The 72,089-nt window shown below is 36.1% G+C and overlaps 2 protein-coding genes, 2 long non-coding RNA genes and 1 pseudogene across 4 annotated transcripts; all 5 read right to left on the reverse strand.

The window, feature by feature from the left end:
- Nucleotides 1–20,593: 20,593 nt before the first annotated feature.
- Nucleotides 20,594–40,659, reverse strand: LOC113318067 (annotated as a pseudogene).
- LOC113318070 lies at nt 31,211–32,185 on the reverse strand. Its single transcript, XR_003344263.1, has 2 exons — nt 31,661–32,185; nt 31,211–31,537 (listed from the first exon to the last, which is right to left on the reverse strand). It is a non-coding gene; the product is annotated as an uncharacterized LOC113318070 (long non-coding RNA).
- A 33-nt stretch (nt 40,660–40,692) lies between the features above and the next one.
- On the reverse strand, nt 40,693–42,638 carry LOC113318068 (ABC transporter C family member 9-like). The gene has a single exon (XM_026566195.1). It carries the CDS (start codon nt 41,465–41,467, stop codon nt 40,778–40,780), a length of 690 nt encoding a protein of 229 aa, XP_026421980.1. The 5' UTR covers nt 41,468–42,638; the 3' UTR covers nt 40,693–40,777.
- Nucleotides 42,639–43,268: 630 nt separating this feature from the next.
- On the reverse strand, nt 43,269–47,425 carry LOC113317016 (NAC domain-containing protein 45-like). Its single transcript, XM_026565172.1, has 7 exons — nt 47,382–47,425; nt 46,837–47,176; nt 45,596–45,873; nt 45,142–45,513; nt 44,547–45,002; nt 44,356–44,434; nt 43,269–44,262 (listed from the first exon to the last, which is right to left on the reverse strand). Exons 2-7 carry the CDS (start codon nt 46,991–46,993, stop codon nt 43,541–43,543), a joined length of 2,064 nt encoding a protein of 687 aa, XP_026420957.1. The 5' UTR covers nt 46,994–47,176; nt 47,382–47,425; the 3' UTR covers nt 43,269–43,540.
- A 1,202-nt stretch (nt 47,426–48,627) lies between these two features.
- On the reverse strand, nt 48,628–49,134 carry LOC113317017. The gene is made up of 2 exons (XR_003343179.1): nt 49,009–49,134; nt 48,628–48,907 (listed from the first exon to the last, which is right to left on the reverse strand). It is a non-coding gene; the product is annotated as an uncharacterized LOC113317017 (long non-coding RNA).
- Between the last annotated feature and the right edge of the window lie 22,955 nt (nt 49,135–72,089).

A 72,089-nucleotide genomic window follows, 5' to 3' on the forward strand; every position in this document is an offset into this window, starting at 1 on the left:
AAATTCCTTTAATATTTCCGCACAACTACTGATTTAATTTATCTATCAGAACAAGAAGAAGAAGTATTATTTTGTCTCTCAAATCATTTCGAATTATTTCATTGAATTGTTTACAATGGAACCACCAGTAGCACTAGGTCCTAATTTTTCAACAATCGAAGATCTAACGATGTGTAAAATTCATTTATCAATATCTCAAGATCCTGGTGTTGGAACTGATTAATCAGAAGTGGCGTTATGGAGTCGTATCAAAGATGCTATTGAACTTCAATTACCTAAGAAACCAGAGCGACCTTGGACTTCGTGGAAAAAACGATTTCAGGGAATAAGTAAAGAAGTGGCGTTGTTCTCAGCAAAAGAGGCGGAAGTGGAAGGTGAATATCATACTGGATAAGGTCCTGAAAACAAGGCAAGTATTTTTTTATTTTTTGAACAATTATTTTCCATTATTTGCATGCGCATGAACTGAACTGTTTTTAAAAACAATAACATATTGAAGAAGTAGACAAGCGGTTCAAGGAATGCAATGATGGAAAAAAATTTAAGCACGAAGTGTGCTACCCAATTTTCATAGAAAATATAAAATATAATCGGCGATCGACTTTTGTATTCGATACGACGCACGATTTGGACAGTTATGAGAATAATGAGGAAGATGAGGAAGGACAACATCCAACAACTCAAGGCGAGTCCGCTAACGACACAGATATAGGAAACATAGAGAACACATATCTCCGTACGATGGGGAAAAAGGCAGCAAAACGATTGAAGAAAATAGGGAGAGAGAAATCCACTGCCCAAGAGGAATTGATGGGAATAATTATTAAAGAACAACAAAATTTCAATACTCATTACCAAGCACAATCAAAATTCAAGATGGAACAAAGAGCAGCCGAGTTTGCAGCAATACAAGCTGAACATGCGACAAAAATGATTTTTGTTAGAGGGAGAGCAAAAATGGATCCGAGGAGAGCGCAAATCATAGTTGACTCACAAATCGGCACCGATTTAGCATATTTCCCTAACTCGGACCAAACTACCCAACTTAATATACCAATGGTCACCGAAGATTTACACCCATTCCTCGAAGTCTCAAACAACTCCACCACCACCAGACCGTCGTCAACTCCACCTGGGAATTTTGTCAAACGACTCAGACACAACCGCAACTCGAAAACATAGAACAAATAAAATTAAATCAAGAATCAAAAAATATCAAGCACAAGAGCACCACCACTAACACGTTCAGCGTGCTTATCGTCTTTAAAAAACCAGGCGATTCTACCACCGGGGAATTATAATACAACTTTTGATTACCATCTTTGTAACCCCTCGTGTGATTTTTTGATTCTCGTCTGAAGACAAAGAAGAACTGTGAACAACCCATTTAACAGAAATTATAACTAGCAAAATACCGATCAATCCCTAAAAGGCTAAATCAATCAGGGAAAGAAAGAAACATTAAAAAAGTATGTGTTCTTGAAGCTTCCAAAATCATTTGGTTTTGATTAGATCACAACGAAACAATATACTTGGTGATTTACTGATCCTCATTGTTTGTATCACAATGAAAGTAGTTTAGACTTTTAATTAGATCACAACAAAACAATATACTTGGTGATTTACGTACTCATTGGTAATTAGATCATAATGAAAGTAGTTTAGACTTTGAATAAAACAAGAGTATTGTTACATTCGTAACTTGTGTTCTTGAATGTGCTTATTAAACATTAGAAAAAAAGCGCACGATGTTCCTATGTCATTGCTCGGTGGTGGAGGTGATGATAGCGGTAAAGTTGTCTTCGGAGGGTTTCAACTTTGTGTGGTTTTAGGTGTATTTAGTTTGGGTAATTTGGTCTGAGTATTAAAAAAATCCCGAACATGTCAGAATTTGTGAGTCGACTACGTTTTACGTTCTCTTCGGGTCCATTTTTTCTCTCCCTTTGACAAAAATCAGCAAAAATAACCAAACAATTTGAAGACGAAAAATTTCACATCATTACTATAGATCTTGATAAATTGGATCCTATACAAAAGAGTACTTCAGACTTCGAGAAACAGATATAGTGTGGAAATAGAAGAAACAAATTTTAACAAAGAAAATGGAATAGTTCAAATCTTAATTATTTCGCCTAATAAGTGATTAAACCAATTTTTTTATTATTTTTTTAATTTTTGATCTTTGGTTATGGTGGCTGCAGTTGCTCTAAGAACCTCTGTATGCTGCTACCGCCGTCTTTTAGTTTCTACAATAGAATAGAAAAGTCCTACTTGTACACATTGGAAGTGGGGTTCTCACCTCACGAAATTCACTCGCTAATATTAATCATTTCCGTATTATAATCAAAGTCAGCAGTAAACCGTTGAATAGCAGTTTATGTGCAAATGATTACCACTTGTCCTGTTCGCAAGCTTTGTTATTCCTGTGGGTCTAGATTTTAGACAAACCGAGGTCTCGGACAAATCCCAAAACCACAAAATCCCAAAAGAGGGTGACGGAGACTTTAACTGGGGTTAGCCGAACGAGATTTTGTATGACTTTTCGGGAGTTTGCAATTTTATTTTTATTCCAAAGAGATTTTTGTCGAGTTTTTTAATCTCTTGTTATTGCTTAGAAACTTTTTTCAAGTCATTTAAATTCTCTGAAACTCCATGTTATTGAATTAGGATTTTATAAGAGTCACCCCAACACTCCTGTTATTCGAAGGAGAATTGAAAGTCATTGATTTGTTGTTTTCAAAGACTTTGAGAGATTTTTTCTTGAAAATGGGTATGGTAGAAATCTCTCCTCAAGAGGTGATATTTGGAGAGACTTGGAAATTTGGAGATTTTTTGGTTTTAGGAGTGAACCATTTTCTCTCTCCTTTTGTTGTATTACACTTAAGGGCCACTTGGAAAAGGGTAATGAAGACAAGATGTGGAATAAAGTGATTTTTTAAATTGGAGAATATATATTTTAAAATCGTCTATGTGAGTCTTTGTGATATATATCGATTTTAAAAAATATATTTTATAATTATAAGTTATGATTTTTTTTTCCGATTTTAAGTTGTTGAAAACTCCGCATAAAAAATCAGTGGTAAGATAGCATAGAAAATAAAATGTGGGACGAGTGGAATAAAGTGAATGAAAATTTAGGCATTGGAAAACAACGAGATTTATTTTGACAATGGTCACATATTTCATTAGATGGCCCTGGTACTTTTATTATTACTGTAACTTGAATAATAAAAAATCGGTAATGTTTGGAATTAATCAGGGAATATTATACAATTTTATCTCTACAAATTACATAAACTTCCTAAAAGTCTCATTTTTATGTCCCTACAAATCTCATTTTTTGTCTTTACAAGTCACAAAAATTCTCTAAAATTCTCTTAGAGAATCACCAGAAATCTCTAGATTTTCAGAAAATCTCTGGAAGTCACTCGAATTAAAAGTCTATGAAAATACATAAAAATCTTGTTTGACTACCCCTTGTAAAAACCCTGATGTCATGGAACCTACCAAAAAAAAAAAAACTTCGAGAGGGCGGTTTTGGATGTTCCTTTAATTTACACTAGCCTATCAACTGCTAAGGCTTTTTGTATTTCACGGTGTGAAGTTCCAAAGTTGAGGTAAGAATTAAAACAGATTTCATATTTATCAGCTAACTAAAGGAATGCTTCAAAATACATAAAACAAAGAAAAAAGATCGAGGAAAAAAATATCTAAATTAAGGAGAATATTTATTTGGTTGGAAGGAATCCGGTTAGATGGGGGGATTATCAGGTTATATAGAAGGTGGAGCAATGATTTTGTATAAAAGTTCAGACGCCTCCTACGTAAATATCAGAATGATGTACATGTAAATTCGAAATAGAAAGGCTCTTGCACGCTGAACTCATTTAAACTTCAACAACCACCGCCACCACCACCACAACCACCACCTCCGCCAGCCCCGGCACCGCCGCCACCAGCACCGCCACTAGGTCCACTACAGCCTCCTTTACAACCACTTTTGATGCAACCATATAGAATCAAACCCCATCCTGCGACAAGTAAGGTACCAAATACTGTAAAAATTACGATACCTGTTGTATCCATTATCCCGATCCTCTAGATGATCTTTACTTTGGTTCACTTCTCTCTTTGTCTTCTAAAAATGTAAGTACGCAGCTATTGAACGGAATGATAATGATGATTTCTGAAAGTTGTTTCAACTCAACTAATGCAGACCAATAAATACTGCACATTTAGTATCAACTTTAGTTAGCTGCAATTTTGATTTAGTATGATTATAAATGTTTGAAATTGTCAATTCGAAAACCGTGTGGCATTTCTTGTTTTAAATTTATATTGGAGGGATACTTCTTCACAACTACATGATACATATCACGGTGGGTAAGGAAATCATTTCAATCAAAAGTCAACCTCTAAAACGTCAGATTGAGATTCTTTTTGGAAGGGGTCTTACGATTAGCTAGGCTGGTTTGCTTTGGGTCTGTCAAACCCAACTATCGGACAACTATTATTTAAACAAACCACGATCAGATCGAATCAAATGAAATCATCTTTAGTAAACTATTAAGAGAGGAAAACCGCATCACAGTTTTTTTTACCGGCCAAATTGGGGTGTACTGAAATTAATCGGGATATACCATTTGTTCTTGCCATAATGGTGAGCTAAGGGATATAAAGTTACATAATTACTCTTTTTCTAATAATAACTAAAGTTTTTTTTTTTAAGATCCAAACCCCATTCTTATCTTTCTTCTTTATCATCAATCTAACTGCGGATTCATTTCTCCTTTTCTATATTTCATCGTTTTCAAATAAAGAAAAGAAATTGATCAATTAGAATTTTTTTATCATCAATTAATTCTCTAAAACTTTATCAGTATTTTGTATTGTTGTTTGAATGTCATATTAGGTCGGCAAAATTGAAATTGTCGAATTGCATTTATACGGTCGTCATGGTATTTTTCCGTCGATCATGACGATTTTTCATATTTATTTTCAGTCGTCAAGGTTGTAGGATGAGTAACGTGACGACTTTTCAAAGCATCTTATTTCTAAAAGTAACATTCACAGGGTCGTCATGGTCTTCATTCATAAACATTGACGACTAGTGATGTAGTATGAATAGTCATTAACGTTTGAAAAGCTTAGCCATGATGATTAATAACTCCCAGAAAATAAGTTTTTTTTGTGTCCAATTTTGTTATTGGCAGTCATGATTTTTTCTACAAATAACTCGTTGACTAATAAGTAATAAACAGTCGTCGGTGTACCGAATTTTCGTTCCTGACGACTATAAATCCGAAAAGTTAATGTTTGGTCAGCATGTTTTGTTTCAGTTCAGCGTGCCGACTAAGTTTGGCTGGCATGCTTTGTTTCGATGGAGCATGTGCCGACTTTTCATACTGTGATTTATGAAAGTGTTGATTTCTTTTGTAGAGAATGAAACCATTAAACAGATGTGCAATTCCCTCATTAGAAGAGTTTGACTAGTGTGGTTTTATTTCCGTTACAAAAAAAATTGTCAAAACAAAATCTTTTTCTCAAAAATCTTCCAACAAATTCCAAAAAGTTCAATCTAACCAAAACAAGATTTCATACCTTTTAATTCAACTAATTAATCTAACTAAATTAATCAAACTAAAAAGATTGATTAGTACTAATTAAATCAGGGTAATTTAGCTATTTTCAAAAACATATGGCTAAGAAGATTTGAGTGTTATTTCTAAATGAACCTATTTTGTCTTATTGAGTCATTAATCTGGGTATACCCCAATCTCATCGTTTTTTTTTTCTGTTCTTTTTTTAATTTGGTTTTTACATTTCATTATTGGTTAAAAGATATACTCCATCTGCCCATGTTATAAAGACAAAATTTAGAAATTTTATAGTCTCATTAGATAGACGAAGTTCCAATTTTAAGAGTTTTTCACATATACTCTTATTTATTTGAGGGAGGATCCCCTCACACTCCTATGTTACACTATCTCACACTTTGGACACTAATCTTTTTCAAAAAACAAAACATTAGCGTATTTGAAGCTATTATTTTGGGCATATGTTCGTCTTACAAATCTCTACACACCCACAAAAACCGAACATATTTTGAAGTGTATAACTCCACTATCTACTACTTAGAATATAAACCATCAAAATTCAACGAATTTTCAACCGTTAAAATCAAGATTAGTAGATGATGAGGTTTGGTACTTTGGAATGTGCTTATTTTTTGTGGGTACATAGATCACTATATGGCGAGCATATCCCCAAAATATTTAGCCTCAAATACGCTACCGTCTAATTTTTTTCAAGAAAAATGTCTCCCAAAATGTGAGATATGGTGAATTTAAGAGTGTGACGGGATCCCCTCTTTATTTATAATGCATGGGTGAAAATGCGTGGGTACCAAATACACCACCACTTTTTTCTTAGGAAATCTGTATGGATAAACTCAATACAACTCTGAGATTTAAACTCGATCAAGGAATAATATCTCAGAGTTATATCTCTATCTCTTGCGATTAGAACGATTATAGAATTGAATCTGTGAACTTAATTACAAGGAGATAACTTGGACGGTACCAAATACCAATTTCCAAGAATCAATCAAGTTGTATCCAACAATCTAGGTCGGATGTCTCTACTATGATTGATCGAAGAATAACCTGTGATATTTCAATTATAAAAATAAACAATATAACGCGGAAAAAGAAATAATACAGACACCAGAAGTTTTGTTAACGCGGAAATGGCAAATGCAAAAAAACCCAGGGACCTAGTCCAGATTGAACACCAAACGGTATTAAGCCGCTACATACACTAGCTTATTACCAATTAACTTCAAACTGGAATGTAGTTGGTCCTTAAAAGGTATCCCACCGATTAAGGTAAAATCGCATTCCTTACGCCTCTTGAATCCCAGCAGGACTCAGCACAATTGATTCCCTTAAATGAGGTCACACCAACTAAGAGTTGTTTCAACTCAATTGAAGAATTTAAACCAAATCTGCCTCCCACAGATTAAGCTTATATAATTGATCAAAGTATGATCAAGGTGATGGAAATCGATATCAATTTGACAAAAATCTAGATATCTTCAAAATCCGGACTTATGCAACCCAAAGTGCAGCCTAGATTATTAATCACCTCACAAGTATAAAACCTGTGGAATCAACAAAGTCTGAGACGAAGAGAACTTTGAAGATTACCATCTATCTTGATCGTTGGAGCAAGCTCTACAAACAATCAAGATTAGGATACTCGAGTTATCAAGGAAAGATAACTGGACCTAGCTTCACGAATCCCAATGAAGTATTTATAGTCGTTAAACACTAAAAGGGTTTTTGGAGAGGACGACTCTAGATACAACTAGGACACACCAAAAACTAGTGTCAAGATTCAAAGATCCTAGTTTGTTGGAGTTTCCCTTTTATAGACATTCAAAGCATAGGTTGCTTTGGGTTTAAGATAAGATAGCTTTGGAACTAAGCAAACAATATCTACCGTTAGATAAATCTTTGTCTCTTATTTACATAGCAAGATATACACTTTGGTTAGATGAGACCGTAACCGAACCGTGTACAAAGACTATGTTCAACATGGTTAGCCGAAACTAGCCGGTTTGAACTTAAAAGCTTAATATTCATTTTCATGAAGACATAAGACATTAACTCTGAGCCAAAAACATATGATCAATTAAGTCTAGTATAGAGAATTAACCAAATGCTAATTATCTCGAAGAAATAATTTAAACACACTTGAAAATACAATCGACATGATTAGTAGATGTACGAGTACAAATGCATAGCAGTTCGTGAGTCACAGTACGCATACTATTTTGGAAAATTTAAACCAAAACCAAGTTCTGGGGTTCACATAACTTTTTAGGTTTGCGTAGCATTTTGCAAACTTTCACCAAACCTAAGTTCCGGAGTTCACAGAACTTTTAAGGTTTGCGTACTGGTTTGAAAAATTAAAAACTGTCGCCGGTTTCGGAGTTCACAGAACTGAGTTGGTTTGCGTACCGGTTTGGAAACGCTACCGAGTTCATGAACACAGAATTGTTTAACCCTGCATACCGGTTTGGATACTCACCCTCGGTTCCGTAACCACAATTCAAGAATGGTTTGCATACGAATATGCATACCGATCCGGTTCACGAGTCACACTGATTTTCATATGATATACATAAAAATATATTTACCACTAATCCATAAGTCGATATGTATATAGCTACTCCGCTACCTGTACAAATACATGTAATATGGGTTTAGACTTATAACATTTTTCCCAGTAAAACTGATTCCATTGTCTTGTATCTGAATCACTAATAGTGCTATATTTCTCTAAATCGATTCGAAACATTCCCGAATAATATCAAATATCACTGTTCCAGGCTATTTCCGAATGATAAACTTGAATCATGATTTTGATTCCAAAAAATAAATTGTCCTTATAACCGAAATTCATCAAGTATGAACAAATGTTCATTAAGCTTAGTCATTATATTTCGAGAAATTATCAAGATAAACTTGAGTCGAAATTCTTGCCTATGCATACTAGTCTAATTAGTTATGCGACATTGTCTCAGATGATAGAAAAGTGAATATAACTTGAGATATAGGTAGTTCAGTCTTCAATTACTTTTTGTTGATGAAGTTCTCCGAAAGCTTCGATTGATCTTTGCCTTCAAACGGTAGAACGCAATGATGATTGTCGTGATCCTCTATTTCTCAACTACTTTTTTATCCTAGTACGAGACTTAACTAATTGTAGACTAGAAATCAAGATATAGTTTTGACAACTAAATTTGACAACAAGCTTGAGATAGCAACACTTGTGAGTTCGAACGAGCAACGCTCTAACAATGGGTATCATAACAAATAAGTTAATATTTTTTAGCTTGGGAATGAGATAAAGGGTAAAATAAGAATTTAAAGTGATGGATATTTATGAAATTCACATTTTTTCTTATTCTAATAAAACAATTTCATGGAAAGCGTTTTTATAGAATCAATATCTTGGGGGACGCAAGGAAAGACTTTCCATGAAATTGAGTTTATATATACTTTAGGACACTCTTTTTTACAACTCCATGGAAATAAATTTTTGATCAAACGACAAAAAACATGCTATTTCAACCGAAAGATGGAATACTCCATGGAATTAACTTCTATCAAACACAACCTAAGAGAATTGGCAAATTCCGCCTATAGACAGATGACGGAGAGAGTAATTCGGAAAAAATTAAACCAAATTTAATGAGATTCTATGTTCTTTTTTTAGGCTAAAAAGTTAAAACATCATTGCAAAGGGGAAAAAAAGGAGAAAAAGAATACATTAACCAATGTTCCGACCATCAAGGCAAAAGCCCGACAACAAAGAAGCAAAAAGAAGTTGGGCAACTCCTAAAACAAGAGATTATATCCTACTACAAAAAAAACCAGCACCAACTAACAACGAAGCTAAGGCACCTAAAGTTTTTTTCTGGCAGGGGTAGGGTTTCTCATCCCACGCCCCAACTTCTCTTTGTTTGTCACTCTATTCTATATAAGCTTAGCCGTTTTCTTTTCAGATTTCGAAGGCTAGTATGTATATGTTAACAATTCCACTACATATATTCTTCACCTCTATATCCTTACCTTTACAAGAAATCTTGAAATTAAGCTCATGTGAGTTGCATTAACCTGACCATATTCTTCTGTCCATTTATTAGTTTAAATTCTGAAACATCTTTTAAATACTTCCAATTCTCTACGTCTATTTCTTCAACATTTGTTTTATACTCTAAAATAGAATTATCATTAACATTCTTTTTATCTTGGCTTGACTTTCCTGGATTTCTATCACTAGTCTCAGCAGCACCCATAAATGCAATCTTGACCTCACGGGTTGTCTCATCTGCAAAAACACTTTCACAAGTAGACTCAGAGAGAGAGGGAGAGTCTAAGACATTAAAAAGGTTCAAATAACAATTTGGGATTTGATGAGTCTTATTTCCCTTTCATCATGCATTCTTCTTTCTTTTAGTTCATTTTTCATTTTTACGATGAGATGCTTCATTTATCCCTTTTCACCAACAATTTTGAAAGAAGGTTAGATATTTTCAATCAAATTCTCTACCAAATGATAATGTAAGTCTGTTGCTCCTCCTTGATGACCAGGGTTAGCCATTACCGTCTCCACAACTTCATTTCTTTGTAAATATAAATGTTGAGTCATTATAATGGTATCCATGGCGGGGTCGAAATCTCCATTCATCAATAGACCCATCTATCCACCTACTTATAAAAACTTAGATTCTCTTCCCTTGCCTTGAACAATTATCTTCTTGACATTATTGTTTGCTTTAGGTGCCCACCCCTTTTTGCTGGCTTTAGGACATTTAATACCTAAGAGCATCCACAGTGGGCGAGTATAACCAAAAATTTGGGATGAGATCGTAACACAGTGGGACGGAGTAAAGATCAAATCCCAACCAAAGATCAAATTCCAGACCAAATATGGTCGCGACCAAATCCCAAATTCTAATATAGTCGGGCGTAAATTTAAAGTACGCTTGTTGCTGGGCGTAAATTTAAAGTACGCTTGTTAACGGGCGGAGATTTAAATTACGCCCGATGAAATTTTAATTAAATAAAAAAAAAGAATGAGGCGGACTTTTAAAGTCCGCCTGATGAAAGTTATAAAGAATGGGGCGGACTTTAAAGTCCGCCTGATGAAATTTTAATGGGGCGGACTTTTAAAGTCCGCCTGATGAAATTTACAAAAAATGGGTCCGCCTGATGAAATTTTACAAAAAAAAAATGGGGCGGACTTTTAAAGTCCGCCTGACGAAATTTTAATCATGTACCGTTGCGTCACAACACGGACTAAACCCAAATTTTGGTCTTTTTTTTGATCTTTGATCTTTGGTTTTGATCGCACCACTGCAGTTGCTCTAAGTGACTAAATGTAGCATAAGACTTACATATTTTAGGTTTTCAAGTATATTTTATCATCGTATATAACAAGAATAAAATCATGGAAATCATTGTTAGCTTCCATTTATAAACATACTCTAGCATACCTCATTCTAATTCAAGCCAACATGTGTTGATTAGCAAGAAATGAGACTCCAATAACACTAGCTATTAACCCTGTTGCATTCCATAGATCTGTTGAAACATTCTTCCATCTCATCCATACATGTACATATCTCGTTTCTACTATGTCATGTTCAATGAAACTTGTTATGGACGAATCAAAAATAATCTATTTGAAATAATAATCGACCATAAATCTACGAAAGTAACTCTATCTTACTCTAAATCAAACTCAAAGATGAACATAAGTTTGTCATGTAGCGTCATTCTAAAACCCATTTTCATCTTTAAAACTTGTTTCATAGTTTCTTAAACTAGGTTGAACGGTCATCTACCACCCACAAAATAAGGAATCAAAAATTTTCCGCAAATCCTAAGTTCATCTACCAAATCAAGAGGAGGGGGATGATTGATTTCAACTTACCATCATTTGACTACGGTTTGCGGAAAAACAATTTGTAGGCTGTCAAGTCCACATTGATCTATTCCAAAATGAGATCTCAATTTTCCAGTTCTAGTGTTGAAAACGCAGGGGATACCAAATATATCCAACTTTTTTATTCGATAACCTGTATAGACGAAACTTAATACAATTGCAAGTAGACCAACTTAATGATCATTGAGAATATGTATATAGAGTTAATATCTCAACCTCTACTCAAACGGTACGTATATAAACACAAGGTCCGCGAACCTGATTGTTAAGCAGAGTACTTGGACGATCTTAAAAATCAGTATCCAAGATCAATCTAGTCGTATCCAAATAATTCAATCGGAATTCTGTCAAGTGATTAAACTTGTTATTTATCATGCATTACAATATAGTAGAAGTATCTACTTAGATTAAATACATATAAAGCTGTGTAAATCCAATTATAAAGAAAAACAATATAATGCGGAAATGCAAAAACACAAGACACCAGATTTTTTTACGAGGAAACTACAATAGCATAAAAACCCCACAACTTGTACGGATTGAACAACATATTGTATTAAGCTGCTATAGACACTAGCCTATTATCAGACTTCGTACTGGAATGTAGTTGAGACAAATCCACCATCCAAGCGATTCAGTTAGAGTCGCGCTCCTTACGTCTCTTGAACCTCGCAATTGATTCTCTTAGCTGACGTCCTTTACAACCTAAGAGTTTCTTTAGCCGAAGTGAAGAATTTTGATACCAATTTTCCTCTAACAGATAAGCCTATTTGACTTCCGTTTACATCAAATATCAGGGTGTGGAAATCTGTTTGCAATACACAAGCTAGCAAACCTCACAAGTCCGAAACTTAGAACTCCCAAAGGTGTGGAAATCTGTTTGTCAACCTATCCAAAGAATTAAAAGCTATTTGATTTTTATTTAAACACGTAAGAAATTAATCATAGTTTACATACGTTAGTGTTTAACTGATCAATGAAGTCTTAAAAGTGCTTAAGAGAGTTCTTGCAATGTTAAACATACTCCATATTAAAATAATAAGTCTCTGAGCATTTGCTAAACATTATAGGAATAGTTCGTACAACGGACTGCCAACCATAGGGCTTGTTCACGAGTCATGATGCTACGGTTCGTGAACCTGGTTCGCCAACCTTACTAGACTACCGAACTCAGTTGACCTCGGTTCGTGAACTAGGTTCGTCAACTGATAGCCAATTAATCAAACTTATAAATCATATCATTACGGTTCCCCAACCGGGACCGTAAAATGTTCCAAACTGAACTTGTGCTTTGCGAACCTTCTTGTATTTTTGTACCTCAGATATTTATGGTTTGCAAACTGAATTGGCTAACCTACCCTGAGTATAAATTCCAAGAAGTTCATATTTATCTCTTGTGATGTTTGAACATTCCTAAGAGAACGGTTCAGTCTTCACAGACGTATACAGAAGTTCTCCAAATATCTTCGTCTATGTACTCAACTACAATTCTAACCTATATGAAACTTGACCTAGTAGATTAGAAATCAAGATATAGATTTGATCACCTAACATTGACAACAAGCTTGAGATAACAAAACTTGTGGGTTCAACCGAATAATGCTCTAACAAGGGTTTTCAAAAACCCCAATTGAAATTCCGTTATCAATATTAATACCAAAATATAGAAAAGTGATCTTCTAAAAAAGGAAAATCCTCTAACACAAAGTTCACTTTATAGTGACAAAAGATTTTGTATTGAGAATGTTAGGAATTATAAGTGACTTCGAAATGATGAGATGAAAAAGAGATCCCCCATCCATGCTAGGAAGAAAAAATGAGAGGAAAAAAATCCAACTCTAGAAAATTGTCGGGTCAAACATGGTTGTTTCGGTCAAGTTCCTTTATGCATTGCGCACAAAAGAAGTTGTAGTACTATATTATTATGAGATTTGGTGTTTAGAAGCAAGTAACATAAACATCAAAATTTAGTCACTTCCAAATCCAACCTGGTAATTGGCAACGGGCAAACATTTTTTTCTGGCTAGATAACTAGTTTGGAGATATAATCTAAAAATCCCATATCCTTTTCCTAACAAGATTGCTAAATCAAGGAAGAAATCTTAGTAGGTATGATTAGTACATCAGGCCAGTGAGTTTCTATCTTCTACTAAACTCCTGCAAGTACGAAGATGTTTACTTGGCATACTTGAATACAAATATTGGCGCTCATCTATCTTTAAAACTTCAACCGATAGTACATTGTGTTCTCTAGCTACTTGGGGGAATTTCTTCACAAAAGAGTGTTGTAACTTTCAAAATCAGGTTAAGGAGAAGAAATGGAACACTCAAAGGAAATGTGGAAGAATTAAACACCAATAAAGGTAAACATGTTCATCCGGTCCATCTTCTATGATACGTTTCCTTTGATTGCTAATCTAAGAACTTGTTTGTTTGCAGCTGACTCGGCGTCTGAATCTGAGTCAACCCCTGACTCGGACCGAGTCAGCAGTCAGACCGTTTGTTTTCCATTTTGAGTCAGATCTGACTCGACCTCTGACTCAGACATAACCCCTGACTCGGACTCATTTGAGTCAGGTAACAAAATACACCTGACTCATGGGACCAAACCACTGACTCACTTATTTCTGAGTCAGATGAGTCAGATCTGACTCAAAACAAACATATCGACTCAGATCCAGATGAGTCAGGTGATTTCACTCAGATCCAGATGATTCAGATCCAGACGACTCAGATGAGTCAGGAGTAAACAAACATGGTGTAACTTTACTGTCATCTCATATTGAATGAAACCATTGTTTTCCAAACATGATTGGATAATTTATTTTAGTGGACTTCACCTCCAGGTTTCTGAAGCAAGTTTTTCCCAACTTAGGCCAGTTGCTTTGAGGTCTACATTCTTCATTCACCAAAGGGCTTCACTACTCCTGTAAGTTTTATTTTAACCACACAGTTTCTTTATGATTTCGATCTTTGCCAAAAGTGACCCGATTTTTGTCCTTGTGTTCTCTTTCGTCAGCGGATAGTTCATGTGATTTTCCTAAAGTGATAGGATTTATTTCATGCTCTTTCAGTTTAACGACAAACGCTTTCATATGTTTTAACCTTTTGTTGCAAAATGTAATCTTTCCTTATGACCCTTTTGTACGCTTCCGGTCACATCCTTTAATTTTATTCACATCAACTGCTTTTGACCTGAACGAAGGTGTAGGTAATGTTTACAAAACCCTTAATAGTGCATCTTGTTAAAATTATAAACTTGATTTTAGAAGTGTCTAGAATTATCTAGGCCCAACTAGTCTATTGTAGATTAGTCCACAATACTCTAGCCCATCTAGAGGCTTCATGGCTATAAGGGCCCAAGCTTACTAGAATATTCATGAATGTACAAAAGGTTCTAAACTATCTAGAAATATCTAGCACATGTTGTAGTTAGTTGGGATAGATATTTCTCTAGGGAGTTCTAGAGAATTCTTAGGTTGGCTATAAATAGGGAGGTAGTGCAACCAAGTGAAGGTGTAATTGAGTGAAAAACAAAGTTAGTGGTAAGGTGAGAATTAAAGGGAGTGTGTGTAAGAAGTAAGGTCTTGTACCACCAAACAAAGTTTTGAGAGCAATAAAATTTCATTTCTCTTAAACCACAGTTGAGTGTCTGTGAGCCCATTCTCAAATCATTTTCAATACCCATTTAGCCCATTAACTCCAAAATCATTTCCAACAAAGTGGTATCAGAGCCATAGATCCTAATGGCTAGTGAAATGTTTCCGTTTCATGTACCTAAACTCACCAAAGATAACTATGAAAATTGGAGTATCCAAATGAAGGCGTTATTAGGCTCGCAAGATGCATGGGAGATTGTAGAGAAAGGTTATGTTGAACCGGATGATGAAGCGGCGCTTCCGCAAAATGAAAAAGATGCGCTGCGCATTTCAAGAAAGAGAGACAAGAAGGCTCTCTACCTCATCTATCAAGGAATGGATGAGTCGTCATTCGAGAAGATATCAAGAGCCGCTAATGCAAAGAAAGCGTGGGAGATTTTGCAAATTTCATTCAAAGGCGTGGACAAAGTAAAGAAGGTGCGGTTGCAAACTCTAAGAGGTGAGTTAGAATCTCTCTCCATGAAAGAGTCCGAATTAATATCGGATTATTTTTCAAGAGTTTTAGTTGTTGTTAATCAACTAAGAAGAAATGGCGAGGTCATGGGTGATAGTCGTGTGATTGAAAAAATACTACGGTCACTTGTTCCTAAATTCGACTATATCGTCGTTGCAATCGAGGAGTCCAAAGACGTTGAATCCATGACCGTGGATGAGCTCATGGGATCTCTTCAAGCCCATGAAGAAAGAATGAGAAAGAGAAATAAAGAGGGAGCGGTAGAACAAGTTCTACAAGCTAAGCTTACTTTAAAAGACAAAGGAGAGAGCTCTAGTAATAATGCTAGAGGAAGAGGACGTGGCTACTACGACGGAAGAGAAAGAGGCAAGCAAAATAACGATGATCAGAGAGGCCAGAGGTCAAGCTCCACAAGAGGTCGTGGTAGAGGAAATAATTCATGGCGCAACAATAATAGGCCAAGGTATGACAAATCTCAAGTCGAATGCTATAATTGTCATAAGCTTGGTCATTATGCTTCGGACTGTCGATCTTCTTCAAATAATGTCGAGGAGAGAGCAAACTACGCTAGTAAAGAAAATCAAGAAGACCAGACCTTGTTGGTGGCATGCAAAGGAGGTGACTATGATGAAAACTGTACATGGGTGCTTGATACGGGAGCAAGCAACCATATGTGCGGCACGAAGGAAAAATTCGTGGAGCTTGATGAATCAGTTTCCGGCAATGTGACGTTTGGAAATGGAGCGAAAACTCCGGTGAGTGGTCTTGGCAAAATTTTGATTCGATTAAAAAATGGAAGCCATCAATTTATTTCTAATGTTTATTATGTCCCTAACGTAAAAATGAATATATTAAGTTTGGGACAACTCTTAGAAAAGGGCTATAGGATGAACATGGAAAACCTTAGTCTTTTCATAAGAGATAGGAGAGGAAAACTAATTGCCAAAGTGCCAATGACGGGAAATAGGATGTTCTATCTGAACATTCAAAATGACATCGCGAGATGTCTGACTGCTTGTGTGAAAGACTCGTCATGGCTCTGGCATCTTAGATATGGACATCTAAATTTTGGAGGATTAAAGTTACTGTCCAAACAAAATATGGTTAGAGGTTTGCCAAGAATAGACCACCCGGATCAATTGTGCGAAGGATGTTTACTTGGAAAACATTTCAGAAAAAGTTTTCCTAAGGAAACACTGACGAGAGCCACAAAGCCACTGGAGTTAGTTCACACGGACGTTTGTGGACCAATAAAGCCAAGCTCGTATGGTGGAAATAACTATTTCCTCATATTTGTCGACGATTTTAGTCGAAAAACATGGGTTTATTTCTTGAAACAAAAATCGGAGGTTTTCTCCAATTTCAAGAAATTTAAATCCATTGTGGAGAAAGAAAGCGGCTTCGAAATTGTGTCTATGAGATCAGATAGAGGAGGTGAATTTACCTCGAAGGAGTTCGAGTCTTACTTGAAGACAATGGAATCCGTCGGCCTCTTACGGTTCCATATACACCTCAACAAAATGGAGTTGCCGAAAGGAGAAACAGGACAATTCTCAATATGGCTCGGAGTATGTTGAAGACAAAGAGAGTGCCCAGGGAGTTTTGGGCAGAAGCAGTTGACTGTGCGGTTTACCTGATAAACCGATGTCCCACAAAAAGCGTGTGGAACATGACTCCTTTAGAAGCATGGAGCGGAGTGAAACCCGGCGTCTCACACTTACGAGTATTCGGAAGTATCGCATATGCTCATGTGCCGAACCAGCTGAGAACGAAGCTGGATGACAGGAGTGCCAAGTACATATTTATCGGTTATGACTCTCGGTCCAAGGGATACAAGTTGTACGATCCAATCAATAGAAAGGTCATCACAAGCAGAGATGTGGAGTTCGATGAAGAAGGCATCTGGGACTTCGGTGTTCAAGAAAAGGATTACAATTTTCTCCCTATCGTAGAAGAAGAAGAACAACAACCACCGGTACCAGAATCTCCAGCTAATACACCACCTCCGTCTCCTTCAGCGTTGCACCAAAATGATCCATCATCAGCAGATGAAAGCTCAAGCGAGAGGCCCTTACGGACGAGGAGTTTAAATGATATCTACGGAGACAATATATCTCTTTTTTGTCTCTTTGCAGATAGTGAACCAATAACTTTTGACGAAGCCGTGGAAAGTGAAAAATGGAGAAAGGCGATGAATGAAGAAATTAAGGCTATTGAGAAGAATAGCACCTGGGAGCTTGTAACACTTCCGAAAGGACAAAGAGCAATTGGAGTAAAGTGGGTGTACAAAGCCAAGAAAAATGCAAAAGGGTAGGTTGAAAGATACAAGGCAAGATTGGTAGTAAAAGGATATAACCAAAGAGAGGGCATCGACTATGATGAGGTATTTGCTCCTGTTGCTCGTCTTGAAACTATAAGATTAATTATCTCTCTAGCTGCCCAGAATAGATGGAAAGTCCATCAAATGGACGTCAAGTCTGCCTTTCTAAATGGGCATCTTGAAGAGACGGTATACGTCGAGCAGCCGCCGGGGTACAAAGTAAAAGGACAAGAAAATAAAGTCCTGAAGTTGAAAAAGGCTTTATACGGCCTAAAACAAGCGCCGAGAGCATGGTATAGCAGAATCGACAAGTACTTCCAAGAAAATAATTTTAAGAAATGCCCGCATGAACATGCTCTCTATGTGAAGGTGGATGAAAAGGGAAATATGTTGCTCGTCTGCCTATATGTGGATGATTTGATCTTTACCGGCAATAATCCTACAATGTTCGAGGAGTTCAAGAAAACGATGACGAGAGAATTTGAGATGACGGACATTGGTCTTATGTCATACTATCTCGGGCTTGAAGTAAAACAACAAGAAAATGGAATATTTATATCTCAAGAAGGATATGCGAAGGAAATCCTTAAGAGATTTAAAATGGAGGAGTGTAATCCGGCAATTACTCCCGTGGAATGCGGAATCAAGCTATCAAAGATCGATGAAGGAGAGAAGGTCAATCCGACTCTTTACAAGAGCCTTGTTGGAAGCTTGAGATACTTAACTTGTACAAGGCCAGATATTCTCTACGGAGTAGGACTAATCAGTCGCTACATGGAAGCACCTACGGTTACCCATATGAAGACTGCCAAGAGAATTCTGCGCTACTTAAAAGGTACGCTTGATTTCGGTTTATTTTACTCGTCGTCATACAAGTACAAACTCGTTGGATACAGCGACAGTGATTGGGCCGGAGATTTATATGAAAGGAAAAGTACTACTGGTTTTGTATTTTTCCTCGGAGATACAGGCTTCACTTGGAGTTCGAAGAAGCAACCGATCGTCACGCTCTCCACTTGCGAAGCTGAGTACGTCGCAGCAGCATCGTTTGTTTGTCACGCGATATGGCTAAGGAGTTTAATGAATGAACTTAAAATGGAGCAGGAAGAACCGACTACAGTATTTGTGGACAACAAGTCAGCAATAGCTTTAGCAAAGAATCCAGTGTTCCACGACCGCAGCAAGCACATCGACACACGGTACCATTTTATCCGAGAGTGCATATCGGAGAATAAGGTACAACTGAAATATACAAAGTCTCAAGACCAAGTTGCGGACATATTCACGAAACCTCTAAAGCACGAGGTCTTCGTCAAATTGCGAGAAATTCTTGGAGTTACTTCAAATCAAGTTTAAGGGCGGCTGTTAAAATTATAAACTTGATTTTAGAAGTGTCTAGAATTATCTAGGCCCAACTAGTCTATTGTAGATTAGTCCACAATACTCTAGCCCATCTAGAGGCTTCATGGCTATAAGGGCCCAAGCTTACTAGAATATTCATGAATGTACAAAAGGTTCTAAACTATCTAGAAATATCTAGCACATGTTGTAGTTAGTTGGGATAGATATTTCTCTAGGGAGTTCTAGAGAATTCTTAGGTTGGCTATAAATACGGAGGTAGTGCAACCAAGTGAAGGTGTAATTGAGTGAAAAACAAAGTTAGTGGTAAGGTGAGAATTAAAGGGAGTGTGTGTAAGAAGTAAGGTCTTGTACCACCAAACAAAGTTTTGAGAGCAATAAAATTTCATTTCTCTTAAACCACAGTTGAGTGTCTGTGAGCCCATTCTCAAATCATTTTCAATACCCATTTAGCCCATTAACTCCAAAATCATTTCCAACACATCTTACTTTAACTATTGCATGATCACTCTTCTAAACAAGTTTCGATAAATCTGAGGACGATTCAGGTGAAGTTGTTGCGGCTGCTGTTGTGAAGACTGGTAGTGAAAAGGGTACAGAATCAGTTGAGAGTGGCTCGGAATCCAGTTGAAAAGAGTGATATGTGAAAGTCATAGAAAGAAACTACTATTTAGGGGTTTGTTTTACGTAACATAATCCTCCCATATAAGTATTACCTACACTTTCTGAATAATCTGACAAACTCTACAGCCTTATACTTGCCATTGGAAAATAATTTAGCAAGGATTTCAGTTTCACTGTTACTTTCAATTAACTGAAATGTTGACTCAGATTCTCCTTCACTGAGCTCCATCATTGTTTGACCAAGGTTATGAAATAAATTCTCTTCCAATCCCGAACCAAATACAATTACTCATTTTGGAAATCTCCTGTTTCGCATGAATTTCCTTTATTAGAGGTACAAAACTTTCCCGACACTCTTTGAGTTCAAGTTTCTGATTAGAGTGTGTAAATTGATTACAATACAATCTGCGAATGATTAGTAATTATTTATTGAAGTTTTTGTCTTAAATTTTGGTTGGATATTTCGATGCCCTAAATGTGTGTTAAAATCCCTCTTAGAATCTTGCTGAAAATCTGAGAAATACAAATTATGCTCATGAACTGAATCCGATCTTTTACAGTTACTAGTGGTAGTGGTATTGTTATTGTTATTGCTTGCTTGATTGAGACGAGAATATTTTGTTAGCTTTTGGATGTAAGTTCTCTCTATGGAACAGATTGAAGCATTTTAATTGATAATTATGGTCTTCTTCAGTAACATGACTAGAATTATGAGCAGCATTCTTCGCATTACAGGGAAGTTATTAATTCGTTTCACTTAGGGGAATTTTATTTGAAAAGTTAGGCCTGTCCACAACTTATATATCCTCTAAGCTGTTGAGGAACCTTTGGATCTCACTGAGTACTCCTTTATAAGATTTGAGAAGAATGAATCCTCGCGTTCCAGTAACTTAGCTGGCGTGTCATATTCGGCTATCCTTCCTGCTCCACAGAATGTAATTTCATTTTTAGTCATTAAACTGGTATAAGCTTACAATGTACTTATTATTGTTGCTTTACCTTCACTAAGGACGAGAACAAGATCACTGTCTATGATTGTGTGTGTTCTGTGAGCTATAGTGACAACAGTACGGTTTTCAAACTCCTGGCTGATGATCTTTTGTAAAATTCCATCTGTAGCTGAATCAATAGACGCGGTTGCTTCATCTAGAATAAGAATGCTACTTTTCTTCAATAATGCCCTTCCAAGACAGAATAACTGCCTCTGACCCACGCTCCAGTTTTCTCCGTTATCAACCACTGTAAACCCTGTTTGGTTAGTAACCAAACTTTAGAAAGAAATCTTAGTTCTTAGATAATAGTTATTAGTCTGACCTGGTGAATCCAGCTTCTCTTCCTTAGCACGTACTAGATCACCTAGTTGACATTTATGCAGAGCCTGGAAGAATTTGAGCTATTCATCAGTAGCTTTCATAATAGATAAGTATTATCCTTGACGATTGATTTGTATTTGATATGATTAAAAACTAACCTCCCATATTTCTTTGTCGGAGAATTGTTCTAATGGGTCCAGGTTTCGTCTGACTGTTCCCTCAAACATTGTTGGGTCTTGAGGTATGATGCTCAGCCTGGATCTCAAGTCATGCAGACCAATGTTGCAAATATTAATGTCATCGATTAAAATGCATCCATCTCTAGGTTCTACTGTCCGGAAGAGAGCCTGTATGAGAGTCTATTTACCGCTTCCTGTCCTTCCTACAACACCAACTTTCTTTCTACCCGGAATTGTGCAGTTTATGTTTTTGAGGATAGATGGAAGATGTTCCGCATAACGAACCTGTTAAAGAGAGATAAAACAAATTTCCTAGTACAAGCATTAGATTATCTTTACTCTCATCTCCTATTAAATAAAACCATTGTTTTTCAAGCATGATTGAATAATTATTTGAGTGAATTCACCTCCAGGTTTTTGAAGCAAATTTTTCCAAACTCAGGCCAGTTGCTTGGAGGTCTACAGTCTTCAATCACCAAAGGGGCTTCACTAGTAAGTTTTGAATACTGTAAAATCCTTTCTACTGAGATCATTTTATTCTCTGCGTTGCATAAGTTCCATATAACATTTGCTTGAAGTATATTCAGATTCAGTCCATATGTCACTGCTACCCCTGCAATGCCTGTAAAGTACCTCATTTTTGAATCAGCTCTTTTCATAGTCTCTTTTCTTTCTTAAATATATATATATAGCTAATAAGTAGTTAAATAGAAAGTAGCTTACTAGATTGTCCAACAGAGTGTTCTGTTATAAACAAAATTACTGTTACCATATTACGAGAACAATAAATACCAGTGTCATGTCAATAATTCAGAAACTGTTATGAGAACACTACATATGATAATTACACTTGGGTTGAGAAGCCCTTCAGGGAGGCTCACAAGTATCACTAATGAGAATGCAAACACCAAATTGGACAATATGTTCAGTCTAAAGGAGAGCCATTCCATGGCTGCTACGTTGTGGAACCATGGCCTTGATTCGTTATCAATGAGTTTGAGGTTCATTTCCATGAAGCAGTTCTCTTGGTTGTATGCCCTGATTGTTGCAACTCCTGCAAGTGATTCTGCAAAGTGATGGAGGATTGGAGCTTGTTGAATCCCAGATAAGCGTGCCAGTTCTCTGGCAGTTGGTGTGTAGTATTTCTGTAGTAAGGATGCAATACTGAGATTTACAATCTAGTTTATCTAACTTATATAAATCCTAACTTCATCTGTGTACTTTTTCCGTTGTTAAATCGGTTGAATGAGCCATTTTTTCAGGAAGAGATACCATTCAGAGAAATATTTCTATGCACTCAATTTTTGAAACTAGAAAAGGAAGTGGGGTTTCGTCCGATGAAATTAACATACTAACTTGTAAGTAAATCTTACTTGGTACCATATGCATATCCCTGTCACTGGGATGAAGATGGCAAAATACTTGCCATGCTACCTGGGACATGACTGCCACAGTCCCCAGAAGTTGAATAATCGAGAAAGCACAAAAGCCAACCCTCTTTGCTAGTTCTAAGTCCAGCACACTTTGGTCTGTAGACACCTGTTTGTTAGATGACAAGAGGCCATGCTATCAGTACTCTGACCTTCGTGTGCATATCATGTAGATAAAACTTATGGCAGAAGAAAAGATGTGTATTAGTCTCGGGAGGAATCCTATGTCTTTATATGCGTGGTAACTGTTTCAGGCAGATCAGTTGATTTCAACATAATACTTCTGCTATTCATATATTTTTTACATTTATGCCACATATGGAGAAGCTTCTGAGTTAACTTACCCGATTTAAAATCCTTCCAGTTGGGGTTGAATCGAAGAAAGACATCGGCGCCCTAAACACACTATGAAGCATGGTCATGAAGAGTTTCTGTGATGTCAAGATGCCGGCTATTGCCACTAGCAACTGGCGGGACAATATACAAATTGCACTTCCTACTGCAATTAGTAAGTAAACAAGGAACATGACGTTCATCTTGACAACTGGCTTGGAATTCGTTGTAACAGGTGAAGCCCATGCTATCCAATAGTTACTCCCTATCTGTAACGCATCAAAACTGAATTGAGCTAAGATAATCAATGGAACCAATGCCCCACCCCACACCATTGTCAGGTATGACCAATAAACTTCTTTGCCAATGCTTCCTTTTTCTCTCTCTTCTTTTTGAGTCAATCTTCCTCCTTTCTCTATCATCTCTTGTGGGATATTCTCCTTTTTACCATTTTGAAGCTGTTTTTTTGTTGTGGCATGAATATCATTTTCAACTGAAGCATGCACCTTTTTTAGTGTTCTTCTTGAGTTTTTGACATTGAGGATTGATTCTAGGGCTTCGCTAGTGCACCAACCAACAATTCAAATCCTATATTCTGTGCAAGAAGTTCTTCGAACCTTCCAGCTTGAATGATTTTTCCTTCTTGCATCATCTGTTGAAGATGAAAATAGGTTGTTATGTTGCACTTCACGATTCTAGGACCACAAGGCCATTTCATTTTAAGAGAATCTGGAAATGGAACAGGAAGTTAATTTGCAGTTTTCTTACCAGAATTAGGTCAGCCGCCGGAAGAAACTCTAATTGGTTGGTTACATAAAGTATAGTCTTCTCTTTCAGGATTCCCATCAGACATTCCTGCAACAAATTTATACATACTATGAAACGCATAATGATCCGAAACTATGATACTGCCTAGTCGACAAATGCTATGCATGTTTAGATCATTATTCTGGATAGGAAGAAAATCTGACCTCAAAAAGTTGACTTCCTGTATGAGCATCAACGGCACTGAATGGGTCATCTAGAATATATATGTCGGCATCTTGGTAAGCAGCTCGTGCAAGTTGTATCCTTTGTTTCTGCCCCCCCACTCATATTTATTCCTCTTTCTCCTATCTCTGTTAGGTTTCCAGCCTGGAAGAGCTCTAAATCCTTCGACAGTGCACATGCTCTTATTGTTCTCTCATATTTGACTTGATCATATGGATTCCCAAAGATAATGTTGTCTCTTACATTTCCAGTTAATATCCATGGGGACTGAGGAACATATGCTTTTGTCCCACTAACTTTCACTTTTCCTAGAATCATCGGGATTTCTCCAAGTATGCAAGAGAGTAAACTTGACTTCCCGGACCCAACAGTCCCACAAATTGCAACTTTCATCCCTCTCTTAATTTTTATTTGTATTCCATCGAGGGTTGGGAAATGTGATTTTGCATCCCAACTGAATTTCCCATTTTCAATCTCGATTTCTACCTCTGATGTCTCTTTTGGATCAAAAATGACTGCATCATCTTGTAATTCATCTTCTGGGAGGTATGATTCAATCCTATCTACTGAAACTTTAGCTTGTGCAATACAAGAGAGTGAATCTGGTAAAGTGAACATTGAATCTTGTAACATTCTGAAAGTTGCCAATGCAGATAAGACTTTCCCAGCTGTTAGTGGAATCCCCAGTAAAATGCATGATCCAAACGTCACTACAGAGATAAATGTGGGGGATATCAAGAAGATAAAACCCCAGAGTGCTGATAACCGTAAAGACTTCCATAACCAGCTGTACTCGATTTTTCTCAAGTTTTCAAGCTTTAGGACGTACTTCATATCCCAGGCCTGAAGTTTAAGAATTTTCATGTTTCGAAGAATTTCTGATGTAGCATTCATTCTTTCGTCCTTCGCTTCCATGACCTTTGACTGCAGCCGTTTCTGCATTCTTTGAAGAGGTATGGTGCCTACCATCACCATTAATGTTGCGGCTAATCCTGCATATGCACTCACTACAAAAAAACTGACCAAAGGCTACTAAAATTTTCCAACAGCAGAAAAAATTTAGTTGCTTCACAGTTTAAGACACTAGGAAAGGAAACTGCGGTGGTGTATTGATTTGAGTCACTAAACGGTAAGCAACTATAGTTTCTAAAACCCTTTAGAAATAAGTATGCGCCAACTAAACAAATGCGCTAGTAGTTTGAGACATTCAACCACTTGGAAAAAAACAACGGCGGGATATTAGTTACCTAACCCTCTATTCAGCCACTAAAATAACACAACTACCAGAAAGCCTAGTTGAATAGAACTTTGGGAACTAACCATGCCAACTACAGTGGACATATTCATTGAGCTACTTCCAAGAAACAACTTAGGATTCTTAGTAGCTTAACTTAAAGAAGAGATATTAATTTAATAAGGGAATGACTAAGTTGTTGGTGTAGTGAAGCTTTGTCGCTAAGAATGATATTAATCTATTATGACCATACATTTCAATCCAAAATCACCTTTAAAAGAAGGATTAAGAATGATTAAGTTAAATAACTTGCGAGAGTAGTCTAATGTATTTATTATTATTAATGACTGCCGGAGATTTTGTACCCGTACAATCAATCAGCTTACAAGAAATAAGTATTGAAGGGTATTTTGACATAATCGACCACAATTGAAGGCAACATTATATTTTAACACAAGAAATAGAACTCTAGGCCTAATCGAGTGCAGTCATACAACTATCTTCAAGTATCTCGAAGTCAGGTGGAGCAAGTCCTCTTCCATTATTCGATCCATCAAGCAGCCTTCATGATGTCGTTTTTTCCGCAGATACCTGAAAGCATAACTGATATTGGAATTCGAAGTCTGCAACTTATAAGCAAAACTATATTGAAATACAACGTGCATAAACCTCACCTTCCCAAACTGTAGGCTATCAGAATCCCATATCTCCAAGTTCAAAGTCATCGTCTTCGTCAGTGGTGTAAACTGCGTCACTATCAGCTTCCTCCTCCTCCTCCTCTTGTCTTTGGATGGCAGCTATTACTTCTTCATGGCTGATGGTTTCTGGTAGAATATCAGTCCTATCCCAAACCAAATTTTCATTGTGATCTTGTTGGGGCACTCGTTTAAGATCGTTGATTGAATAACTTGAATACCATTCTTGATATGCTTCATCAGAACTCGAGTTTTCTGGTGCAATAAGTTCCACTGAATTTTTTTTTGGAATGTTATAAGAGCAGCGAGGTCGTGTTTTTATAACCACTTCCAATTGTCGATTCTTTATGTCCTTCATATAGAAAACCTGTTGTGCTTGGTATGCTAACGCAAATGGTTCATTCGCATAACAGGTTCTGTTGAGATTAACACAAGTAAATCCGTAGTTATCTCTTTTGGAGCCACCTTGATTTGCAACCGGACGCCAATTGCATTTGAAAAAAAGAATTCGTAATTGGTTTAAATAGCGTGCCTCGATAATTTCAGATACCACTCCATAATAATCATTCATATCATCATCTTCACCTTCCCCTCCCTTTATACATACTCCACTATTCTGTGTCTTCCGTCGCATCTCCCACGCTTTTGTATGGAATCTGAACCCGTTGATGATGTATCCGTTGAAAGACGAACACTCTTTATTAGGACCTTGACTCAACGAATAAAGTTCATCACTCACCATACCATTTTTGTGCAGTTGATATATCTATTCATGTACATATATTCATATATTAGTTCAGGTTATGAAATCCTAAAAACATGTATTGTGTTTGAGTATATATAAACGCACTTACTTTGCTGGCAAACCAAAAAGGAAATTCTTCGTTGTGTCTTCTTTCAACGTCAACATCTCTTATGCCACGCCTTTTTAATTCTTCTCTATGTTCACTGTAAGTGGAATGCTTCATATAGTTAACTACTAAATTGACACAATTTAAAGATTATTGGCCTTAAAAGCAAAACAAAACGTATATACTTCTCGTATGGCTCCACTTCTGCAGTATTCTGCAGAGCATAAAGTTGGATTTGTTGCATTTCTGAGTCCTTAAGCGTTCCCTAAGTTTCAGCCCCAATGGGACGACCAGATTGTCTAAAAACGACTAATTTCTCACGTGAGGGTGGTTGTTCATAATCCTCATTCCTTGATACCCGATTGAATTTTGTATCAGTACTGTTCAAGTATCGCGTAAGCATAGTGAGGCTCTCTTCTATTAAGTATGCTTCAGCCATAGAGCCTTCTGGACATGCTTTATTTCGCACATAAGACTTTAACTTGCGCAGATACCTAAAATGTAATTCTTATTAGAATTCACTGGGCGTAATTTAAGTAAAATTGTACACATATACACTGGAAAAAGTACAGAAAAAATGTGTGTGAGTATCTAAGAATCGTATATTTGTTTTCTTGAACTGATGTAAGAAAACTATCATTAACATTAATATTTAGAATTCAGAATATACAGAAAGTGGTTAAACCATACCTCTCAATAGGGTACATCCAACGATATTGAACTGGACCAGCATCCTTTGCTTGTTGTGGTAGATGAATTGGCAAATGCATCATCACGACAAAAAATCCCGGGGGGAATATTTTTTCTAACTTGCACAAAGTAATTGCAATGTTGTCTTCTAGTTTGTCTAGATCCGCTATGTTGAGAACTTGTGTACACAATGCTTTAAAAAACATACAAAGCTCACTCACTGCGTCATACACATCCTCAAGAAGTAATCCTCGTAACGTGATCGGCAGTAAGCATTCCATTAGCACATGGCAGTCATGACTTTTCAGACCCATAATCTTTCGATCTTTAACATTAACACAACGAGAAATATTTGATGAATATCCATCGGGAACCTTGATATCCTTCAAAGTCCTACAAAAAGTATCCATCTCCTTCGTGGACATCACATACCTAGCTGGTGGCATAACAAATTTGCATGCTTTTTTTTTCGGATGTAACTCCGGTCTTATTCCCATATCCTTGAGATCAAAACGGGCCTTGATATTGTCTTTTGTCTTCCCTTCTACTTTCATTACTGTTCCCAACAAAATTTCCAAGATATTTTTCTCAATGTGCATCACGTCAAGATTATGGAAACACAAAATTGTGCTCACATATGGCAACTCTTCCCGAAAAATACACTTTTTTTTCCAATTGTGGTCAAAATCGACCGGTACTGTTGGTGTCAGACCGTTCTGTTTGGCATTCTTACCAAATTCTACTTGCTCAAAATGTGCCAACTGATGATTTATCTCATCCCCATTCATTAGATGTGGTTTTTCTCTAAGCTCTTTTTCCCCGTTGAAGGGTGTTGTCTGTTGTCGCCACTTGTGATCAGCAGGCAAGAACCGGCGATGTTGCATGTAACAAAACTTACCTCCATACCGCAGTCGAGTTGAACATGGGTCGGACCCACAACACGGACATGCTAAGGATCCCTTGGTGCTCCACCCGGAGAGCATAGCTAGTTCAGGAAAGTCATTAATAGTGCCAAGCAATGCTGCGCGCAACTGAAAATACTCTTTATTCGAAGCATCGTAAGTGGTAACGCCAACGTACCATAATTCCTTCAATTCTTCTATAAGGGGTTGTAAATAAACATCGATATCATTTCCCGGTGACTTGGGTCCCGAAATTATCATAGACAAAATGAAGTTTTGCTCTTGCATAACCTCCCATGGTGGTAAGTTGTAGATGATTAGAACCACTGGCCATGTACTATGCGGATTCATCATATTTCCGTAAGGATTCATGCCATCACTTGCTAATGCAAGTCTCACATTCCTAGGGTCAGCTGCAAACGTTGGATGCTTCTTATCAAAGGTTTTCCATGTCTTCGCATCAGCAGGATGTCTCAAAAGTCCATCATTGATACGTTCTTCAGCATGATATCGCATATCAGTAGCAGGCTGTGGAGACATAAATAACTTTTGAAGTCTGGGCTTCAAGTTGAAGTACCTTAGTTGTTTTTCAGGAATCTTCTTCCCTTTCGGTGTCCTTCTATTTTCTGACCCGTTATTAGTATTAGATGAAACGGTTTTCCATCTAGAAACACCACATACCCGGCAATCATTTCTATCCGCGTCATCTTTCCAATATAACATGCAATCGTTAGGACAAGCATCGATCTTAGTGTAGCTATGACCCAAGTTACTGATTGTTTTCCTAGCTTCGTAAAAGTTCCTTGGAAGTTTGGCATCTGGAAATGCCTTGATCAAGAGATTCAGTAGCACGTTAAACCACTTGATGCTCAGACCACCTTGGCACTTGATGTGAAGCAAGTGTATAGTAAAGGACAACCGTGAGTACTTTTCACAACCAGGATATAGTGGAACCTTTGCATCTTCCAGGACCTGGTAAAAATTTGAAGCTTCGTCGTTTGGAGCATCTTCATCATAATCAGGCACCATCTCATTTATTAGTTCCTTCATTCGGTCGTCTTCATCCCCAATCACAGTACCAGTAGACATATAGTCCTCCTCCTCACCCTCCCCATGGTATATCCAATGGACATATCCTTGCAGAAACCCTTTCCACATTATATGTGCCTCCACCTTACTTGGTTTGAGTAAGTTTTTGTTATTGCACTTTCTACACGGACACCATATTTCCTCCCCTAGTTCTAAGTCGCGACACGCAAATTTCATGAAATTCTTGACACCCGCTTCATAGTCAGGATGGTTTCTTGGCAGTTCCAACCAACTCTTGTCGATAGTTTCATCTTCTTCGAAATTCATACTGAACGCCAGGGTAATCTCTTTAAATCTAATTTGGGCAGCAGATTACAAATGCACTTTAGGAGGGATCCCTGGAAAACAGTAAAGTGAGATTAGCATTGCCATCGCCAATGAGAAAGTTCATAAATATATTATAGGAGCAAGCTACGCAAACTTGAGAAAACTCCCACACAGATGTTTCATTTTCGTCATCGATATAGACGGCAGAATAGTAACACTAACTACAACAAGCATAGATATTCTACCATATATCCTATTACTATTATTTTCATCCTTATCAAAAAAGATATCAGAAAAATGGATTCGCAGAGCAATCTACGCAAACTTGAGAAAACTCCCATACAGATGTTTCGTTTTCGTCATCGATATAGACGGCAGAATAGTCTAACAATAACTACAACAAGAATAGATATTCTACCATATATCCTATTACTATTCGTTTCATCCTTATCAAAAAAGATATCAGAAAAATGGATTCGCAGTTCTTGCTAAAATTTCATCATCAAGACTAAGTTTGCAGTAACTCTTAACATTGAAACTCAAGTACCAAAAATAATAGAGTTTGCACAAACGTACCTGCTCAATTTCCTCCTCTGCTTTTTGGTGTTTGTTCTCAAGTCTCAATACTCGGCAAAATAATGAGTTGGGGCGAATGAAGATCGAAGGAAAAAATAATAGAGGGTAAACAAGCCGGGAGAATTTTGGATCGTATCAAATATTTCCATTTGGTAAACGATGAGATCCTAAAAATAAGGTTAGTATCTTGTACGTGTTTGGTAAAATATAAGGCGAGATCATTGGGTCCAGTAATGTTGGCACCTCTACAGGGAATCAGCTAACGAAAACTAGTGCAGACAAGAAAACCAATACAAGGTATATCATAAAAAAAAAAGAAAACCAATCTCAACAGACAAGAACTGAGACGGGGCATGAGACTGCAAAATAAAAACAAGTTATGCCTGTGAAAGCACTACGCTGCCGATCAACACAGATTAATATACATCAAAGCCGCTCTAAGAATGAAATCACAGCGACTGCATACCAAATACATGTAAACTGCAGCAGTTTGCATTGGGAGAACATGGACTACATAACCAATACCAGGAACCACTGCAGGATTAAATTCCCAGTTCCAGTAGTACAATTCTAAACCTACTTCACTGCCAAGAGATAAACAATGACTAACAAACATGAATGGGCCACTATAATATAGCTGCACATACCAAAAATGCTATTCTAACCATTCATTTCAATCCAAAATCACCTTAACAAGAAGGATTAAGAATGATTGAGTAAAATAATTTAACAAGTGATCTTATGTATTTATTATTATTAATGACTGCCAGAAATTTTAGTATCCGTACAATCAATCAACTTACAAGAAACAAGAATTGAAAGGTATTTTAAGGCGACATTGTTTCTTATGAATTACTTGAGACCACTTGAATCATGAATAGTTTGGAACTTTTAACAAAACGAGATAGAATTTTTGGCCTAATCGAGTGCAGTCATACAACTCTCTTCCATTGTTTTAGCAGGTTGTGTCTCTGCATAATTCAAGTATCTCGAAGTAAAGTGGAGCAAGTCCTCTTCCATTATTCGATCCATCAAGCAGCCTTCGGGATGATCTTTCTTCCGCAGATGCATATAAGCATAACTAATATTAGAATTCAAAGTCTGCAATTTAAGTAAAATTATACTGAAATATTCCATACACAAAAAAAAATCAAAATATAAGTAATAATACATACTCTTTCTTGGCAGTTCCAACTGCCTCTTGGTGCTCCTCCTAGAGAGCATAACTAGTGCAGGATCGTAAGTCTTACCACCAACGCCCCATAATTCTTTCAATTCTTCCATAATAGGTTGAAAATATACATCAATGTCGTTTCCAAAAGAATTAGATGCAAATTCTTGGAAATCCATAGTGACACCTTAGGTTCTCTCTTTAACCTAAGAAGATTGAAAAAAAATATACCTTACTAAGATGTAGATGAAATTGGATGCAACTCTTCATGTGTTGGGGATCTTTATTTAGGCGAACAAATTCACACAAAGCGGGAGCAATCTTGCCCAAAAGATTTTCAATTTTATTTTCATCCCGCTCAAAAGTATTTAGGGTTAGCTGGAAAAAAACTTTGGAGAATTGTTCTTCGATATCTTCTTTCAGAAAATTTCTCCTAATTAAGAATCTAACTAATTCCCCTTTTCCGCTAACGAACTTTCCCTAATTTACATCCAGAATATCTCACGAAATTTATTCCCGTTATCTCCGAATTCTCTCTCTGTTGTAACTTTGTTTGGGAAGGCAAAGAAAGAACATGAGGAATATGTCACTCGTGTGATGGGCTAAACCATTAACAAAAAATTTAACATTTTTAATTTTTTTTGAAGCACATTTTCAATTTTATGAGATGGATGGACACGTTCATATCTTTCTTAGTACGTGCATTATTCTTATTAGTGCATTTGATAAGTCCCAATAACAAAAAAGTTTACAAGGCCATAGATATCGGGTTACTGGTTGGAGCCGATATTGTGTAACTATAAATACTTGATCTTATTGTTATTTTTGGTACAAATGTTTGAATTGAGACCACCAAGAACTTCAAAAAAATTGTGTGTGATTTTAAGTTTGGATTATGGTTTTTGATGAACAATAATAAAAAAAAAAGTTGTATTAAAAAAGGCAATTGATAATCATTTATGGTGATTTTGGTCTGCATGATGCACATCATGATACTTATTTGTCGGTTTAACTATCCTCGTATAATCAAGTTTTGAATTATTACGTATTTATTTGTTGCACAAGGTGTATCTCCTGGACCAAGACCACCTAAATGATCATCTATTACAATGTAGTCCGACATTTGATATTGGCATTGATCGGAAAACACAGTCGAAACTTAAATTCTAAAAGAAGACTTTTGAAGTTTCACGATGACTTCAATTTTCGAACGTTTGCACCAAAATCGGATTAATTATCCTCATATAATCAGGTTATTTAATTATTACTTATTTGTTGCACAAGGTGTATCTCATGGACCAAGATCACCTAAATGATCATCTATTGCAATGTAGTCAACATTTGATTTCGATATTGGTATATTGATCAGAAAACATGGTAGAAAATTAAAATCTCACAGATGACTTTTGAAGTTCCTTGGTGACTTCAACTTTTGAACATTTGTACCAAAACCGGACTAATTATCGGATTCTGCAGAAGGTGTATCTCCTGGATCAAGATCACCTAAATGATCATCTATTGCAATGTAGTCCAACATTTATTATTGGTATCGATCGGAAAACATGGTCCAAACTTAAAATCTCACTGTCAACTTTTGAAGTTCCTCGGTGACTTCAATTTTCTTACGTTTGAACCAAAATCGATTAACTATCCTCATATAATCAGGTTATTTAATTATTACGTACTTATTTTTTGTATAAGGTGTATCTCCTGCAAGATCACCTAAATGACCATCTAATGTAGTCCAACATTTGATATTGGTATCGATCGGAAAACATGGTCGAAATTTAAAATCTCACAGACGACTTCTGAAGTTCCTTGGTGACTTCAATTTTCGTACGTTTGAACCAAAATCGGATTAACTATCCTCATATAATCTGGTTATTTAATTAATATTTATTTGTTGCACAAGGTGTATCTCATGGACCAAGATCACCTCGGTCACTTTAATTTTTGAACGTTTGTACCAAAATCAGATTAATTATCCTCAATTTACAAACAGATCCAAGAAGCAGCATTTTATTTTATTGAGAGTTATTGTTCTTGATCAAAAAATATGAATGGTCGATGTTCAAACTTTGTTATTTCCACAATACATTGAATTGGATGTACTTACCAAACTTCATGGCGGATGATAGATATCATGAACCCTATTAATGGTTGGACGAATAAAAGCAATTTCAAAAACCTCTTATCTCACAGTGTAATAACATTTTCGTTTATCTTGCCACCACAACCTAAAACATAACAAAGGTTTTTCTTTGTATATATCAGATCCTGGCGCATGCGCGATACCTTTATCATAAACAACCTCGAGTACGTTACGTTTATGACTCAACATATATACTCCCTCGGTTCCAGGAATATAGGCCGATTTCACGTACAAATTATACATGAAACAAGTCTATATTTTTGAAAGGAAAGGGTATGAGTTACTACTTTACATCACGTCTATGCATCATACGGATACTAAAAATAAAATTAATTCAGGATAAAAAACTCAAGCTTCAAACATTGTGGTCTAGGCTAGAGACAGATCAATGAATATGTAAGTGGTAGCCTGATAGGGAAGGGATTGGGGTCCATGATTTTTTTTACATATTTCTTTTTCTATTTAAATTTGTAAACATTTCACTATACCGTTGTACGGGAGCAATACGTGAAAGCGTAATTTGCAATTGCTCCGAACTTTTTATCTGCCTAATTCTCTTTATGCTGATCAAAACCTAAAAAAAAAAAAAATCCAAGTGGACTAATAAAAATAAAAATAAGGCATTGTTGTGTAATCACCGGCTCAGGTAGCCAACATATCATAGTCAAAATGAACATACTAAATTAGTATAATACAAAAAAAAGATAAAGAGAGAAATGTGGAACTGTATTACAATGTTTTATATTTATTGCCCTCGACCTCAATTAAATCGATGCATAGAAGGTTCAAGACCTTGACTCGTGTCACTCATGGGATTCTAAAGAATCCTTAAGGATTAAAAAGATCGGCTGTGCTAGACACCATGAAATCACCGCAAGAGAGAAACTCCTGGGATCCACCTGGAGACAATAGGAAGTGGCCTTTAGATTTTATGTGGTACCACATTTTTGTGTTTCACATGGTGATTTCACCATGAAAAAATCACGGTTTGTCTATATTATAGAAAAAATAAACTCATTTATCTTTATCTTGAGTAGGTGGTCCCTACTTTGACGAGTCAATGCCGGTGGTATTATCCACCAAACTTTCTCTATATGTAACAGGCACAACAAAGATTTGGGCGTGTCCATCACATGAACCGAGATAAGGAAGGAAAAATTTTCGTTACAGAGCAGAGAGAACCGAGATAAGGAAGGAAACAATTTCGTGGAATATTTTGGCTGAAAATTAGGGAAAGTTTGAGAATTCGTTAGAGAAAAAGGGAAACTTTTCTAGATTTTTGGAAAGAAGATATCGAAGAAAAAAAATTCAATTTTTTCTCAGTTACCCCTAAATTGTTTTGAGCGGGATGAAACTCAATCTGAAAATTTTTTGGGCGGGATTTTCCCTCTTGATGTGAATCTTTTCGGCTATATAAAGATCCCTAAAATCATGAAGAGTGCAATCCAATCTCAGCTCCATCTTACGAAGGTGTATTTCCTTTTCAATTTTCTCTTCAAACCCTAAGCTTGATTTTTTGTATCAAAACCTAATTGATTTTTTCTGTATTTTTTTTCGACAGGGAACTTATCTAATTTGGGTTGTTGTGTTCTTACTGGTATGTTTCTTTTGAATATTAATCTTGGAAGGAATATCTTCGTGTCCTTTTTCTTCATGTTTTGGGTTAAATTTTTCTTGTTTTGATACTGTCATGAATTGAGTTTTACGCCTCAGTGTTATAACTTGTTCCTTTCATTAATTGAGTTTTGTGAATGGCTGGGTATTAAAAAAATTACTGGTATAATGGATTTCAATATGTATTCTAGTGGTTAAATTGATTTTGTAAACATTTTGAGGATTTATCATACGGATTAAATGGTTGTTGAATTGTGTGCTTAAATGTATATATCTGTGGATTTGTTATTCTCAATAATTTTTAGGTGTTTTTATTTCATCAGATATGGCTCGAGACCTATTTTTTGGGGATTCCGCCTTGCGTCGAAAATACGGTAAATTAGGAATAAACCTTATGATTTAATGAAGGCATAAACTTTCTGTTTGTGTTGTGTGTTGATTAATATGCATGGTTGTTTTCTAGAATCCACTACTAAAAAACAAAAAGAACAGAAGCGAAGAGCTAAAGCTTCCTCAACTGCAATTGCGAATCCCATGTACACACGACAGGGAGGAAATCCAAGAAATGTGCAGCAATCTCAATTTATTGGTAACCAATAACATTTTTTTTGTATCTAAATCTCCTCTCTTAATAACATTTTCAGTTTTGAACAAGTAAACTGAGTTAGAATTTTACATGCCATTTTCTGCATAATTTTCAATGACAAGTAATAGTACACAGTGTAGTGTTTGCTGATTGATGCCCAAAAGAGTGCTGGGAATTTTTGAAATGTTTCTTGAATTCTGCCTTATAGAACCAATAACCGATGTTGTGTATTGTTAGGTAATTTTAGCAATTAATATGTATGCCTTACTTAAATGTCATACTGCAGGAGACAAAAACAAGGAGGGACAAGAACACCAATTGAATGACTTTAGCAGTCGCTTGCAAGCAGCTCAGTCAATGGTGCACGACGGAAATGGAGTTGGAAGAACACATCGGGCGCTGCCAAGCCATGCACCAATCGAGTCACCAGTGGATGGAGAAAGGGGAGGTGGAAGAACACGTCCTGTGCTGCCAAGTCGTTCACCAATTGAGTCACCTGTGCTTGACAGAAGTAGGGCTGGTGGAATATCATGCGCGGTGCATCCAATGGAATCACCTCTGAACAATGATTTTCTGTTAACTCCAAGGATATCCCCTAGAGGACACCGCACAGGAGTACACAGAAATCTGGACAAGGAATACAATGGTCTACATAGCCCTATGAGAAGTCAAGGTCGTCGTTCTGTACCACCTCCCGCAGAGAATGAAATACAACAGCGTTCAAATCAATTGCATAATAATCGAACACAAGCATCTCTTCAGCCATCTCATCGGTCAACACAAAAAGTTATTCAAAGTTCAACATCTCATCAATCACAGCGTAATGCTCTTCGAAGTTCATCTTCGCAGAAATCTCGCCGATCACAACAGCGGAACAATCTACATGATTCTCCAGCTGAAAACCATAATTTTTCGCAACCCAACCGATCGCGATCAGCGTCTAATTCTCCTGTAGCAAATAATGAAGAAGTTGGCTATTCACTGCAAGATGGTATATTTCTGTGAGAGGCATTTTGTTTTTTAATGTTGTTTTTTTCTGGCTAGCTAATAATTTCCATGTATGCTATCTTTGATTTCTTAAATAGGTCGAACACAACGTACCACAAGAAAGAAAACGACTAATCTTGCGGTTGCCAAGAGGGGGAAGGAGAAAGTAAGCGTGTACGTTTTTAAAGAAAAATTTTGTGGTCACTATAGACATGAGCTTATAAACTCTATTGGGTCGTGGGTAAGGCAAAGGGACAATTGCCCACTAACATATGATAAATTTGATGATATGCCTGAACAGAAGATTGCCCGAGTGATCCAGAATGTCCGGGTATAAATAATTTTATGTTACTTATTTTATTCTTAGTTTAGAATTTTTTTAGTTGCTATCTCTAATAAGTTGTTTTCGGCCATATAGGACCACTTTATTCTCGTTCCTGATGATGAAGTGGCTGTCAAAGTGATCAAAGACGTGATGAGGAATGCCTATAAGGCATACAGGCACAAACTTCGTCTAGCATACATAAAAGCTGGGGGTGATGGGTTCGCTGGATCAGATGGCCACCTGGAGGCTTTGGCAAACCCTCCCGAAGATTTCCCCAACAAACGTGATTGGGCTCACATGTGTCATTATTTCACCACCGATGCGTTCAAGGTATATCTATTTGCTTACTGTTTACATATGATGTTTTTTTTTAAGTCATGGGAGTGGACAATTAGGTATGATATGTGGAACTGGAAAACACTACACAAGTTATCTTTTCTTTTTTGTCTTAAAATTGCACTTCATTATTGGTTTGAAAACAAGAATGCACTGCCAAGGGCACTCTTATATAGCTGAACTCATTTTTTGCAAACCCTTGCTATTATTTCTTGTTGTATTTTTCGTTTAGAATATAAATTATATGTGGATTTAAAGTAGCTTACATCATATACAAGAGTTTGGTTTTGGTTATGGAAGATTTTCCATAAGGTTATATATATAGATTGAACTTGAAGAGTTGGGGTGGGTGATCTTTTATTAACATTCTATCTTATATATGTCTGCATTCTTACACTTAACTTCATATTAACTTACATTTTACCTCATGCGATAGAAAAATTCTGAAAGAGGACGTCTTGCTGCGGCTGCGAAGCAACTCAACGGTATCAACCACAGTAATGGCAACAAAAGTTTCACTAGTATCGAATACGAGTTGGTATATATTATGCATGCCTCAATTGTTTTATTTAATGATATTGTTTACGAGTCAGATGTGTTTATTATATGATATGTTGTTTTATATGATGATGTTTTCCATTTCAAAGCTGCAAGCCGGAGAGCCTTGTGATCCAGTGACTTTCTTCCGACGAACCCATGATCCTGAAAAGAAAATCAACGCCAAATGCAAATAAATGAGTGTAAGAAATAATCCTTCATTGATGAAACATGTTTGATATGTATCTATTTATAGATTATTATTTACACAATCATGATTTGCACAGATAGAATTGCAAAATTATGCTATGCACTATTGTGCTCATTCTGCCAAAAGATTAAGTGAAGAAAAATATGCAGCATTTTTATATCAGAGTTTTGAGTTTCTTATCATCGGTTAAGTGAAAACTGCTCCTGGTAGAATTTTTGTGAATATGTATGGTTCTTTATCATGGGATTTTTTGTGAATAGTGGCCACATTAAGTACGGTTCTTTATTCTGGAATTCTACTTTGTAGTCAGTATTTCTTCTTTTCCTTCAACCTGCTATTGCCTGCCCAAACTCATTTGATTCTGGTTGCCTACTTTGTGATTAATTTGTGTTTTGAATTAATGTGCAGGAAAAAATGAAGGCCATGAAGGAAGCCGCAGATCGGGGAGAAAATAATGACACTCCAGAAGAGATATTTAACAAAGTTCGTAATGCTGGATGTTCGGGTAAACGTCGTCGCAAGGCTCATCCAACTAACTACAGTTTATACCAGAAAAAAAGAAGAAGAAATGGCTGAATTGAAAGTAAGAATGGCATCCTTGGAACAGGAAAACAAAAGGCTTAAGAAAGAAACAGGTCCGAACGCGACAAAGAGGTGGTTGAATGAATATCTTGTTAAAAATGGCATGCCGGCTATGGAATTATCATCTGAAGATGAAGCGGAAGATGATGATGTGCACGGGAGTCAAATTCATGAACATCGAGATGCCTTTGAAGGTAGTGATATGGAAGCTGAAGAGGAGGATGTAGAGGCCTTTGCAGATGGTCAAGAAGAAGATGACGAGGAGAATCCGGACAGGGAACTCGAAGAGGATGATGAAGAAGAATATGTTGAGGTTTAGATGCATTTATTATTTCTGTTATTTAGAGTCTCTTTTTAGAAAGATCTAGCTTATATTTTAGAAGAACTTTCTCTTTTTTTTTGGTCTTGTGGTCCTGATATCTCGGGTGGGATTACGATATTCTTGATTTTTTTGTTTGGAAACTTCTTTGTTTCAACGAATGCTTTTAAATAAAAAATTATTTTTGGTATATCTCTTTTTTTAGTATTTATTGTTAATTATAGAAATTCAATTAATATTTATTTATTAATATTTGGTAATGCATTAAACTTGGGAAGTTATTTACGGATGGACTTTTTTTCCAGGTCTGGGTCCGTAGCACCGGTCAAGCCCAGATCAGCCCTCTCACCGGTCCATCTCAGATGTTAGTAGCATTACCTATTTAAAATCTAGAGAACTAGTGGCTCTTTAAGTTTAGGAACTCCGAAGTTGGTTTCATGTATGAGTTGGCTACTGTTGTTGTTGCAATGGTAGTAGCTTTTAGCCATTTGGCTACTAGAGATTATTAGAGATACTTGTAGCCTAAAAGATTGGCTACTAAAACTTAGTTGCATATATATTTTTGCAAATGCATGAAATAATTTATCCGTGACCTATTGAACAACTAGACAAGAACTAGTGTCTTAAACCACAACTAGACAAGAATTAGTGTCTTAAACCATTAGGCATATGAAACGACTACTACAAAAGCCAGTTGTTTTATGTTGTTGGCCACTAGATGAATCTCTAAATGCAAAATCTATTAAACAATTAAAAGATAGTTGTTGCCTTAATATTTTCGCTAATAACCTGACGACTACACAAATTAGTGACTTTATCTATTAGGTGACATCTGTTGGCCAACTAGCCAAACTAGTAGCTTTAGACATGGGGACCAACTAACATGTGCGAACTTGTTGCTTTAAACATAAAACAACACCCTCTTACGGCACTACGCCTGGGCAACTAACATTAATTGCATAAATTGTTAGGCAACTAAAGATTTGAATAGGCCACTACCATTGGTCAAGTAGCCTTTGGTTGGTTTTTTTGTAGTGACTAAGACCTAAGTTCAGATATAGGATATAGGTGGCTAGTGAAATTTGGATTGGCAGCATCCAGATTGTGTTCATGTACCATGTGAAGTCGGCGATTCTCTTTATATCTACACTCATCAGGTTAATCATCCCTCCACTATTGTGGCTTTGCCTTGACTGACTCGACAGATGGAGACTTCTTATATATCTGGGATATCAGAGCTCCTTTCAGACGCACACCTAGTTGGCGAGCCCCGAAAATCCATTGCCTCTGTGCAGTCACTTCAACCATTTTGGCACTTATGAATGCTAATGCAATAATATAGCCGGTCTTTAAGGTGTAGTTCTTCTTCTGACTTAAAAATGCCACAAAGTCATTAATCAAGTATGGACCAACATACGATACTCCAGCATGGATTGCTGCAAAAAATGCGTTGATTGCTGCTTTTTTCCTGATCAACAGGAAGATAGCCATGTAAATGGATGCGCTGCTGGTTTTTTCTGTCTCCTTGACCTGTTGTTAAATGAATCAGAGAGGAATTTAGCAGAGTCCTTGACGTCAATGCCTGGGATTTCTTCTTGTTCGAGCGGTTTCTTGTACCCAACTTTGAATAATGGATTAAGCCAAGAGAAAGTGATGAGCTGGAGAAGAGTAGCTCTTTGATAAGGTGATTCCTCTTCCCTCTTTCCATCTGAATGATTTTCAACTTTGTTCAGTAGTGACTCTGTAGTGCTATTGGTGATGAAGCTGATGCCCGTTGCTCCTCGAATTGAAATGCCTACCAAGTATGTTGAGACGATTAAGCCGATGAAGTTGACATAATATACTAGGCTCAGGGATTTATGGTTTGTATGAATGTAACTTGTATCTAGAGTTGTATGGACAACAGATAATATGAAGCTCGAGATCCACCAGATTCTTAGAATCCATGGTAGCTTCAAGGACCTTGAGTTTCGAAGATTCAAAAGCAGAAGCAACGTGATTAGCCATGATATCTCTGACAAAATTTCTTTAGAGAGAACAGAGATTTTCGATTTGCAAAGGGCCTCGTATCCAGTTAATATCATCCACAGCATCAAGAAGTGAATTCCTGCTACTAAAACAGAACAAACTACCACAGCTTTGTAAATAAAGCCAAGTCTCATGCCACTGGGGTACTTTCCTGCTCCTTCCTCTGCAACTCGTGATCCATGTCGGCATCTTTTCTGTATGAAGCTGATTAAAATGCCGAGTTGTTTACTTTACTGTATTTTAACAACAGGTAAAAAGCTTCAACAAAGATATAAAGGGGTCTTCTACATTCACAGCAGTGACATGAAGTCAAATTACCTCTGTTGCCAGTTTGGGATTAAGTAGATAGCTCCAAAGAAGGTAATAATTTAAGACACACCTTATTCATAATTCTCTAATTTTTCTGTGATACGTGCAAGAGCCAGAGATTATATAAGCTACAACCTCACATGTGTTATGTTTTAGAAATTTCGCTATATAAACTTTTAACTTATAAGATAAGATGTCTATATGTTTAGGAGATTATTTTGCAACCAGGTAAAGTTTGAAACCACTTACTCCAAACCTCAACCTGCCAGACCTTGGAAATTTCTTTTGGACAGCTCTCTCTTTAATAAAAGGATTTGGGGATATAATGTGTTTATCTGCAAAGCTTTTCATTCTCATTTATGTTGCTGACTGAGATTACATTAATTTTATTGATGGCAACTTGTCTGTGGTATTTCTCTTTTACGGAAACACTGATGTTTATTCTCATCTCTTGAACCAGTTATAAAGTTGGGTTATACAGAAGTTTTGAATTTTTAGCATGGGTAGGTAAGCGCCTAAACTGGTTGAAATCCATGGTTGTACATATGACTGAAGTCTAATTCATTTGTATATTAGCAATGTATGAAATAAGCTTTCATCAATCCTAGAGTAGCTTATGAAGTTCAACTATAGTTTAGTTTATCTTTATATACAGAATATTGCAATAGTCAGAAATTACTTGATAAACTGTAGTTTGAATCAAACATTCTTGTATGAACCAACCAGCTTCCTTACTTAGACCCCGCCGATTAGGATCTCTGATGGAGCTCCGAGAATGAATTCTACCGGAGGGTCAAATCAATAGAACTTAGTTGCAGAACCCCAAGAATATTTTCTAACAAAGGATGGAACTCGCTCATTCAGGTGTGGGCACTCCGCACAAGAATCAAGAACGAATTCTAACAAAAGGATTGATAGAACTCACTCATTTGGTTATGGCGATGAGGAGATGAGTCCTGAGAGAGAGAGAGAGTAGGGAAATGTGTTGGGTCTTTGAAGTCCTTAGCCGCCTCCAACAACCAATGCATTTGATTAAAATAGGCAAAAATTGGGTACTTTCTGGGAAGATTAATAGAAAAATTTCAAGTAATTTCTTTCCTGCTTCGTTCTAGTGGATTTCACATGCATTATTAGGTAAGACAAAGAAACGCGTATGAATTGTTTAATACTAACAGCTATGCAAGAAAGCATTATTAGATGAGGGGTGCTGTGATGACATGCTGTGTGTGTGTGTGGGTGGGGGGGGGGTGGGGGATCATATGACGTTTAATTGTAGTGTAACGTAGACTATAAAGTTACATGTTACGTAATTTTAATACACAATGACCGACAGAATTAGTATTCTTTTTTATCAAAATGTTAATTTATTACGGCCCACTAGAAGTGACCAGAGCTATTAACAAAAAACCTAAGAGCTAAAAATGTAAAGAATGGCTGAATAAATACAAGAAATACAGAGAAGGACGACAATGAAGACGATTGTAGGTATAAAGCATGTCTTACCTGATCCTGAACAATTCAAGAATTTGAGTTGACCTATAAAATTTCATTACAACAGTGGAATTAGTATTAAGTGTCATGTCCCCTGTCAATGAACGCAAGTGGAATTATGGACTCAATTATGTCTCTGTTAATACCTATAGATCAATTAATTATAAGCATTATTACAGTGAAGGTTATACATTAAGATAACATCCTTCATCTTGAGATGGGATGGATACTAAGTGCCTTCCTAATGTGTATTGTAAATACAGTTGTATATATGTAACAAAGATATGATGAAATTAATCCTTAGTATTCGTATACTGTCAAGGGAAACATGTTATATGATGAAACCCTAATGCAAAGTTAGCTAAAGCAATTGCAGAGAAAGACCATTTCTTGTTAAAAAATGAACTTCAAATGTATCCTTCTCCAATGTTAGCATCGCAAACACCACTCTTCTGGTCATCAGTAGCGTTACATGAATTATTATGACTTCCAATTGTTACTGGCATAATCTTCTTTCTCAATCGTAAACTGCTGCAATATTCTGGATGATCTTCTCTGTTTTGGATCACAACTTTGCACTCACTGGTTGATAACTCATCTTTCATTGTTGCATTATTACGATCTTGATGTTCTTCGTACATACAACTTGTCAATAGAAGTGCAACTATATGGATGACAACTTTCATTGTTATGGATAATAAATGTGAGCACGTCCATGTCGATTTAGCATCTATATTTTTGGTTAACCCCGCCATGACCTTGGACTCCCCAAAATTAGATGATGAACTTCGATTTTTAACTCTTGTCGTGATGTTTGTAGTAGGTTTCATAATCGGGAAATTATGGGACGTTACCTGATTAAGATGAACTGTAACAGTCTTGCAGGGTTCCATCTGATGATAGAATGTATCAGCTACCTTGTGACTGGAAACAAAGTACATTCCTTGCTTATATTCAATTTTCTCGTAAACTTCGAAAGTTGGCATACTCAAAGATTCATCCGTAGTTGCCCCTTCCGAAATGATTCCATTATTATCATCAGGGTCATCGTTAACGAATCCAGTTGAGTAATCATTAGAGTACTCTTCTTTAAATTGGTTGAAGTTATCATTTTGGTTATTAGTATCTCCTGGAAAACAAAGTTATTAATTTTTTCTGAATCAAATTTTGAAAACAAAAAAAAATTACGAACAAAAAAGAGAGGTATAGTAAAGAAACTAACCTCTCATGGCTTCTCCCTCTGTTCTGTTGAAAGTGGAGACATTTTCAATGGGAACCATCTTGTGTTCTTCCAGCATTGTCTGATAGAACATCAAAACATTTATATATTACAAATTATACTTACAGAATTTGTACGTCTAAGAAACCAAAAATGAATGAAGGGTGATTTAAAGAGGCATTAGTTAGTCGTACCTTCTCGAGATCTCTAGATGACATTCCAACCCCTCTCAGATTTTCTACCATCCTACTGTCAATCTTGAATTCTTCCTCTAAATCATTGATATCGATAAACCTTGCGTGTTCTACTCCGCCCCAAGAACTTATATTACCGACTAAGCAATGATCTTGATCATCTATTTGTCCTATTTCGGGTAAATCCATAACAAACTCATCCAAGTAAATGGAATAATTTCCCGCCCATGTTTCTTGATAACTATTAGGTCCGTTTATCAGTTGTTGAGAGGCACTAGCAACTGAAAGTATTTCTTGTAAGATATCTGGTCCATTGGTGTTTTGCCTAGCCATGGGTTGTTGTTGTTGGTGGTGGTCTTTTGTGTCTGTGAAGTCGAATTCAGGGAAGTCATCGACTTCCAATGGAGGCAGTGATAGTCTATGCTGGAACCTTGCGCACTCTAATGCTATATCAACCTGCAAAACCCAGTTCAGTATCCTATGGTTAAACATTATCCATGCATGCCGCTATCAAACTGACGTGTGACAATACATAAAATAAAGTTAAGATGGAATACAATAATTGATAAACTTGATTCTTGCATGGAGCTTATACCTTTGATGGAATATAGGGCATTTGTCCATGGCTAGGAAATGCTGGGGTTGTGGCTCCAAATGCCTCGTCTCCCAAATACTGCATCCATTTCCCATCTCTAGATGAGCCATTGAAATCGAATGACGATGATGATGTTCCTTGAACGACATTTTGTGAGGATGTTTCTGATGGAAATGGATAACCAGAGCTCTCGAAATCTGTAACTCTTCCAGCTGAGGACAAATCGATGGTAGATGAACGAGCATGCTGATGATGATGGTTAGATGGCCATTGTTGGTAATTAGGGTTGGCACTTCGAGAAATAGTGTGTTGCTCTCCTGTTTTAGGTCCTAATGCACTCTTCTTAAATATACGACACAATGCGTAGGCATCCTGATATTTTCAGCGAAATGTTAGCATTATCAGTGGCAGTCGTTGCTATTGAGAGACAGAGAGACAAAGAGAGAAACGGTACCTGTAACCCTGAGGAAGTTTCACATTCTGCCTCGTCGAGTCGATATTCATGCATAACCCAATCAGTCCTGGTACCATGAGGTGCCCGTCCTCTATAGTAAACTAAAGTTTTCTTCATCCCCACCGCACGCGTTTTGGAATTAACTTTCCGATCCTTGCCAGTGGCCTTCCAATAACCGGACTGAGTTGCTCTGTTAGTTCGGGACCCATTAGGGTACTTCCGATCTCGTGGGCTAAAAAAGTACCACTCAAGATCTTTGCTTGGCAAGAAGGACTTCTCTGTAAGCAACATTATAATATCCTCAAATTAATAATGGCTAAGAACTGAATAAATAAATAAAACACAATGCGGTTTAAGGATCATGAACAAGTATTCCTTACTAGCTAACAACGTTTAGGTTGAGGTAATCAAGTCATTACTTCTGATAATTTGATGCAGTTTAGTCTTTTAATAAAAGTATAAATGTGGGTTTTCTTTCCTAGCTGGGAAAATAATATTTTACTGTTTTATTCAAATGAATCATATATATATACAGTGTACTGCGGACAAAATCTTCAGAACCTAGAAAACAAAAGCTGAAAAGCTAGCTAGTAAGCATATAGATAGATCATATGTAATGTAGAACAAATCTTTGGAACACTATGCAACCCTCCATCTTTTGTTGCTTTTCATATTAGAAGCTTTATAAGATTCTTGAATAATTAGATGATCGGCAACGTGAATCTTAAGGATGATGAAATAGCTAGATCTAACGTAAATAAATTGCTTGCTAATCGAAACGGAATAACTAAAGGGAAATAAAGAAAGCAATGTATCTAACACAAGAAGAAAGGAGAAAAGAAAGTACGTATATAGAAATAGAAGGATCAAATGGCGCTTTAGTTAGAGGTTTTATTAAGTTCTCTGATCACATTATAAACAACTTTCAATTAAGGACTAAAACTAGCTTTTGAGTCAAATATATATCAAAATTAATTATGCTTGCACTTAATTGCCTTCAAAGTAAGTGAAAGTACACCCATATACAACCTTTGAAGGAAACATATAATATAGGCAACTATACATTTTCTCATCATCCAATTATGCTTTAATTCAGAGTTAAAATATAGTTAAGTTGTGTTAAACCCTTGTTCGCACGCCTTACTATTATCAGTTTCTGTAACTTACGTTTACAGTATGAAGTTTAACAAAGAGGTCGAAGAAGATGCATGAGATTAGTAAAATGAGCTAGTAAAACGTACCTGGCAATTCCCATGGCTCACATTTGTAGAGATCGACTTCAGGGATGATTTCTAATTCGATTTTCCGCCCATTAATCTTTCTTTTTAGATAATAAGCAACGAGTTCCTCGTCTGTTGGGTGAAATCTAAAACCAGGAGGCAATGCTACAGGTGCCATTTAATTATTTGCGCGCGTTTCCTGATCAATTTAGACCTTCTTCTGTATGTGTACGTCTACTGAGGGAATGCTATGCTTGAAAAAAACGTCCTGAGGGTGATTATAAAAAATCTCAACCCCTTATAGATTAAGGATCGTCAGCAATATGGCACAGCACTCTCCACAAGTAATTAATACAAACACCTGCAATTAACAGTTGATGAAACCACGTACGTATACCAAGAGTTAGTTCTGAAATACAACTATATAAACAAAGAAACTATAGCGATTAGCGAGGATAAATGAAACTGATGAACATATATATCTAGAGAATGAAATGATATGGAAGAGAATGAAATAGTGACAAAACATAAGCTGCTAGAACTGCATGAGAGATGGAGAGGTCTACCTTAATTTTGGTGGGATCGAAGAAGGTCGAAAAACTGATCTGGAGAGAAAGGGAATGGATCAGAAGATGATAATTCCAAGTATATAAGTAGAGCTAGACAAAAAGAGAAGAAAGGAATTAAAGGAAACGAGAGGGTGGCAGCCTACCCATAGATCCCTTTATCTTTTCTCTTTCCCTCCTCCTACCTCAGATTCTCGTTGTCTTCACATTCAAATATCTTAATCTATCTCTCGGTAGCTGCTAGTACTCTTCTTTCTGCGCGTAAGATTGAAGATCCCATATTTAATTATATATCGTCCTTAAACAACAAATGATTGGTTATGATTGGCCGTTGTTTTCATGAATTCTGGTTTTAACTTATAAGCCTACTACTGGTTTAACAGAATTTTGGCAGCCTTCTTTCAAAACCCATACCGTAAGATCAAGATTTACCCCTGAATCTTTTCCGTGTAATTTATTAGCAGTCATTTTATTCAGTCAAACATGCTTTTTTCCTTTGGAAATAGTTTGGCCAACTAAGGATAATTGGACGTCGATCCCACTACCATGGTAAAACGTATTCCCAGGCTGAGCCATATGGATTTTATGGCCGGATAAATCAAAATTTTGTTGTGGTATATAGCTTTTTTATGTTCATTTTCATGTGCATGTTTTGCATATTTGCCCTAGGCGACCACGCCGAGTAGTACTACGCAAAAGAGACCAGGTAGAACGGCTGGGGTATCTTCACAATCTAAAACCAAACCGGCCAAAAGGAAAGATGTTTGGTTCACAAATTCACAATGTGTGAACAAAGTTAGTTATTCCACTAATACGATTTGAACACAACTTTTCGAGCTTTTCCTTTTGTTTCTTTATATTTCTTCTGAAATTATTTTAATTTACACAAAAATGGTTAAAAAGACTAAAATCAATAATTCTTGGGTGGAATGGACAGTTAGATTTTGATACTATTTAAATGACCAAAAATGTAAAAATAGGCAGGATGTAACCAATTTCATCGTACCTATTTTCAAATATTTTTTCTTATTTTTAATTTACACAGGATGTATCCAGTTTCATCCTTGTTAGAGCTGCACATGAGCCGGTACAGTCCGGTTTTCTGTTGGAACCGGTACCTGTACACGGAGTTGACCGGTTCTTCAATTTGAGGACATGTACCTGGACTTGTACCTGTCCCGGTAAGACCGGTCCGGTTCCACTCCGGTACCGGTTTTTTACCTGAATTTTAACACACACAGTAAAGTAACAACCTAAGACTAAGAGTCTAAGACTAAGTTCAACATTACAAAGTTCAAAATAACAAAGGTTTAAAACATCACAGAATAATAAGTGTATCACACTTTAAGTTCAAAGTTCAACATTAAAACATAGTACTAAAAACAACATTTCCATAAGTCTGCGACAAGAAATGAAAAGAAATCCTTGCAAAGGATGGGGGACTTCTCGAACAATTGGCACTGGCTGCACTGAGTCACTGACACGGAGTTTACATCAAGCTTCTTTTAGCAGAGAATCCCATATGGCTGCAACATGGAATAAAAAAGTAAAACAAGAAAGTAAGCAAGCAATACAAGAAAACTTGAAAAGTAAGTTCTATTAAATAGAAGAAAACCTAATATATTACCTGCCTCATCTTCAACAGCATCATCAGGTATATAGTCACATAGAAGATCAAGAGCAATGGGCTTTTGAAGAAAGCTTTGTGTACAGAGCAATGCTTCGACTGTCCTTGTAGACATAAAAGCTCTACATGGAGTCAGCACGCGCTTCCCGGTGCTAAAAGCTGATTCAGAGGCCACTGAAGACACATGCATGGCTAATATATCTCTTGCCATGTATGGAAGTATCTTATACCTGCTTGCATTAGCCTGCCACCAAGCCAATATGTCAAAATGGTCAGGTTGACCTATTTCACGCATTCCACCTTCAATCACATCTGTCAAATACCTGTCGAGCTCAATTGTTCTTGCCTCTTCAACACAACTTGGGGTGTCCCAATGTTGTTTCCTCCTTGATTGAATTCTATCAAACAGACCAACAGATTGCACACTAACTGGATAAGCAACAGTATGAGCATCACTACTTGACCCCTCCTCATGAACTGAATACAAGGACTTATAATCTTCAAAGAGTTCCTCAAATTCTAATTTCACCTTTCTCATAACTCTTTGAACCTCCCATGTATTATTCTCATACAAACAATTAAGAGTAAATTCCAAACCCTTTTGTTTCTCTCTTGGATCTAACAGATGAGCAATAAACATTACAGAATTCATTGATTCATACACACCCCAATACTTATGGTACTTAGCACACATTAGACGAGACATACGAGCAATAAAAGGATCTGATGCTACATTGTTTCTAAATTCTACTAATTGTTCATTGATGAGTAACAATTGCCATAAGAACATATGAGTAGTGACTTGTATAGATGCAGAAAAGTTGACAGTAGCATCGAAGAATACCTTTAGACACTTCACAAGACCTCTAGCATATTTCCAATCTTCTTGATAAGGAGCATGTTGACGAGGAATCTTTTTCTTCTTATTCTGCTTTGCCTTGATCTTGCTTGTTGGATCCAACTCCTCAACCTCATCTTCCATAACATCAACCTCTTCCTCTTCTTCCATATCCTCAAACACGTCTTCTATGACAACATTACTAGCTATAGCTTCTTCAATATCAGCATCAGTAGGTAAAACAGATTATTTTTCTTGCTCAAAGATAAACCTCTGTTGAAAGTCCTTATCAATCTGTGCTAACATTGCAAAAACTTTTTCATATTTTTCAGCAGCATCTAACATCAAGTAAGTGCTATTCCATCTAGTATACACATCTAAAATCAGAGATTTCTTACAATCTACCTTTGCTAGAGAAGCACATTGTTTAAATTTTTCGTGCCTAGAAGGAGAACTAAGAACGTATTTTACAACTGACCTTATTCTTCTAACTGATACATTAAAGAGCCTTATTGCATCTTTTATGACAAGAGAAAGAACATGGGTTGCACACCTCACCTATATAAAGAACAAAACAAAAAGTATACTGTCAAATTCAATGCTTAAAAATGCAGCACAAAAATAAATATTTGACAAGAGCAAGAACATGGACTTACATGTAAATATTTGGCTCTAATTGGTGATCCTGTCCATTTAATGACAACATTCTTCAAATGCTCAATAGCCACTTTGTTTGCGCTCACATTGTCTAGAGTGACACCAAATACATCTTGTAGACCCCAATCCTTCAAACAATCCACCAGCTTCTCACCGATTGCATTACCAGTATGACCTTCAACTTGGCAGAACATGAGTATTCTCTTTTGTAGCTTCCAGTTCTGATCAACATAATGAACGGTTACACAAATATAGTTATAATTATTTGGTGATGTCCATGTGTCTGTTGTCAAAGATACCCTCTGCTTAGATGTCAAGAAATAAGTTTTTAGGCTATTCTTCTCTTGTACATACATCTTCAATACATCCCTATAAATTGTCATACGCCCTGGAACCTTGAATCTAGGCTCTGCCACCTGCATCATTGCCACAAAACCTGAACCTTCTACTGCTCTAAAAGCTATTTCATCCCTGATTATCCACTCAACAAGATCCCTTCTTAACTTTTCATAGCTGTAAGAATGAGCAACAAGTTTACCATATTCACCTGGTTTTGGGGGTGGCATCAACAGAGTTTGTTGTCCATTGTCTTTCTCTACCTTCCTGTTTGGATTTTTAAGGCATCTCTTCAAATGCTTACGTAATCCAGAAGTTCCATGTACGTCATTGTCAGCAGCATACAATCCCTTGCAATGATGACATTCAGCTTGAACGTCACTTATCCTGGTCATCTCCAACCAAACTTTAGATCTCACTTTACCATGCTTCTTTTTGCTGTCACCAAATTCAGTTGTACTTGTTGGCGTAGGTTCAGTTCCATCATCAGTGTTAGATGCAGCTTGAGAGGATGATCCAACTTCAGTTGTATTTGGAGTTTGAGTTGAACTTGGTGTAGGAACAGCAACAATGCTATTGCTGGAATCATCTGGTGCTTTGTGCTTCCCCATTTAGCACCTCAAAGGCCTGCAAGAGAAGTAAAGAACATTATATGCAGTAAGTAAACAGAACTAACAAAATTAACCACATACAACTACATCAAAACATCATATCTGACTTTCAATGAAAACAATTAAAAACGACAACACACAATTGCATACTAAATACACAATTGCATACTTTCAATGAAAATACAAAATTGCATACTAAATACATATTAAACAGAACCAACAAAATTAATCCATGAACTTTTTTACATGGATTCACCAATAACAAATACAACTACACGAAAAATCACCCACCAATAACATTTCACTAGCTTCAAATCTTGTAACTACCAGGACACTCAATTCAACTAGGCAGAAACAGAGACACTTAACACAATTAGCTTAAGTAATTTTAACTATACAATAACTCAACTCAACATCACAGATTTTGGGAATGGAATTGATAAAAACAAAAACTAACATATATCCATGTCTAGTTGTCTACTTCTTATCAAATCTCAACATGGGTATACACGGAATCACATAAATCAGTCAACACAAAATAAAAACCCTAATTCAATCTCAAATCAAACCCTAATTCAATTTCAAATCAAACCCTATTTCAATCTTAGATTCTTAATAGTAACAAAACAATTGTTACTCCTAGTTTAAATCGATTTCAAATCCAGTATTACACGATTCAAAGTATCAAACCCTAGTTTATTCCATAATCGATTTCAAATCCCATGAGAGTTACAAGTAACTTACAAATCTAAGAAGAAGAAGAAGAGCAAGTATCCTAGTTTATACCTTAACGAATCGATGAAGGTGGTGACTGGTCACTGGTGAATCATGAATGGTAGTGAAGAACGACTGCTGCTCTTCAGGGAAGAAAAAAAAAGAAAACTGAAATGAAAGTCGATAGAATTAGAGATAACTTATACCTATGACGGACGGTCAGGATGTAAGATCCCCAAAAAAATCTACGACTACAATTAACAAGGACATATGGGCCGGGACAGGTCGGGACTCACCCCAGAACCAGTACCAGTACCGGCCTACTCCGGTTCTCAGTTTTAAGAACCGGTACCTATCCCGTCTACTCCGGTTCCGGTTCGGTACGAGTCCGGTTTTTCCGGTTCCGGGTCGGTACAGGTAAAATGGACCGGGTCTTGTGCAGCCCTAATCCTTGTTATTTTTTAAATTCAAGTTAAGATGAAACCAATTTCATCTTTACTATTTTTTTTTTGGCCATTTCACCCGAACTATTTTTTACCCGTCCGTTTGAATCATAATTTAAAAATAGTTGGATAAATGACCTATTTTCCAGTTAATTTAATCGTCGTGGAAATGACAAGTCACGGTCTTAAAATTTTCAAAGAATGGGCCCAGCTTTTAACACGTGACATAAAAAGCTGACATGTGGAGACAGGATCACTTGTATCGGTCCCTCGTACTTTTTGAGATGGTGATGCATTATTGTTCTTTCTCTTTTGCTTTTTGGTAATCAACCCATCTTGATTGAGTTGAGGTGCTTTTCTCCTTTCTTAGTTTATGCCTTCACCGGCCTCTCTCTTGAACACCCCTGGATCAAAACTTGTTATTCCTTTTTGATGGGTTAGTACCAACCAAAGAATATTTAGACCAATAAAATCTTTTGAAAAAATTTAGACTAATAGAAAATAAGAGTTTCTGACCCCCACCGTAAATAACTTTTTAAATATAAAAAAAAATTAAGTAAAAAAATCTTCCCGGACCCACCTGAAAATAATTTTTAAGTAAAAAAAAACAAAAATTACGGCTAAAAGAAAAATAAATATTGAATAAAAACAATACTTTGCGGGTAATTTTCTTTTATCATGTAATTTTCTTTATCTTTCTATCCTTTTATTAATTTATTCTTTTAGAAAAAGACATATATCTTGAGTTAAAAAAACATATACACGGGTAAAAGGAAAAAAAAGACTTCACGGGTAAAAAAAAAAATCTCGAGTGAAAAAAATACTTCACCTGCAAAAAGAATCTATTTTTATTTCACAGGAAGCAAGATATTTATAAAAAATCTAACCATGAACCATAAACCTATTTTTATTCACCAATACCTATTGTTCTGCAAATATCTGGGCCCGTGCAGAACACGGGCGTCACACCTAGTAACACTAACCTCAATATTTAAAATAAAAAAAAGGATAAGGAAGGGATTTATGGAAGGTTATATTAGAAGGGATGACAATAGTTGTAAGTAAAGGAACTTCTATGACATGTGGCATGATATCATGAAAAAAAAAGTTTTAGGGAAAGCCTATAAAAGGAAAAACATTGTACAATGGAAAGTAAGTTCTCTCTCATTTTCTATTTTAGGAAATGGTATTGTTATTGTTGTGACTATGACGTGTAGGACCAAACTGGTATTCACCCCCAACAAGAACCATTCAAAAATATTCATCATTCTTCTCGAACTTCATCATTCAACTATACATATATTTGACGGAGATATATACAGAAGAAAATAACGGACGCAATTAACATAATTATTTGGGTACATTAATTATATGTTCCTATTTTTGACACATAATAAATATATCCTTATGCAACAATAAATATGTCCCTACTTTTTAATAACCTTATCCATTTAAAATTAGATTACCTTAATACTCTCGCCCATATAATATCTTCTTTATTTCAAAAATGGAACAAATTTCTTCCTCTACCAATTCACAACCACCACTAGCACCACCACCAACAACATTCAACTACCATTCCACCACCACCGTTCAACAACCACCACCTACCAACCGCCACCACCATTAATATTCCACCACCACTCCTTCACCACCACCAGTCCTCCACCACCACCAGTCCACCGCCGCCGTCACCACTAGTCCTCCGCCGCCACCGCCGCCACTACTGGTTCAGATATTTTTGTATCAACAGCAGTAGTTGATCCATATAAAAATAGAACCAACAATAGAAGTTGATCCAATTTAGGGGATCAACAACGGTTGTTGATCAAAAAAAAAAGGATCAACAGTAGAAGTTGATCCAATATAGGGGATCAACAATGGTAGTTGATCCCCTAAATTGGATCAACAATGAAAGTTGATCCATGTAAATGGAGTGAACTTGGCGTGACTCGAGCACACATCATATGACATGGAGTCAGTCATGCTACCATTGCACTACCAGTTCCACATTGGAAGAAATTTACATGATTTAAACTACAAGCATGATTATACTAATCCAAGAAAATGTTGTCAACAAATAGAAGTTTAAAGGATCAACAACAGTAGTTGATCCCATAAAAAATTGGATCAACAACAGTAGTTGATCCCACAAAAAATTGGGTCGACAATAGGAGTTGATCCCATAAACGGGATCAACAACAGTAGATCATCCCATAAAAACACATAAACAACAACAATTGATCATCACCTGTAGCTTTATAAACAACAATCCAGACTTGCAATTCCAGATTCATGGAAAACAACACCAACAATCTTTGAGACCCCTCCTTGTAGAAAACCCACTATCATCAAGCATTTGTTACTTTACCATCTAACTACACGACCTTGACACCCTTGAGCTTAATGTGTCCGCCAAGAGCAATTGTTATTTCTACCTGCAATTTCCTTCGCATTCATTATGATCAAGCCATTTCCCAATAACAGCAGTGTTTAGAACAACCAAATCAGCCTAATAGTTGTCTTGTCATTGGCTAATGGATTTAATTTTGATAGTGTGCTTGTGCAGTATTGGCACATTTGCATCTAGTGTTGTCAACATAATGCTTTTGTTTATTTTAGAGGTGACAATAAATCAACATAAACTTATCATGAAGAAGAAACCATTATCTTTCCTACTCACATTTATACAGTGAAAACTTTCTCTCTTCAGTTTCTACATCAAGTTCACTTAACATCACTACTATTATTATAAATTGATATTTATTGAACATAGGTTGAGCATTGTGAGCTTCAAATTTATTTTCATTCTAAACATAGGTAACCAAACTTCACAAATGAGCCCATTATAGATTACTGCAGATGAACAACAATATAAATATGAACTAAATCAAATCTAGATATAGCTAAACTTATGTGGTAACAACCTTGAAAAGCCAGCAAAATGTGTTGTTTTATGATCCTAATCAAATTTCACATACAAATGCTATAAAACGAATATAAAACCAGTACTCGTTGTAGAATTAGAACTAAAAACAAGTAGTTTACCCGAACAATCAGAAACAGTCTTACAAAACAATCTGAACAATCCCCAAAGCGTAATGTAACCACCACCATTAGGATTAGTTATTAAGCTTCAATAAATAAAAAATGCAAATATAAACCGAAAATTACCAGAAATTCAAATCTAAAATTAGATCTCTTCATATCTCGCTTAAGAAGAACTGTTTCAATTAAGAATAAGAACTTTTAATTTCGGCGGAAGATTCGAAGAAGATTTCTCTGTTGTTGTTTCTGAGTTTGATGATATTGCCACCGTAGTGAGGTTTGAGAAGTTGCAGCGAACAAATCTCTCTCACTCTCAAACGATATTGAGTCTCTCTAGGTTTAAAATTTCTCTCCATCTTGCAACGGAGGTGGTGGCGGCGGGTGGTGTTGGTAGTAGCAGAAGGGTGGTGGTGATGCCGATAGAGGAGGAAAGAGAAGAGAGATCTTTTTTTCCAGATCTGAAACCGGAAGTCCCTAAATTGTTTTAAAATGGGGTATACTTGGAAGTCCCTAAATTGTTGATGGACTTATTGATAAAGAGGGACATAATTATTATGTGATAAGGATATTTGTATAGACCATCAAAAGTAGGGACAATAATTCAATTATCACTAGTTATAATTTCTTTCATTATTTGGTTTAATTGACTTAATAAAAGAATTCCTCCGCGTGATCACCTGTGGGATGAGTAATTATGTAGTTTTGGCTAGTAGAGTTTCTTTTTTGCCATTGTTTTTTCAGTGTTTTTCATAGTTTTTCTTTTTCTTCAAAGCAATGTTTCAATCTCAGCCGAAAACCCTAATGCTGAAATCTAAAACTTTTGAGTTCTCTAGTTTCACAAAAGGGAAAGTGAATCAACTCAAAGTTCTGGAGAGGTTCAAAGGTTTATCAAACTGGGTTTTTTCCTAGAGGAATCCATTGAATGGGTTTCTTCTTCAATCTTAGAAGCGGTGAAGGTCTTATCAGTTCTGGAACAACGTTGGACGAGGAGATTTAATCAGGCAGTTATACTTCAGGAAGTTTTATCAAACTCGGGTGGTGTTTTCATGAAGATTTCAAAAACTGAACCATCAAAGGATTCAAGACCTCATTTTATTTGTGTTCCGAGTGGGGCAGATGGTGCTATTTGGAAGAGGTTTTCGGGGTTTTTAAAGCCAGAGACGTTGCAAGGGGGACACAGGGTTTTCAAGAATACGGATTTTCCATCTTTGTGTAATGCAGCAGCATCAACGGTAGAGTCTTTCAATCCTTATGCTAGAGGGGTTGCAGTAGAAGTTATTAACTTTCATAAAGGATGGTTTGGTATTGAGAAGGCAATTCCTAAGCATTTTCATTGGTCTGGGAATTTAAATCTTCGTCCAATTAATGGTAAGAAGGCTTTTTTTGAATCTCAGTCTTTGGAGATTCATAATTCTTTACAGAATCCTATTACTATTCGTGTAGGGAAATCCAAAGTTATGTTGCAGCAATGGAAATCGGAGGATTCTATTCATCACATTGAGATGGGTAGACAGCTAAGTCATTGGATATGCATTCGAGGCCTTCCTTTGCACTTATGGGAGGAAAATGTTCTGCAAAGGATTTGCTCACCGTGGGGTATTCTGAAGACCATTCATTTAGATTCTTTGAATCATTCGCGTTTGGATTGTTGCAAGATTGAAGTTCCATGTGATGTAGCATTGATTCCTGCAGTAACTAAGTTCTCTAGTTTCTGGTTAAAGATTGAATGGTTTCCAAAAATGAAGCCCCCTAGGAAGGTGCATTTTGATTATCAATTAAAGAATGTGGCATACCGTCAAAAATAAGTTCAGGGAATGCTTCGCAATCTCAAAAGGGGATGCAAGTTTACACTGAAAAGAATTCTGAACATCATCAGGAAGTTCAGGATACGGGGTCACGTCATGATCAAACAGTCAAACCTAGACTGAGATCAGAGATTTTTGTTCCGCAGGAATATAATGCCGCAAATAATGCAACTCCCGTTCAAGATCTGGTTTATGCGAAATCTGGGGAATGTTTAGCTAAAGACAGTTTCTCATCACCAAGTCTTCAGTACTCTTCAAAAATGCAAAATTCAAATAACTTATCTGATTCCGAAATTGGCGCCACCTCTAAATGGATTGAAACTTTGAAAGTCCACTTTTTAACTCGGATTCGGCCTCAAAATCAGTGAGTTCACCAGGTCTTCTTGCCTCGAGGGACAAGTTGAAATCGAGTTTGGATTGTTATTTCGACAAAAGGGTAATTACAGGTTCGAATACGGCTTTAGATCCGAACCAATGCAGCTAATATCGGATATCGGTTCATCTCGGCCGGGACCGATACACTGGTACGATTTTATATCGGCGATATTATCGTTGAAATATCGGTATAATATCGGTTCTAGATTTAGAGACCATAGATTTATATTAAACATTTTCTTCACACATTTTCGGATAAGATATAATAGATAACATCAATTTTATCAAAAAAACAAAAGAGTAACTGTAGTAACTTGCTTCGAGAGCTACATGCACCTCTACTACCACCTGGAAGACTTTCTTCGCCAAAATTACCCTTAAACTTTATAGAAAACGATCAATACCGTCTCATATCGGGAAATGTAGGAAAATTTCGTATCGACCGATACGGCCGATATTATCGGGAGAATATCGTATCCCCGATATCCTTCTTATCGTATCGTTCTGGGCCGATATCCGAAATATCCCCGATATATCGGCCGATACGGCCGATATTGACTACATTGATCCGAACTTTGTTTATCGGCCTGCCCATGATTCAAACAATACAGTTAAGGGAAAATTAGGCTAAGGCCCATAAAAAATATTATTCTTATTGGCTAGCCCAAAATATTTTTCAGCTACCGTGACACCCATTATTTTTCAAAATTATAAAAAGAGAGTAACAAGACAAAGTTACCCTTAATGTATTTACTTATAAGAGAAAGAAATTTGGATTTCCTATCTGTTTAGTAAAAAGTCTGCATAACTCGTTATGCGTCCTGTTTTTTCAGAGGTATAATTGGTATGCAAATTTGAATATAACACATCTAAAAAACCGTGCCTTGGAATTTTACAAATTTTATCTCATTGGAAAGGTTTTAAAAATATCTACAAAACGAGCACAAACAACAATATCAAATTCGAATTTTTTACGAAAAAAATCAGAGGTGATTATCGTTTTACGAGAAAATTCAAAAACTGGATACATTACCATTATGCAGCCACCATAAAGGATGCATAACACATTATGCAGACACCACAAAGGATGCATAACAAATTATGTAACCATATTTTGGATTATGCATCCACTAGTTAGGCTATGCAACCACTAAAACGATGTATATGTCTACAAAATAACATTCTAACAAAAAGAATGATGCACGCCACATTATGCAGTCACAACAAAAAACGCATAACACATTGTGCAACCATATTTTGGTTCATGCATCCACTAATTTGATTATGCACCACTAAAAACATGTATAGATCTAAAAATTAACATTTCTACAAAAACAAAATGAATAACAAATTATGCATTCTTTTTTTCCGATTGTGTAACAGGTTATGCAGTAATTTTTATAGATGCATAATAGGTTATGCAACTATTTTTCTTTTGTTTGATTTAAGTGTTAACTAGCATAAATGAATTATGCACTCATCTTTTCTGATGCATGATAACTTATGCACCTATTTACGTGGGTGCATAACAAGTAATGCATCCATTATTGCTGCTGCATAACAGATTATGCAGTCGTTTTCCTATTTCAGCGCTAAAAAAAAGGTGGTTGCATAACATTATGTAACCATCCAAAAAAAACATAACATGTTGTGCAAGCACTTTCGAAGGTACATAATAAGTTGAACATGTCTTCATGATGTATAGGTTACCAAAAGAATTAGGAAATGGACCCATAAAGTCAATACCCCACACATCAAAGACCTCAACAACTAAAATAGGGTTCAAGGGAATCATGTTCCTAAGGGAAATGGTACATAATAAATTATTCAGTCATTTTTAAATTGACTTGAATATCAGCAAAAGAAAATTGGCCGCATAATGGAATATGCAGTCATTTTATCGACTGCATAACAAATTATGCATCATTTTCTAGGATGCATGACAGATTATGCAGTTGTTCTTGTAGTTGCACACAAGATTATGCAGTCATTATTTTATTTCAGTGTAACAAAAATGTGACTGTATAATGCGCTATGCAACCATTTTTGAATGCATAAAAGTTTATGCAGTAATTTTTGTAGCTGTATAACAAATTATGCAAACACTAAAAAAAAATAACTCACAAAAATCTTTAAAATGATAAGTCTTTATGTTACACTATGAAAAGTGCAATTACTTGATCATCATCAACACAATAATAAGTCAAATGAAAATTTCATTTGTAATTCTCAGGGGACTTCTTATATCTCACTATTGTCATGGTTGAATCATTTGGATCACGGTATTGTCATTTTCCATTTGAAGTGTGCCTCCTTATATCCCATTTCCTCCTAATCCCCTGCAACGGCAACACAACACTAGGATGTGAAGAACATACAATGATATGAAAAACTATTGGAATACTAAATTAGAAAAAGTTCTTTGCAACTGTCGTTCATGATACTACAATCTAGAACAACAACATGACCACCACAACCACAAGTAACAGTATTCAACATATTCAACTTAGTTCATTGTCAGTACTCATATTCAATAGTAACATGACCACCACAATTTTGTTTCATCTCAACGGTTTAAAGGAAAATCATTATAATTCATACCCAATTAGCAAGTCTAGAGAATCAAATGGAAAAGAAACTTGTGCAATCTGATTTCTCTATACTCATATATTCATATTCCTCAAATTTTCCACCAGATCTGGATCAAAATCACAAATTTCATAAAAATGGTTCCCAAACTAAGAATCATTCATAATTTTTTATTTAGATTTCTTAATCCATTTGACTAAAGAGATATAAATAAATTAGTGAACAAATTATTCAACCATATTTTGATTTATGCATCCACTAGTTAGGTTATGTGACCACTAAAACGATTGATATGCCTAAAATTAATAACAGTCTAACAAAAAAAAGGATGCATGTCACGTTATGCAACCACCACAAAGGATGCATAACAAATTGTACAACCATATTTGGTGCATGCATCCACTTATTTATTTAAGCACCCATTAAAACGCGGTACAAACCTAAAAAATAACATTTTCACAAAAAAAAATGAATTATGAATTATGCCGTCATTTTCTGGACTGCATAACAAAATATGCAACAAAATTTGAAGCTGCATAACATGTTATGCAGCCATTTTCTGGTCAATTTTAATGCTGAAAAAAACTTTGTTGCATAAATGGGTTACGCTGCCATTTTCTCGAATGTAAAACTCTATTTTCTCGGATGCATGACAGGTTATGCAACCATATTTGTAGCTCTATAACAGATTATGCAGCCATTTTATTATCTTAGCGCTAACAAATAGGTAGCTGCATAATGCATTATGCAACCACTTTTTTGCTGCATAACAGATTATGCATACATTTTCACAGCTGCATAACATATTATGCAGCCATTTATCGGTTGATTTTCGTGCTAACGAGAAAAAAAAAGGCTGCATGATGCATTATGCATCCATTTTCATGACTGCATAATAAGTTAACAAGTTATGCAGCCATTTTTGTAGTTGCATAACAGATTATGCATCTATTTTTTCAAATGCATAACAGATTATGCATCCATTCTTTAAGCACTTGAAGAGAAAAAAATGTTTCATAATGTCTTGTGCAACCATTTTCTCTGGTACATAACAGGTTATGCAGCCATTTTAGTGACCGCATAACAGATTATGCAACCACTACAGAAAAATGCATGCAACAATATAAACACCAAACACTAAAAAACCATAAAAGTGAACTTACAAAAATCCTTCAACTACAATAAAATAATAAGTCTTACGATTACAACAAAATACAATTAGTTGTTCATCATCAACCAGAGTGGCACTACGTACCAGCCACCATCACAATCTGCAAGAAAAAATATTCAAATTCTCAGTCTATTCTCACCTTGCCAGTTGGTGAAAATAATGAATGATTTATTTGTTGTTCCTAGAAAAAACTCAAGAGAAACCAAATGAAAAAAAATAGACCACAAGACGATCATATTAGTACAGTGAGGAGACCACAACTTGAATAGAGTTCAAAAGTTCTCCTATTGAAAGTGAAATAAAGACCGAATTCTAAAATTTTTCCATTAAACGATCCGAATCCCTGACTGGGATGACTACTGGGTGTTTCACCACCCTTCACATATTTAGTGAATCCTCTTCCACCCACATTGTTACGCTAATTGTTCCATTTTACTTTCACACCGGTGACTGCATATCCAAACGTATAGGACACATAAAATTACAAAAATGTTTGTACACAGTCCCTTTGTGTAATAGTAGTGTTGCACTCCCAAATGAATAATTAATGCATACTATCCACATGAATAATTTCTCAGTGCTTAATCGACATAACATTTCAGCATACACTTACTAAAATTGAACGGTTGCTTTAACCATTTGCATAGGATCTGCACAATTAGAAGTTTAGAACTTAAAAACTTAATATGAATTTTGACAGTAGCTCATAATGTTTTTTTTTTAATTTACTCCAAAATTTTGAAAGAGATATAACAGGACAAGAAAGAAAACACATTTAATTCTATAAATCTGATTAGATGGTAACATTTGATCACCAATTACCATCCCACTTTTTATAGGATAAGGAAAACACGATATGATTTCTTATGGAGTATGCTGAAAAATTTAATTAGTGTCCTTAACAATGTGTAAATGGTTAGCATATATAATGACATTAAAAAATCTCACATTTACAAGATTAAAAGTGGTGTACTTTACTTAGCAGTGTTCAAATTGTTAGCAGTGGACGCACCTTAGTTTTGATAATAAAGATTCTGTCAAAGAATGGCTTTTCTTTTCACCTAAAAATTACTTAATCAACCAAATCATCAGAAAAAAATCAAATAAGATACAAAATTAAAAGCTAAAGAAATTCAAATCGATAATATGGGTAAAAAAGATTAAGATATCCGAATCGAAATATGACCATGGATTTTCGAACCAGATGAAACATAGGGAGATAAAACAAAATCAGTAAGGAACCCTAATTTTTTTTTAGTAATCTCAAAAGATAGATCTAGATTAAATGATGAGAGATATATACTTTATCTGCGAGGTCATCTTTGTTGATTGAATCACCGTAAACCACTGTTGATGACGACCTTCATCGACTCTTTGTTTGATAAAATCATCACCTTCTCTCTCGCCTCTCTGGAGGTTAGTTTGGGAATAAATACAAAACGAAAATGGAATTTGGGAAATTATGGATCCGAGAGAAATTTTGTCTGTCAAACTGGGTGCGCGCTTGACTTTGTACGCCTGTGGGTTTGAGAGTGAAAAAAAACAGAAAAACGGGTTTGACAGTAGTTTTCACTACAGTTAATGTGGATCGTTATATAGGCGAGAAGGTGTTTAGAGGCCCGTCGGATTTACGCCCGTGTAAGAGAGCTCTATCTAGGCCTTCCCATGATTCACATGATACTGTGTTGGAAAATTCAACGACATACGATGAAACTAGGGGTTCTGGGGTAGATCGGAGGGTGGAAACAAATTCGGGTGGGTTTTCGACCCAAATTTGGTTTCCAGACAGAACCATGACCCGGTTTCATCTGAGTCGCTTGATGTTTCCTCGAGTTCGAAAAATTAAAATGATAGATCATCATCTTCACCGTTGGCTGGTGATAATATCATTACTTTGGGTACTTCATCCAGCCATTTACAAACTGTTTCAAGCTCAGTTCAGGTGTAGAACAGCCATGAAGATAATATCGATTCAATGGTAGAATTTCATATTTCTTTAAACAAAACTTTAGGAATTGATTGTGATACTTCAATTTCAAGGGAGATCTGCAAAGACATGCTGCTAAATCTAAGAGTTCCTGGTAATCAAATAGTTGATAATCAATTCGATTTGCTTGATAAATATGACGAAGATACTGATGATGCAAATTGGATTGCCGAAGAGGAAAGGGGTACTCTCAGTTCAGAGAATGAAGAAGGGTATTACTCAGATAATGGAATTGCTACTTCAAATGATACTGCTTCTAGTCTAGGGTTCAAGACTGTTTAAACGGATCATAAAATTCTTACATGGAATATTAGGGGTCTAGGTAGTGAGCTCAAATCAACAACAATCCGTAATGCTATCAGAAGAAATAACGCATATATAGTGTCAATTCAAGAAACTAAAAGAGAGGCAATCGATAACTCTTCAGTCAGAGCTATGTGGGGCAATAATGGATGCGATTATGTTTATTTACCATCGTTGTTTATTGGGGGCATTCTCAGTTTCTCTAAGATTTCGCAACACTAATGATGGTTTCACTTGGATTTTCACCTTTGTCTATGGGGTAACTGATCCTGCAGATTATGAGCAATTCTGGCAAGAAATACAGGATGTAAGATTGCTAATGACAGGGCCATGGCTGTTGGGAGGTGATTGGAATGCAATATTGTTTAACTCTGAAAGAAATTCAGTTGGTGGCGGTAATAGAAACAGAGGCAATTTTCGGAAATTTGTGAACACAAATAGTCTAGTGGACATTCCAACGTCTGGTGGAAGTTATACCTGGACTAATCACAAAATCCTCCTATTTTGGTATGGCTTAACAGGTTTCTTTTTACAACTGATTGGGAAGAGAAGTGTATTGGGGTAGTGCAGTTTAGGTGTAGAAGACCTATTTCAGATCATGCACCAGTGCTTCTAAATTGCAATGCTGGTAATTCTCATAAGCCTTAATTTAAGTTTGAAAATTTCTATTTGTCCAATCTTGCTTTCTTGGAACATATGAAAATATGGTGGGCAAACTTAACTTTTTATGGAAGACCTAGCTATATTTTTGCAAAGAAATTGCAAGGTCTGAAATTTTTCATCAAAAAATGGGGAAGAGAGACTTATGGTTCATTACAAGCAGAAGTGGACAAGTTAGAGACTTGGAGGTTTGGTTTTGGTGTTACTTGGAGTTGTCTTGACTATACAATGTCAAGGTTTGGTTTTGGTGTTACTTGGAGGAAATGAATTATATGGTGGTTATCAAGTACAAGATTTGCAATGGCTATAAATGGGACTGCATCCTCTCTGTTTAGAAGCTCCAAAGGGATTAAGCAAGGAGACCCAATCTCTCCATTTTTGTTTATTATGGTGGTAGAAGTGTTATCTGTTCTGATCAAGAAGGCAGCTTCTTTGAATTTGTTATCTGGGTTCAAGGTTGGTTCTGATGCACTTGAGATCAATTATCTACAGTTTGCAGATGATCTTATAGTGTTTTTAGATGATGATGTGGAACAAGTTAGGAATTTGAAAAAAATGTGTTATTAGCATTTGAGTTTATCTCTGGACTCAAAGTAAACTTCAAGAAGAGTGCAGTTGTGGCAGTGGGAATTGCAGAGAATGTAGCGGATAGTGCAACTATTTTTGGTTGTTCTATGGCTTCTTTTCCAATGAAGTATCTGGGCATTCCATTAGGGAGCAAATCTAAGTCAGTTGGGGTTTGGGATGTCATTCTACAAAATTTTCAAAAGAAGTTGAGTGTCTGGCAAAGGAAGTACTTATCAAAGGGTGATAGGCTTATGCTAATCCAGAATGTTTTGTGTAGTCTTCCCATTTATTATTTGTCACTCTTTCAACTGCCTGCTTCTGTTGAGAAGCAAATGGAGAGAATGAGACATTTTCTTTGTGGAACTTTGAATAATAAACCTAAGAAGGGTTGGGTAGGTTGGAAGAAAATAAATCTGACAAAAGGAGGAGTGGTTATCAAGAAGCTCAGGTTAATGAATACGGCATTGCATGCAAAATGGATACGGAGATATGGAAATGACTCGTGAGCAATATCGGAATATGCCACGTATCAGCCTTTGACCGAGACAATACACAAAATATCGGCAATACACTAATATTGCGATGATATCGGCCATATCGCTCATGACAGATTGATATATTGGCAACCGTTTCGGCCGACAAAATAGATAAGAATATAAAATATATGTATATATATATATATTGTCTTTTGGTCTTAATTTTTATTCCCATGGAAATTATATATTTAGTAATGTTAGGTTATCAAGTGAAACTAGGTTAATTAATAATTTATAATGAAAATGTTTTATATTAAAATTTCTGAGTAGCACAGTGTGCAACTACTTGTAAATTGTGTATCGCGGATTATATTTGATATATTGGTATGTCTAGGTGCGCCTCGCCAATACGTGTCCGATACACGATATTAACTACTTTGATCAAGATGAACATCATGTTCACTATATGGATAAGTAAAAACCTTGAAACGGTTGATGCTCACCCAAGGTATAAACTCCTTACCCCGTTTGCAATATCTTGGTTTAGTAAATAAAGTTAAATCCATATAAGAAAATAAAAATAAAAATGATGGGTTGAGTATGAGTCGATCCATTCCGAAAAAGGAATTAAAAAAAGTTCTTGGCTCACAACTTTGACTTTATGCTGGTACACTTTATCCTTACACCAAAAACTCTTTAAAGCCAACCTCAATCGCGTATTTTGCATTTATCGTCGAAAGTCAATGCATAAAACAACAACAACTTATGATATTCCCTGGACGAAATGAATTTCCTGCTCAACGACTAATAACCCAGATGAAATAAAAAACATAATTCATTAGTTTGTATTCTATTTAGAATATACCACTTGAGAAGCTACTTTCAACTCCTAGAAACTAAAAGGTTAAAACTAATTTGGGTGCACAAATTTATAATGACTTTTAGAAGCAAAAAAGTTAACATTTTGTGAAACAAATTATTATTGTTGTTAATTTAGGGGATTGGCTTTTTCTCTTGGGGAAGCAGAAGCATTTATGGTTCTATTACGCAGACACCCTTTTAGGGTTTCTACCAAATAACAAAAAACACCAATATTTCAATGTCCTTGAAATAGATTACCATGTATTAGCTCTACGTAGATACACTTCTCTATATTTATCTCTTTCACTACGGATTTCCCATCATCTTTTCCACCCGTCCCGACTTTAATTTCTCCCATCTTCTGGAAACCATTTTTTTTCCTTCTCTTCATTTTCATCCTCTTTGAAAAGACGAGGGTACCCAAATGCACCACGATCTTTTTGTTTCAACCTATAAGTCCTCTACCGAATATGATCGTATATGGAGGGAATCGAGACAATACAATAATTCGGTTCACACTTCGTGTAATTTTTTATGGATACGCGATCGAGACAATACAACAATAAGATATGGATACAAGATCGAGACAATACAACAACAAAGTGTGCTACTTGATAATATGTTCGGACTTAACCAAACTCTATAGGATTACTATCAAGTAATGGAAGTTAACCTATATGTGTATTTTACTTTATTATAATAAACAATTATAATGCGGAAAGCAAAGTAAAAGACACAACAATATTTTGTTAACGAGGAAACCGCAAATGCAGAAAAACCCCGGGACCTAGTCTAGTTTTGAATACTCTCAGAATTAAGCCGCTATACAAAATCTAAATTAACTTCGTATAGTTGAGACCAAGCAGACTACCCCTAGCTACTTAGTTCCCTCAGTATCCCCGCCCCTTCGAATTCTAGAGTCATGCACGTGAATAACAATTCCTTTGGATCATATTCCAAACAGCAAAGGAAGAATCTCTTTGGTAACCACTCTAATCAATCTTTGCCACAAGATATAGATGAGTTGCTGACAAAGGCTCTTATGTTTAATCTAATACACTTCTTTGTTTGGTTAGATCAATCTAACTTTAACTACCGAAATAGTCAAGTATAGATTCTCACTCAACCAAAAAAAATCTCAAAGTGATATATTGAAAATGCCGATCTCACACAACTAATCAATCGAAAAATATGATTCTAGTCGGATCCAAGCCGATCAAGGTTTGTGCACACAATTTACAAGATATGAAAACCGATAAGAAATCTTCTTCGTCTTCTTTAATCTTTAATAAACCTTCACAACTCCATTTGAACCTCTTGTGATCAATCACACACAGAACGAAGTCTATTAACAATGGATTATCACAAGCTGTCTTTAAATCTGACAACAGTTCTAAAGGTCTCGTCAGTACTTCGTTCTAGTTTGAGTGAATCTTATATCAGAAGAGAAGATTCTCAAGCATAAACAAACTAGGTGCAATCAAAGTTTCAACAACCGTTAGTCAATCAAATCAATCAAAAACTAATAACACTGCAATTACCTAGTTTCCCACGAACGGTACTCATAGAGCTTTTTAATCCCACAGAAGTCTTTAAACGAGCGGTCGTAACAGATTTCACCTAATTAGGATACTTTACTCTCCGAATAGACGGCTCCACCAGAAACAACAAATAATGAAGTTTTCCTGGCTCTTAGGATAGAAAGGCAAACTTAGGTCTTTATAGACCAATGATGTTTGGACACCAAGGAATTTCCAAAACCAAAATTATTCTCAAGATATATAATGAATCGGTTATACTACACTTCCAAAAAAGTTTAAAATTGGTTCACCTGTATTCCAAGACTAATATGTGATTGATCAATTACCAAATCACATACATGGGTTCAATCGGTTCTACCAATCACTAGGATTGGTTATACCTAAATATGGAAACTCTTGTGATCGGTCACACCAGTCACTGGGATCGTCTACACCAGTTACAAGGAGCGTTTCCATCTACATAGGTATTACTTGTGATCGGTCACACCAGTTACCAGGACCGGTTACACCAATTATAAGGATCAGTCACACATATGCTCATGATCGGTCACACCAAATACAAGAATCGATCATACCACCACATGGTGATTACTTAGGATCGGTTACACCAATTAATAAAAACTAGTCATACCAAATCATAAGTCAGACATTGTGATTAGTTATACCAAGATACATAATAAAGTTAAGATCAATTCTACCATCTATCAAAGTTAAGTTCATGAATGTACTTCCTTTAAAAAAATGTAAAACATTGTTTCCTAGGATGAAATCTTCACCATAACCCATTCACATAATCATAATAATATATACAAGATTATGTCGATGTCATATCTACGAAGTTCAAAAGATAAGCGTTATACTTTGTAGTCTAATTCACTAATAATATGATCATACTATAATGATCACATCACTAGAGTATTATACAATATGTACAGTATATACATGTAGGATCAGAATCTCGCAACAGTAATGCCTCAGCGAAATTATCAACAACACAACACAACAGCGTCGCAGAACAATTTCAGAAATGACACAATAAACGACGTCAGCTAAAATCATGAGAAAAATGTGTTGGTTCTACGAAAATAAGAGAGTTTGCGAGATTAACATTTTTAAGGTTGCGAGAATGTCGCAAGCCATATCCAAAAATAAAGGACAGATTAGATGTCATCCAGTATGTACTTCCTTATAAATAGTCGTTCAGTTGTAAAGGAAGGAGAGATCTTTTTCTAAGTGAGAAGCAAGTAAATAGGAGAGAGAAAATCTAGAGCAGTGGTTATTCTTGATTCCTTTATCTTTTCTTGTAAGATTGTTCAAAGATTGATCAATAAAATTAAGATTGTTAATCTAAAATGAGTTGAATGTTAATGAAATCTTGTGAGGAATGTAGAGTAGGTTTTCCTGCAACTACATAATGGCGCTAGATACAGGGAACATTGAAGATTATTCTCGAAAAAATTGAAGATTAATATTGAGATTTGTGAAGATTTGGAGTGATTGATTAAGAATTTTACATAATTTCTTGCAATTCGTTAACATTGAAGAAATGGCTAGAAGAAGAAATACATCAGAACAACCAACTACTGTTAGAAGAAGCAAGAAAATTGCTGGAAGAGAATGAAGTGAAATGGGAGAATCTAATAGAATGAGAAATAATGGAGAAAATCAAATTCAACCACCAGTTCAACAAACACTAGTACAAGGAAGGAAAATAGATTATGATAGGGTGAGTATACACACTTGGCAATCAAATTCCGCAGAAGAAGTAGAAGAAGAGCAGCAAACCATAGACAGGTAGAGAGAAATCAGGAGTCAGATGAAGGAATAATTCATGGAGATGAGGAAATTGGAGCGTTAGAAACGTTGTGACGAAGAATACATGAAGAAAGAAGAGCTGAGCCAGAAAAACATGCAAATCTAACAAGGCAAAATCACGAATTGAGGATGGAAAATATGAGACTACAGAGTAGAAGATCGAGAAGTATTACAAAATCATATTCAAGATCGACTAGAAGAGGAATGAGGCGAAACTCACCCACAACTAATGTTGGAAACAATATTCAAGAAGAAATATGAAATCCTAATGAAGAATATCGCGAAAATAGAGAAAGAACTGATGATCGTTACGTTCCACAAAATGAAACTTTTGATGATAGGAAAAATGGTAGAAATCAAGAGATGGCGAAGGCAATCGAGAGGAAGGAAGGAGAATTTTACATGAGAGAGAAACTCAAAGAAATCAACAAACGATTGAAGAAGAAATTGAAAGATATTATGTTGAACAAGCACGTTTAATTTGCGAACGTGAAAGATTGAGAGCGGAAATGGAAGAACAAGAGCTTCAGGAGAAAATTCGCCAGAACAATCACGACAATCGAGAAAGAAGGCGTACACAAAACCGGAATAACGGTAATATCAATGAAGAGTACGATAGAGTACAAAGGATGGCTGAAAGACAGCGAATGGAATTAATAAGAAATGAACAAAATCATGAAGGGGAAAATGAGAGACATCATCATATGAGAATTCAAGATAGAGATGAAGAAGAGACTCGCAGAAGAAGACGAGATGAGGATAATGAAGAAGAAATGCAAAATTTCGCGAGAGAAGAAAGACATGAACGCAGAAGAAGGGAGGAGAAATTAAAAAGACCAATGGATCAAAATTCAGGTGTAAATAAACAAATCTTGAAAGAATTAGAAGAAATGAGAGGAATGCTAAATAATAGAGAAGAAGTAGGTAGAAGACAATTGGATGAAGCTATAGAAGAAGCTGCGAAAACTCCATTTACAAGGGAAGTACAACTAGGAGGAATACCTCCGAAATGCAATTTTCCCGCATTAACCAGCATTTTTGACGGAACAACTTGTGCAATTCAATACATTAAAGCCTACGTGAGGTGTATGTTGCAATGGAAAATCATGATGCCGTATTATGCAAATATTTTGTATCCATCTTAATAGGGGAGGCGTTAAAATGGTTTGAAGGTCTACCAAAGAATACAATAACATCCTTCAATCATTTGCAGACTACATTCCTGAGGGCATATATAAGTAATAATTCTTCGCGACCTGGTATTGAAGATGTGTTTGGATTAAAACAAAGGATTGGCGAAAGTTTGAAGCACCTAACTAAAAGATGGAGGACTGTGTAGCGAAATGGCTGTCCGTGTGGATGAGAGATATCTTATCTTATCATTTATCAATGCTATGTTTGCAACCAACCTATTGTATATCCAAATTTTCAGAGTCAAGAATACGATCACAATGACTGAATTGCGAGAACTTCAAGAAAAATATATTGCTTTAGAGGAAAGGAAAAATGAAATGGAATCATACCCAGTTGCGAATACCAGTTCACAAATAGCGAATGCAAGCTTATTACCCAAACTAATAAACACAGTGGAGAACACTTCACAAGTACAACAAGAGAAGGAGACGGGTAACAATCAACATAAACTGGTGGCTATGGGAAGCCGAGATCAATAGGAGTATGAAAGAGAAAGAAATTTCTACAATCGTGGTGGAAATAAAAAGATTCAAAGACTCTATCAGCCACAAGAAACTTATGGAGGTCACAGACAAAACTATAGTAGAGGACAAGGAAGTCACAAGGTAGTATGAGAAGAAATCAAGATGCCACCTCTAAATACAAGTGTGGAGCAAATATGGGAAGCTATAATTTTGATGGAGAATATACCAACACCATGGAACATGGGAACGGAACCACCTCCAAATCACAGAAGTTATGAGTTTTGTTCTTATCATCATTTTCATGGACATACCACAAATGATTGCAGAAATGTAAAAAGAATTATTCTGAGAATGATAGATCAAGGAAAACTAAACCACTTTTTGGTAGGGAATCCACAATCTCAACCATTTCCACCACCACCAGAGCATCACAAAGTAAACAAGATGAAAAAGAAGGAAACATTCTTCATAGAAGTTGGTGCAAAAGCAAAGAATCTATTCTGTCACTCTATCGTACATTCATACAAGACAATTAAAGATTTTCATGAAAATGTTTTGAGTAGAGTGTTCGAAAGAGATAATGATGGATGAGAAATTATGAATATTGCGAAAATCTCGCCACTAGA

Source organism: Papaver somniferum, chromosome 10 (assembly GCF_003573695.1).
Source record: "Papaver somniferum cultivar HN1 chromosome 10, ASM357369v1, whole genome shotgun sequence".
NCBI lineage: Eukaryota > Viridiplantae > Streptophyta > Magnoliopsida > Ranunculales > Papaveraceae > Papaver > Papaver somniferum.

Coding starts and splice junctions, on each gene's coding strand:
- LOC113318068 (XM_026566195.1), bottom strand. CDS start 41,467: ATGAGACTTGGCTTTATTTACAAAGCTGTGGTAGTTTGTTCTGTTTTA.
- LOC113317016 (XM_026565172.1), bottom strand. CDS start 46,993: ATGGCACCTGTAGCATTGCCTCCTGGTTTTAGATTTCACCCAACAGAC. Junction 45,514..45,595: donor AAACTTCCTCAGGGTTACAG/GTACCGTTTCTC, acceptor TGAAAATATCAG/GATGCCTACGCATTGTGTCG. Junction 45,003..45,141: donor TGCCCTATATTCCATCAAAG/GTATAAGCTCCA, acceptor TGGGTTTTGCAG/GTTGATATAGCATTAGAGTG.